Source organism: Henckelia pumila, chromosome 2 (assembly GCF_033568475.1).
Source record: "Henckelia pumila isolate YLH828 chromosome 2, ASM3356847v2, whole genome shotgun sequence".
Taxonomy (NCBI): Eukaryota; Viridiplantae; Streptophyta; class Magnoliopsida; order Lamiales; family Gesneriaceae; genus Henckelia; species Henckelia pumila.
This window is the reverse complement of record NC_133121.1, coordinates 157,189,634-157,261,722: the sequence shown is the minus strand read 5'-3', so window position 1 is coordinate 157,261,722 and position 72,089 is coordinate 157,189,634. Positions and strand designations below refer to the sequence as shown.

Below are 72,089 nucleotides of genomic sequence, written 5' to 3'. Positions count from 1 at the left end.
TGAGTTGCTCGTTAATTGGTTTGGTTGTTTTATTTGGGATTGTATTTGATACACTTATTCAATATGGTTGTACCTTAACCAATATTATAACCGATTTTTTTGAATTTGGGTTGATGTATTTTAGTTTCTGCTGATTTATCTGATTATTGTTAATTAATATATAATTTCATGCTTAGGATTTGATTTAGTAGGTAATTTCGGTGCGGGTCACTACATTTATGGTATCATTGCATACATTAGATTTTTGGTATATAGAACCTTCCGTTGGGGTTGATTTTCGTTGTGTCTTGTAGATGGCAGGACGAGATAACGAGAGCAGTCACGAGAGTGTGGGCCGATGGGGTGATGATGAGGGCCGCAATCGCCACCGAGAGCATCGACACCATCACCACGAGGGTCGTCATCACTTTGACATGCATAGGTTCATCCAAACGGGAACTAAGATACTGGTAGGCGGAGAGTCAGTTGAGGTGAAAGAGGATTGGTTGGAGCGCATTGAGGGTTGCTTTCGAGTGTTCAACACTATTGAAGAACAACTCCTAGAGGCCGTGAATTTCCTTTTGGAAGGCCATGTTCGCAAATGGTAGAAATATGTTTCTACTCCACTACTACTTGAGTGTAACAAATTCATTACAAGAACTATAAAAATAAACTTCAAGTGTAAATAGGAATTGATTTCAGAAAACAAATAAAGAAGAGAAATAATTCAACATGCGAAAATGTATATGAAACTAATTTTTTTGAAGATAATTCGTGTCAATAATGTAAAAAAAAAAATGTATAACATAACTACTTGATTTTGGTAACATTTGGGTTAATAAGAATTAACACAATCTAATGCAAGGGTAATTCATATAATATTGGTTACTGGTATATCAAATCAGAATGACAAGGATAATTTTTCAAGAATTAAGGATGGACGAACATTTTTAAATATGTAGATATTTATAAATGACACGATTTTTTCTATGAAGTCACTATAATTTTGTTCTAAGTCATTTATATTTTTAATCATTATTATTCGAAATCAACTCCATATATGAAATCTGCATCCGTCACAAATATGATGATTACAATTTAATTAAATTTAATTTTTAGATTGATATACATTAATTTAAAATAGATAAAAAAAAAATTATACCTCACTTTGAACATTTTATGTTGAAGCTCCTGTCGATCAATCGCATAAATTTGTCTTGTCTCTGCAATCGAATAGAAGAAATTCTTCACAAGAAAGAAATTTCGAACAGAGGAATAGGAGAAAAGGAAACCACTCATCAGGATTCTATACTCGTTGAATTCTTTCTCTATAAAATACGAAGTGAGAACTTCATTAATGTCACCAAGACTCTAAGAAAAACATTCTTTACAAGAATTCTTTCTCACATTTAAGCTCTAAGAAAAACATTCTTTGCAAGAATTATTTCTCACATTTACGCTCTTCATTTATTTCCTCATTTTAAGGAGTACTTGCTCAAGCCACAACTTTAGGGTTCTTATAAGATCTATTTCATAGATCATTAGTGCCAATTATTAGTCTCTCGTTTTCTTACTTCTTCACTCATACTAGAAGATGGTGCTTTGGTGTGTGTTGTTTGTAGATGATATTATTTTGGTGAAACAGACTCGTGTAGGAGTAAATGTCAAGTTTTAAAAGTGGTGAGAAAGGTTGGAGCTTTGAAGAGAAATATTTTAGATTTATTTAGAGCAACGACAATATATACTAGTGACAGAAGCTGTAGTAGCCCGGTTCTATTTTACAAGATTAAGTGATTTTAAACATGTTAAAAAATGACATATAATTTTAAAAGTGTCAAAACATGTTTAAGGAGTCCTTATTTGGTGAAACTAAGTGGAAAATCAGATCCGAAACGTCCAAAAATGATAGGAAAGGTCCCGGGGATCTCAGACAGTCCAGAAGAAGCCAAACGAGAATGTTGCATCCGAAGCAGAACGTTGCGTCCGATGCCGAACGGACGCAACGAACCACCAACGGACGCAACATTCCCTGTCAGGGACAGATGTTCGATTTTCATGAAATTGGATCGACGTGAGGCATGACAGGTGGAGAACGGACGCAACGTTCCTAGAACGGACGCAACGTTCCTAGAACGGATGCAACGTTCTCCGCCTATAAATAGGGTTCCGAGAGCCACATTTTCACACCAAAATCATCTCTTCTCTCTCGGTTTCTGCTTAGTTTTAGGGGTTTTGGGGTGTTTCCAGCCTTCCTAGGCTTGTTCTGGAGGTTGGCAAGGCACTCCGGGGTTGCTACGAAGAGGTGCCCAAGTTCTGGGGCAGTCGTCATCAGCGGGCTGACGACGGACGCAGGTATAGCTTTAACTCCTTATAGTAAATAGGGAGTATGCTATAGCGTAGTTAAGGCTTTTAGAATAAGATTATAATGCATTAGTACTTTGCATTGTAGTGCGGATTATAGGCTTGGACATAGTGCTGGTCTAGCTTGCCTAGTTTATGAGGTACGGAAGTATTATTCGAGATATCCAGATTGAGTATGCATGTATTATGTGTTTGCATGGATTATGTGATTGCATATTTTATATGCCTTTATATACAGCATGTCATGAATGTATGTTGCATACATGAGCATATTGAGCCTTTACCTTAGAGGTATCCTGTAGTAGGGCGCCCACCCTACGAGTTTGTGGATGGTTGGATACATAAGTCTTGTATTAGGTCACCGTGATGGTTGGACACTTGTACTAGTATCAGGTCACCATTATCCACTAGGTATATGAGTCACCTCCTGAGGCAACGGCGCAGCATGCTATATACCCTGGGCCTGGTCTTTGAGCATGTTTCTTGACCTGAGAGTCTTGGTATCCAATTCACTTGCATACATGCACACATAACACCGTATAGTCATACTCTCGTACTGAGCTTATCATGTTAACGTCCCATACTTTGTTTTATCTGGACATCCTATTCCACGGGGCAGGTCTGCGGCTGGACGATGCGGGTGGTTCCAGGAGGGCTTAGACGTTGGATGACCAGCAGGGCTTTGTCTAGGCTTTTGTTTCAGTTGTATTTGGGTTAATACACTGGATTTTATTCGATATGGTTGTAAAAAATATTTTATTGTTGTTTAAGTTTTTCGCTGTTTAATTTTTGATTTATTTAATTAAGTTAAATGCATGCTTAAGCATTTGATTAGTAGGTAATCACGGTGCGGGTCACTACATTTATGGTATCAGAGCATGCATAGTAATCTTGGGATGTAGATTGTTGGAATTGGGTTTAACCTTTAATCATCGTGTAGATGGCTGGTCATGGTGACGAGAGTAGTCATGGAAGCATAGGTGGACGCTGGGGTGATCAGGACGATCGAGAACATTGTTGGGGCCATCATCACCATCACCATGATGATCGCAGGCGTTTCAGCATGCATAGGTTTATGCAGATGGGTCCAAAACCTTTAGTCGGAGGAGAGTCACCGGAGGATGCGGGGAACTGGCTACGACATATGGAAGTTTGTTTCCGGGAGTTCCGATGCACTGAGGAGCAGCGGATGGATACTCTTGATTTCCTGGTCGAAGGACGAGCTCGGAAGTGGTGGGATTCTACTTCTGCCCCTTTTATTGCAGCCCGAGGAGTTGCTACCTGGGATGAGTTCCGCATGGCTTTTCAAAAGCTGTATTTTCCTCCTGCTCCCCGACAGATGAAGACAATTGAGTTGCTGGGCTTGCGACAGGGATCGATGTCGATCGAGGAATACCAGTTGAAGTTCTTTGAGTTACTGCCCTATTGCCCCCATATTTCTGATAGCACAGAGGCGAAGTATAATCTGTTCCTTCAAGGCCTAAATCCGAAGATTCATGGCCAAGTTGCTGTGGGAGATAACATGACTTACGAGGGATTAGTGAGCCGATGTCACCAGGCAGAGGACAGAATCCGCCGTAACAGATCCTTCTACTCATCTAGACCCGCGAGTTCCTTGGGTCCCCGTGCTCAGTCATTCAAGAAGTCTAGTTCTACTTCTTCTTCCTCAGGATCAGGGGAGGTGATGTGTTTCGGCATAAAGAATCAAGGTCCTTGCAATCATTGTGGTGGGAATCATCCTGCCAACAGGTGTCGGAAGGTTTCAGGGGCGTGTTTTCGATGCGGGGAAATTGGCCACCTGAAGAAGGATTGTCCACAGGCCAAGGGAGCTGGTTATGGTTCTCAGGCTTCAGTGCAGCAGAGGCCACAGGGACAGTCGACAGGGGGTTCTAATTTGAAACCTCGTACTTCCAGTCAAGTGTTTGCCTTGAGACATGATCAGGCGGTGGATGAGAATGAGAAAGTTATAGCAGGTACGTTCTTGTTATTTGATATACCTGCTTTTGCACTCATTGACACTGGTGCATCTCATTCTTTCATATCTGCACATTTTGTTAAGAGATATAAGTTGCCATACATTTCACTAGACACAGTGGTTGTTGTTTCTACCCCGATGGGTCAGTCTGTATCGGCTAAGCATCTAGTGATGGGTTGCCCTTTAGAGTTCGAAGGGAATGTCTTGATGGTGAATCTCATGATATTAACAATGGAGGATTTCGATTGCATTTTGGGAATTGATGTGTTAACTACGTATCGAGCTTCAGTGGATTGTTACCAGAGATTGGTAAAATTTCATCCGGTTGGCGATGATAGCTGGTTCTTTTATGGTGAGGGAGCGCGACCTCAGATGCCATTGGTATCAGCTTTGAAAGCTTGTCGAGCTTTGGAATCTAGCGCGGAAGGCTACCTCATCTATGCAGTTGATAAATTCGCTGGAAGTGTTGTTATAGAAGCTATTCCTATTGTGAATGAATTTCCAAATGTATTTCCAAATGAGATTCCAGGATTTCCTCCAGTGCGTGAAGTTGAGTTTGGCATAGTGCTGATGCCAGGTACTTCGCCTATTTCTCGAGCACCGTATCGTCTGGCTCCGTCAGAGATGCATGATTTGAAGCAGCAGCTTCAGGATCTGTTGGACAAGGGTTACATTCGTCCTAGTGTTTCTCCTTGGGGAGCACCTGTTCTGTTCGTGAAGAAAAAAGATGGGTCTATGCATCTGTGCATTGACTATCGCCAGTTGAATAGGGTAACAATCAAGAATAAGTATATTTTGCCTCGTATAGATGATCTTTTTGATTAGTTGCAGGGTACTTCAGTCTACTCGAAGATTGATTTGAGATCGAGATATCATCAGATGCAAGTCCGAGATCAAGATATAGCCAAGACAGCATTTAGAACCAGGTACGGGCATTATGATTTCTTAGAAATGCCATTTGGGTTGACTAATGCACCGGCTGTATTCATGGATCTGATGAATCGAGTATTCCGAGAATTTTTGGACAAGTTCATTGTTGTATTTATTGATGATATCTTGGTGTATTCACATGATGTGAATGAGCACGCATATCATTTGAGGCTGGTGTTGCAGACTCTGAGGAATAGACAGTTGTACGCTAAGATGAGTAAGTGTGAGTTTTGGATGGATCAGGTGGTATTTTTTGGCCACATTATATCAAGGGATGAGTGTCTGTAGATCCGAGCAAGATTGAGGCAGTAATGAAATGGTCGCGTCCAACAAAGGGAGCTGAGATCCGTAGTTTTCTGGGTCTAGCAGGATATTATCGTCGTTTTATCGTGAATTTCTCGCAGCTAGCTCGACCTTTGACACAACTTACTCGAAAGGGCGTAAATTTTGAGTGGTCCTCAGAATGTGAAGAAAATTTTTGTAAACTTCGTAGACGGTTGACTTTTGCGCCTATGTTGGCTTTACCGTCTGGGTCTGGAGGGTATGTAGTGTACACGGATGCTTCTCTTCAGGGACTGGGATGTGTCCTGACTCAGAATGGGCATGTGATTGCATACGCCTCTAGACAGTTAAAAGTTCACGAAAATAACTACCCAGTCCATGATCTTGAGTTATCAGCTATTGTATTTGCGTTGAAAATCTGGCATCATTATCTTTATGGAGAAAGATTTGAGATCTTCACAGACCACAAAAATCTCAAGTATTTGTTTACTCAGGCAAAATTGAACGTGAGACAGAGACGTTGGATGAATTTGCTTAAGGATTATGACTGTGAAATTAAGTACCATCCAGGAGCTGCTAATCTCAATGCTGATGCTTTAAGTCGCAAGGTGCAAGTGTCTGCACTACAGACTTGTTCTGTGGCAAGTGCAATTGAATATTGTTGTTTTTCTGGGTATACCTTCAAGCATAAGAAAGGTATGCAGAGTATCCAGATGTTTGCGATCTTATCTGAGCCTGCTTTGTATTCTCGGATTCGAGACGCTCAGATGGCTGATCCGAAGACCCAGCGTTTGGCTCGTTTAGCCAGGGATGATAGTTCGTCTAAATTCCACTATCAGTCAGATGGTTTTCTTTGTTTATCTGGTCGTATTGTTGTTCCAGAGGATGATACTTTGAGGGAGGAGATTTTATCCCAGGCTCATCGTTCTAAGTTGAGTATTCATCCGAGGAGAAACAAGATGTACAAGGATTTGTATACTAGGTTCTGGTGGAAATGAATGAAAAGAAGTGTGTATCTATATGTTTCTAGATATTTCGTGTGTCAGCAGGTCAAGGCAGAGCACCGACGACCTGGAGGGTTGCTTCACAGTTTACCTATTCCTGAGTGGAAATGTGAGTTGATCACGATGAACTTCGTGACCCATTTACCGGTGAGCTCGAGGAATTGTGATGCTATCTGGGTTGTGGTGGACCGACTCACCAAGTCAGCAAATTTCATTCCTTATAATCGGGACTACAGTTTTGACAGGATGGCACGGTTGTACATCCAGGAGATTATTCGATTGCACGGAGTTCCTGTGAGAATTGTCAGTGATCGAGACCCCAGGTTTACTTCCAGGTTTTGGGGGAGTCTTCAGCGCGCTATGGGTACTAATCTTAGCTTGAGTACATCATATCACCTAGAGACTGACGGACAGTCAGAGCGCACGATCCGTACTCTTAAAGACATGTTGCGAGCATGTTCTATGGATTTTGGTCCAGCATGGCAAGATCAGTTGCCATTGATTGAGTTTGCGTACAACAACAGTTACCATCGCAGTATTGGGATGGCTCCGTTTGAGGCGTTGTACGGGCGACGATGTCGTACTCCACTGTTCTGGGAAGAAGTGGGGGAGCGACAGGTTGAGGGACCAGAGTTAGTACATCAGGCTATTGATATTGTTGGACAGATCAAGAAGAGAATTAAGGTTGCGCAGGATCGACAGGCTAGCTATGCGAATGTTAAGCGCAGACCTTTGCAGTTCGAAGTGGGAGAGAAAGTGGTCCTGAAAGTTTCCCCATTTCGCAGGATTTTGAGATTCGGTCTCAAGGGTAAGCTATCTCCTAGGTACATCGGTCCATTCGAGATTTTGGAAAGTATTGGAGATCTGGCTTACACGTTGGCGTTACCGACTTATTTGTCAAGTATCCACGACGTGTTCTATGTTTCACTGTTGCGATGGTATGTGGCAGATGAGTCTCATATCTTACAGCCGTCTGAGGTACATTTGGACTTGGATTTGACATATGTGGAGAAACCTTTGCATATCTTAGGTCATAAAGATAAGGTGTTACGCAACAAGACCATTCCTCTTGTTTTAGTTCAGTAGCAACGCCGAGGCACTGAAGAGGACACTTGGGAACTTGAGAGTCGTATGCGTACAGATTATCCAGAGTTATTTTGAATTGTTGTATTTTCAGATTTTAACTTGTAAAATGAATCAGTTTGAATAAAAGATGTTTATTCAGTATTTTACTGCATTCAATACTTAAGATTGTTCGATGACGAAATATCTTAAGTAGGGGGAGAATGTAGTAGCCCGATTCCATTTTACAAGATTAAGTGATTTTAAACATGTTAGAAAATGACATATAATTTTAAAAGTGTCAAAACATGTTTAAGAACTCCTTATTTGGTGAAACTAAGTGGAAAATCAGATCTGGAACGTCCAAAAATGGTAGGAAAGGTCCCGGGGGTCTCAGACAGTCCAAAAGCAGCCAAACGAGAACGTTGCATCCGAAGCAAAATGTTGCGTTCGATGCCGAACGGACGAAACAAACCACCAACGGACGCAACGTTTCCTGTCAGGGACAGATGTTCAATTTGCATGAAATTGGATCGACGTGTGGCATGACAGATGGAGAACGGACGCAACGTTCCTAGAACGGACGCAACGTTCTCCGCCTAAAAATAGGGGTTCCGAGAGCCATATTTTCACACCAAAATCATCTTGTCTCTCTCGGTTTTTGCTTAGTTTTAGGAGATTTGGGGTGTTTCCAGCCTTCCTAGGCTTGATCCGGAGGTTGGCAAGGCACTCCGGGGTTGCTACGGAGAGGTGCCCAAGTTCTGGGGCAGTCGTCATCAGCGGGCTAACGACGGACGCAGGTATAGCTTTGACTCCTTATAGTAAATAGGGAGTATGCTATAGCATAGTTAAGACTTTTAGAATAAGATTATAATGCATTAGTACTTTGCATTGTAGTGCGGATTATAGGCTTGGACATAGTGCTGGTCTAGCTTGCCTAGTTTATGAGGTACGGAGGTATTATTCGAGATATCCAGATTGAGTATGCATGTATTATGTGTTTGCATGGATAATGTGATTGCATGTTTTATATGCCTTTATATACAGTATGTCATGACTGTATGTTGCATACATGAGCATATTGAGTCTTTACCTTAGAGGTATCCTGTAGTAGGGCGCTCACCCTACGAGTTTGTAGATGGTTGGATACATGAGTCTTGTGTTAGGTCACCGTAATGGTTGGACACTTGTACTAGTATCAGGTTACCATTATCCACTGGGTATATGAGCCACCTCCTGAGGCGACGGCGCAGCGTGCTATATACCCTGGTCCCGGTCTTTGAGCATGTTTCTTGACCTGAGAGTCTTGGTATCCAGTTCACTGCATATATGCACACATAACACCGTATACTCATACTCTCGTACTGAGCTTATCATGCTCACGTCCCGTATTTTGTTGTATCTGGACACCCTATTCCATGGGGCAGGTCTGCGGCTGGACGATGCGAGTGGTTCCAGGAGGGCTTAGGCGTTGGATGACCAGCAGGGCTTTGTCAAGGCTTTTGTTTCAGTTGTATTTGGGTTAATACACTGGATTTTATTCGATATGATTGTAAACAATATTTTATTGTTGTTTAAGTTTTTCGCTGTTTAATTTTTGATTTATTTAATTAAGTTAAATGCAAGTTTAAGCTTCTGATTAGTAGGTGATCACGGTGCGGATCACTACAGAAGCACACGCAGTTGCGTATGCGATATAATACATGAATATTTTATGAGTTTTTATTCATGAAATAATGTATTATTAGTAATTGAAAATTAATTATTGTAAAGATAATAAAATTTTAATATGTTAATGTAATCAAATTGATATTTGAGATATATATTTTTGAAATTATATAATCATAAAAGTAAAAATGATACAATTAACTGAAAAAAAAGATGAAGATGTTAGTGGAAAAAAGAAGTTGAGAAAAATGTGGACAAAAAAAGGGTAGAATTGAAATATAATTTTTGTGTGTCATGACATATCAAAAAGTAGTTACTATAAGACACTCAGCCTTTATATAATAGTGTGTGTGTGTGTATATATATATATATATACATATATATATATAGAGTTTTGCTATGCTGTCCACCAACCGTGCCAACTTCTGTGCCCACCATGTGCAATAGTTGAGTGTTCTATACATGGTGTGCACAGAGGTTACACAGTTGGTGGGCAGCATAGCAAAACTCTTTCTATATATATATATATATATATATATATATATATAGAAATTTTCATGAGCTGCCCAACCAATGATACCCAACTCGTCCCCGACAACTAAAATCCGGTAGTGGGTTTTAGTGATACGAAATTTTTTTAAAAAAAAACAACTAAAACCCGGTAGTGGGTTTTAGTGGTCGGAAACGAGTTGGGCAGGAATGGTTAGGCAGCTGAAAATTACTATATATATATATATATATATATATATATATATATTTTAAATCGACATCTCTTATTTTAACTATTGTCGAGATATTGCTAAACTTAAATTTAAATATAATTTAAGTTTAGCAATATCTCGACAATAGTTAAAATAAGAGATGTCGATTTAAAACATTGTGGATATATATATATAAAAGTTTAGCAATATCTCGACAATAGTTAAAATAATAGATGTCGATTTAAAACATTGTGGTGGGTTCTATTTAATTAGTTTCTATTGAAAATCTTCTTCTGAGATCAAAATTTTTCACAATAATGACCACAATTGATCCAAATATATGAGGTTTATGTTTGATCTCAAATAAAAATAAATAAACCAACAATAGTTATTGGATGTATCATGGGGACATTATCCTCGGGTAGGTGGATCAGGACAGCACGATTAAAAAAAGTCAATTGATTATTTTAATCTCAATTTTAATATAATTAAGCTGTCACGTTAAAACAATTATTATAATAGTCATCTATTTTTATTTTACAGGTACGAACCGATGCAACTAGATAATACATTAATGTGGGCAAGAAATTAAAATGCAGGTCAATTCAGTGAATTATCTTTTATTTAAATCCAAATTTCTTCCAGGAATCCAAGTTCCAGCTTTGCCCTTTGTGATGTCTCCGAAAGTAAACTAAATTCAGCTGATGAGACCTTAGTCCAATGGTTAAAGTTGAGTCATTAATATTTTTTGGTCTGATTAGGTTTGATTCTTCTTGTGACTGCAGGTAGTTTTTTTAATTTATTTAGGTAGATTTAAAAGTTTTTTTTTTAATTTTTCTGCTCAAGATAAGCACGTCTCGAACCAAGCTCAAGTTCGATCTGTAATGCGGACAGTTACTTTATATGATTGTAATTTGGATCAAGATTGTATATTTACTCTCAAAAAAGAAAATAAACTAAAATCTGATGTAAATATTTATTTTAATTAGTTTAGTAATAAAATAAATAATTTTAAATTTTTTATATGCGTTATTCACAATGAACATTTATAAAAAGAGTAACACTCATGTGAGACGGGTCAACCCTACCCATATTTATAATAATAAGTAATACTTTTGGCATAAATTATAATACTTTTTAATGGATAACCCATACAAGAGATCCGTCTCATAAAAATGACCCTTGAGACCGTCTCATATGAATTTTTGCCTTATAAAAATTAGTTATTCAGCTATATTAGATATAAAAATTATTACTTTGTGTTTAACATTAAATTTACTATGATATTGATTAATATAATATAAAGTAAGCAAATCAAATCAAATCAATTACGCAAATGAAATGAGGTATTTAAAAAAATATTTTCAACGTAAATTAAATATGATTTTTTTAAAAATAAACATGTAAATGGATATTTGATAGGATACTAGAGTTTTGTGGGAATACTATGAAGATAATATTTACTTGGAAAGTTGAAAATGAATTTCATATTTGGTACAAAAAATCAGCATTAATAAAGGTATTGGTTGTGATAGCAGGGGAAGCGTTATATAAGTCTGTGTGAGCTCTGCTTCCGTATAATAATCTAATATAATATTAATTAATTAATTAATTAATATTAATTATTAATATTTAATATTTATTAATTAATATATCTTAAAAAGTTTTAGTTTAATTGTGTAATGTCTACTTTATCCTTGTACGTGGCAATATTAAAGATGGTGAGAGTTTATTGCAAACTTGTATTCAATAATTAATATTAATATATTAATTATTATTAATATTAATATTAATATTTCTTAAAAAGTGTGAGTTTAATTGTGTAATGTCCACTTTATCCTTGTGACAATATTAAAGATGGTGAGAGTTTATTGCAAACTTACATTCAATAAAATATAGTGTAATATAGTTTTTGCAATATTCATATGAAAACTCATAAAATAATATTTATGTAAAATTAGTTAATACTATAATGATTAATGTTATAATATTTTTATAATTAATTCAAAAAAACTTAGTGGTGAACAGTAAGATTTTTAAATAACACGATAGATCATAATAATAATAATAATAATAATAATAATAATAATAATAATAATATATTTTTTAAATTTAAATTATTCAAGTAAAACAAAAAATTTATATATTTAAATAAAAAAATTAATAATGAGTTAAAGGACAACTACTTCGTGAAATTTTTAACCAAAAACTTGGATGATAACAATATTTAAGTAAATTAAAAGGTTAGGGATTTTGAAATTGATTTCAAATGTGAAAGATGTATATGAATTAATTCTATCTTTTTTATATTGTTGATTATTTTATTTTTTTTTGACACTCAACGAGGTGGACTTGGTTCGCTTACATGTACTTGCATTGATATCATCGTGTTGTCGTTTTGTAGGGCTTCTAGCAAGATTATTTTCATTCACTTCTTTCGATAGTCGGTATTATAAGAATGTATTTTTGTTGAATTATGTGATATATACATTTCGTGTGCCAAGGTAAGTGTTTTATTAATTGCCTAGCTCATAACCTTTCAAGGACGACGCGTTCTGTGTCTGATTGTGAAGGGAGAGTTTTTTCCCATCCCTCTTTTGTTGTCGATGTAACGTTGCAAGATTTGATGCGATGAAATTAATTTACTTTCTTTTCAAAAAAAAAAAAACTTCAATATATATAATATAATTGTCTATATTAGTACCCATGATTTTAAATATTACGCCGCATCTTTCATATATAATTGAATTGTCTAATTACGATATGTACTTCTAAGTTTGTTATACCTTATTCTATTTCATTGATCTATTTGAACTAATAATTATTTAACATGTATATCAGTTTGAAATAACATTTTTATTTATTAATATACATAGATTTTACTTATTTAAAATTTAAATCATTTTAATCCTTACATATATGTATATACATTTATATGTTGGCTTCTTTGTATAAAATTAAATTTTTAAAAAAATATGTCATTTTATTAAATCAAAAACCTTATGTTTGAATTTATAATATATATCTTCATGTCAAAAAATATGTAAAAATATTATTTACAATTGTGTAAATATATTTTTGAATAAAAATATGTTAGTTTATTTAATAATTGAAAATACGAAAAAAAAAATCAATTTGATTCAAAAAGTTAACAAAAAAAATTAGATTGTATTTATTGAAAAATTTAACATCTTTCAATTTTATGGGCCAACAAAATTTTATGATATTCGTAATAATTTTATTATAAAGAATCATAATTTTAATTTGGTTTTGATTTCAAACTATTATAAATTAGTGACTTAAGAAAGTATTTGTACGTTATTCGGCCAAAAAACGAAGAAATTTCAAAGATAAAAACGATAATTAAATAGTGCAAATATAAAAAATACATTTTGAGAGAATGAGATAAAGAGGAGAGGAGGGGAGAGAGAAAAAGAAAAAGAAAAAGAAAGAAAAAAAATTGTACGTGAATTATGAGTTTCGAAAATCCGTCTAAATTTTTTGGTTGGATCGAAGAAATTATTGATAATTTATAGTTTTACTTTATGCTTTAATGTTTTTATGTTAATGAATTTAATGAATTTGTTAAAAGTTTATTGAAATTTTGAGTACTATCGGTAGACTTTTGTAAAAATTTTAAAAATCAAGGTCGAATATCAATTGACTTTTTAAAAATCTAGGAAAGTCTATTTTGAATATTACTAAACTTTTATAGAGAATAAAAAAATTTGAATTGAATGCTCGTGAATTTTTAAAATCTACAAAATTAATTAAAATTAATTAAATTTTCTATATTGAATATGAATTTTAAATAATTCTACCTGTTCACAATATTCAGATAACCTTATATAGGACAAGTATAATTAAATTAAAGAAAACATAAATTAAATTGAAAATAAAACATTGTCGTGATACAAGGCTTGATAGTAATTGTTACAAAGATGTTATCAAAACTTCTGGTGGATTTAACTGCAAGAATTGTGTTAAGATCAATATAAAAGGCGTCGTAAGGTACTCACTCATGCTAAACTATATATAAATTCTTAATCAAAAAAATTTAATTATGTATACATTCTCACAATTGATTTTTCAAGTATCGGATAACAATATTTAATCGTCCAACATCAAAGTGAAACGTCCAAATTAAGTGACATTATTTGAAGAGACGTTGCAGTATCATTTATTGGTTTTTCTATTGAGGAATACATCGACACACATACTTGTAAGTTAATTTAAAATATTCATTCCATTATTTTTATATTTATCTTATAATATTTTTAATAATTACATATTTTATATTGTAGCAACCATGTACATTTGAACAAAAAAAACATATTTTATCACACAAGAAAGTAATATGACAAGTTTTTTTTCAAATTAGACAATTTCTTCTCATATAAGAATGCGACACTATAAATAATTGAAGATAATTTCGAGAAACCAGAACAATTGAAGAGAAATGTTACAGATAATAAGAAACGAAATACTCATATCATCAATAACATACAAATTGGTGATAAGAGAAGAACAAGCACAAACAAAACGACAAAACCTCATAAAGAAAATCAAAGTCAGTCATCTCCTAAAAAGTTATCACAAAGATTCAAAATGATGAGAAGATTGGTGATTTTAATAGAAGAATGAAGAAACTCAAACCAAAAACAATATAGTCATGACCAAAAAATGAAACTTAAGCGGCAGAAGAATTAATAATGCATTTTAATATCGAGCATTTTGAATGAACATCATGCTTTTTATTCAAGCTTCAATGGATAATGACAATTTTGCTTCCCCAAATAAATTTACATAAATATTTAATTTTCCTTAACTTTTTATAAATTTTGTCTTTTCAGATCGTATAACACGTGCAACGCATGTCGTACTTACTATCATATATAAATGTTGATGTTTTGAATTTGATGGCTTTTACCTTGTCAAAGTTCAGCTTATATGTATGATTTTATTACTTTGATTTTTCAAAATTTATCTACAGAAATCTCTAACATGGGAGAATAATACATCACCCGATGGAAAATGAGTAACGTAACGTATATTCACAGTGACAAATTGAGAGACACGAAGCAATGTGCGGAGCTAGCTAGGAGCGGACACATTCTCGAGCCAATCGACCACTTCTCTTATAGTAGGCCTCTTCATGGGGTTCTGGTTGACGCACATGCACGCGACATCGAGCACACGCAGCATCTCTTGTTCTTGCTCTTGCTCTTTGCCTTTGAGGAGAGGATCAAAGATTTCCTCTGGTTTTCCCTCATTCCTCAACTGTTGTACCCATGAAACCAACTCCCTCGCCTTCTTCGGCCTGAACAACTCAACCGGTCTCTTGCCTGTTAATAGTTCAAGCAGGACAACTCCAAAACTGTAAATGTCGCCTCTTAATGTTGCTATCCAGGATTGACTGTACTCTGGTGGGATGTAACCAAGGGTACCAACCAATTCAGTGGTGACGTGAGTCCGATAAGGAAGGATCATTCTTGCCAACCCGAAATCTGCCACGCGTGCTTCAAAGTTATGATCTAGAAGGATGTTACTGGACTTGAGATCGCGGTGAACAATGTGTGGTTCACAGGTCTGGTGCATGTAAGCCACCCCAAAACTAGCCCCACGAGCAATCTTCAGTCGTATTGGCCAGCTGAGTTGGGATGCTCCGTCAGGTTTTTCGTGCAACCAATAGTCCAGGCTCCCTTTCTCCATATATGAATATATCAGCAATCTGAATCCCGCATGCATAGAGTAACCTAGCAGAGTAACAAGGTTCTCGTGTTGAGCGGTCGATAATGCTTCAACCTCCGCTTTGAACTCCCTTTCCATCAAACCCATGTCTCCAGAAAGCTTCTTAATTGCCAGTTTAGTGCCATCCGCCAAAATCGCCTTGTATACCAACCCGAAACCTCCACAACCGATTATATTTGATTGGTTGAAACCATCTGTGGCCATCAAGATATCGTTTATGGTTAGATCCTCTATTTTTTTCTTACTGTTGTCAAACAATACCACTATGCTGTTGTCCTCTCTGACCCTTGGATATACTCCAGACGAGTTGAAAGACACTGCCTCTAGATCGTTTCTCTCTGAGCTATCTTTCGGTTGGATTTTTCTCTTTGAAAACACCCAGAATAAAATCAGACTTAGCACAAAAATAGTGGGACAAATCACAAGTATCAGTAAAACAATGGTTTTCTTCCTTATCCCGCTTCGCCTTGTCGATTTACTCATAGTGCCCGATTGGCCAGAGCAAGAATTTACCCGACCACACAACCCCGGGTTCCCTTCAAAGCTTGAATTCGGGAAAGTGTCGAACTGCCCTCCTATGGGTATGGGACCTTCAAGATTATTATTTGCAACACTGAAAAAAGATAAGAAATGTAGATTTCGAAGGGATGCTGGGATTTGGCCAGAAAGATGGTTTCCTGAGAGGTCCAGTTTCTCCATGTTTGTGAGATTCGATATGGTGTCTGGAATGCTGCCAGAAAAACTGTTGTTGCTAAGATCCAAGGCCACTATAAACTTCAATTGACCTATCTCTACGGGGATAGTACCGGATAAACTGTTATTACCAAGATATAAAGCTGGTGGTAAGTTTGTGAGTTGATTGTATTGCTGGTTGGAGGCATTATATGGCTGAACAAACACAGGCAACTCTAAGTAACTGCTGTCGACTTCGTCAGAATTTTTCTGGAATGCCAGCCTCCTCAATGTAGTAAATTCCATTGGGAAGTATCCTGAAAGTAGGTTGAATGATAAATCTAAGTAGAAAAGGTTTTGGAAATCCCCAATCCAACCAGGAATGGTGCCCGTCAGGTTGTTATGCGAAAGATCGAGAACCTGGACCTTGGTTAGCTTGCTTATCCACATTGGAATGACACCAGTGAATGCATTCCCACCCAAAGCGAATATTTGGACATTTTGAAAACCGTCTGAGATGTTGAAGTTGTCATCAGAAGGCAGTGCTTCATGATAGAAATTCATGGAGAGGGTCAGTGTTTTGAGGTTCTTGCACCCTTTTAGGATGGTTAATGCACCTGATATATTGGTCAGGGTGTTGTTAGAAAGGGACACAAATGACAGATTCTGTAAAGCCGCTATGCTGGGAGAAATCTCTCCAGTCAGCGAGTTAGTCGCCAGCCGAAGAGCCACGAGCGTTTTGCACTGGAAGAGGCTCTCGGGCAAGCTACCAGTGAAGTTGTTGTTGCCCAGATCAACTGACCTTAGTTGCACAAATCTTGAGAAATCAAAAGCAGAGAGCTCTCCCACCAGCAAGTTCACCCTCAAATACAGTGTGGTCAGTTTCGTGCAATTCGCGAGCGATGAAGGAATGGTGCCGCCGAGCCTGTTTATATGAAGCTTCAGCACCTCCAAGTTGGAGAGCGTCCCGATGTTCTTAGGAATCGTTCCGGTGAAGAAATTACCATACAATTCCAGGATTCTGAGATTGCCGAGTTGGGTAATATTCTCATCGATATATCCAGAGAGCCTATTGCCCGGAAAGGACAGCTCCTCCAATGCCGACAACCCGAAAACATCCTGCGGCACCCCACCAGAGAAGTTGTTGAAGCCCGCTCGTAGGCTCACCAGATTGGAGCAGGAGCTGAAACCAGCCGGTATAGAGCCCCCGAACTCATTGTTAGAGAAATCAAGCCTCTGGATTGAAGGGCGGGTAAAAGCACAAACATCAGAAGGAAGAGATCCGAAGAAGCTGTTGTTGCTGACATCAAAACTCCTCAAACTCAACCCCTGCTGGAAAAAAGAAGACGGAATGGTCCCAAGAAAGTGGTTGCTGGAAAGATTGAATACCTGAATAGTAGGAGGCAACTGATCCCACTGAGCCAGCTCCCCGGTGAGACGATTAAGGCTCAAATCCACAACCCGGAGGCGGTTCAAGGACGAGAAGAAGCCATCTGGGAGAGGGCCCGAGAGGCCATTGTGAGAGAGAGTGAGCAGAGAAAGAGAGGTTAGATTGAGAAAAGAAGGAGGTATGGTGCCCACTATTCCCCTGGATGGCAACCACAAGGTGGTGACCCTACCAGAGCTAGAGCTGCTGCTATCACACCCAACACCTTCCCAAACACAGCAGTCAGCTGAAACAGACCAATTCAAAGGAGGCGTAGCAGAGACACTGAGGTTGAGCAATGACAGGGAATCGAAATCAATCTCATTGCAGGATCCATGGCAGGTATTCACACAGCAACAACTGATCAGAATCAGCAGCACAAGATTGAAGATGGCCAAGAGCATGGCTAGCTAGCTGCTCAATCTGATGATTCTCACAGCCTTCAAATCAGTGTGATCATCATCATCAGCATCTCATGTGGGCATCCAAGATGAGATGAGATGAGATCGTGCAGACTCAAGTCAATCCCACCTAGAAGAGAGTGGGTGATGTTGACATGTATGGAGCAATATTAAAAGCTGAGGTCTCCATTGAAAGCGTTTACTTTTGGCCTTCGGGACGGCAATTTGCCTTACATTATTATATATCTATATGTATGTGTGTGCAACCGTTTATTTCTTCATATATCATAGTCAAGTCAGAGAGATACATGATGTTGTTTATCACTAGGTTTGGTTTTCGATTTTTCTGTATTTGGTTTGAGAAATATATAATTCGATATTTGAATTATTTTTTTGACTTTGGTTTTATTTTTTACTAAAATGGTTGGATTATTTCAATTGGTTATTTCGATTTTGATAAAATTATTAAAATTAATAATCTAAATATATTATAAAATATAATACGTTATCTTTTTTTAAAAAAAAATTAAAATAAAGTTTAAATAAATTATATACGTAACAATCAACTAATCAACTATAAGTTACATAAACAACAATGAATTATATAAAAAAAAAAATCAACTAAAAATATTCAAAATGATTATTCATTTACTAAATATCATCTCATAACATATATAATATAAATAAAATTATTAATTTAATAAAATTTCGATTTCTCGAAGCCAAAATCAAACCAAATAATAATCGGACATTATTATGAATATGATTATTATTATTATTATTAAAATGGGATGAAATAAAAGCGCGTTAGTTGATGCAGCTGCACCTAGTCATTATCATATATAATATGTGTGGGTGTGTGGAGTATATATATTTTTATTTTATTATTAAAAAGTGTCCCCATCCATAAGGCCCATTTGCGGCAATTTTGACCCACCAGAAGCGACGGTATGCAACTTGACATTATTAAGACGTTTCCCCCTCCCAGATGTTTTATCATTTGACTTTCTATCATTTTTTCTATTTATTATGAGCGTGCAATCAACTTCCCGTTTTCAACTCATTATCATCGTTTTTGTTTATATTTATATTACTAACCAAAACTATACGTTTTATTTATATAGTCTTACATTTTACATCATAAATTACAAAATACCTCAATTATATCTCTTTTATTTTTTTCCAAATTTCATTTTCAGTGTAACTTACAGCGTGTGCATACATCTAACCAATGTTTTCATAACCGGACCGGTGATCGAACTGGTCTACTTAAAAAAATGATCCAACCGGTCGGACCGTTTTAACCCAACGGTCGAACCGGAAAATCGTTTATATATTATAATATAATAAATAATATATTTTAAATTTTAAAAACTCAAAAATATATATAAATAGACAAAAATATATATATTTGCTATAGTTTGAAAGCTAAATAAATATGTAAACATATTCAAGATACCAATTATAGTTACAAATTATTTAAATAGTAAATTATTTAATTTTAAAAAAACCAATAATTATTAAAATAATTTTTTTAATGAAGTAAAAATTTTTAATAATCATGTATATATATTTAAAAAATATATTAAACTTAAAGTTTTAAAAATAAAAAATTTAAATTTTCAAAAAAAAATAAAAAAATTCAAAAAACCGGTTCGACCGGTTCAACCAGTTGAACCGGTTTTCCGGTTCTGACCCGTTGACCGATTTTTCGGTTCTGGGAGGAGTTTCGGACCGGACCAACGACCGGTTCCCAGTCGAACCGGTTGAACCGGCCGGTCCGGTCCGGTTTTTAAAACAATGCATCTAACATTAAATAATTTTGCATGGTGATATGTTTTGTTTTTATTTAGTAATAAATACATATTTAATTATTTTTTTGGAGTATTATTGTAAATACACTAACACACAAACATCAATCTTAATGTTATCAACGTTTATATGTTCATGTCTCCTTTTATCCAAAAATTGATATTAAACACCATCATTTTTTTTTATAAAATATATAATTTTGTATAATCTTCAATTCTTTAATAAGAAGATTATTATTTAACGTATATGTATATGCACGCAACTGCTTAAGCATGGAACAAGTGACCTGAAATTTTAGAATTGTTGTCATTTTGAATTTTGACTTTTCATTTGGATCAAATTATATTATTAGGTGGGTTGTTGATTGATCATGTCATCTTGAGATATGATTATTGGCTAAAAATCTATATTCAACACCAACTTGGGAAAATAGATACGATATTAACTTAACACATACCCAAAACTAAATGATTGTTAGAATCAAAATATGTGTAAAAGGGGTGAATACACTATTTAAAATTGTAAATTTTTTTCGATCTGATTTGTGAAAATCAGACAGAAGTTTTGTAGCTTAAAACTTTGATCTGCTCGAAAATTTTCAGGCGGAAGAAATCTTCCTTGAAGATTGAATGCTTATAATATTAAGGCAGACAGAATAATGGAAATGCAATAAGTAAAGAGATGGAGTTGTTTCTGGATGTTCGGAGATGAATTCTCCTACGTCACCTCTTCTTTTGTTTCCATAAGAATTTCACTAGAAGACTTTGATTTATACAACGTTTTGTACAAATCCAATCCAATCAATCCCTTGAGAGGAACTCCTAGCACTATTCTCTCTCGAAGCAGAACAAACTCTCTACTTTGAGTTACAAAATGAAGCTACAAAATGTTCTTCGGTGATTTGATCTGGATAGCTGTGAATGACTTCGATCTGACTGTATTTCCTTGGAACTTTGATCGATCTTCAATATTCTCTAACTCAGAGTGTCGAGACTTTGATATGACGATATGTGTGTATCTGAGTTAGTGTATTGAGTGAAGGCTTTTTGACTTGAAAGAACTTTAATATTTGATAGCTTGTAATTTCCACTCTTGGTCTCGTACCAGAATATTTGAAATGCTCGAGTATTTATAACCTTCAAAAGTATCCAGTGAGCCGCCAACAATCTCTGATATTGAGCCGCCAGCATATCTTATTAATTAACTCACAAATCTTGACTTTGATGGAGGCCGATCAACGTTAAAAATATCATTAAATGATTTTGTCTTTTACTTCAACAACCTCGGCAATGGTTACTTAGAAGTGAGACTTTGATCTGGTTGATAGCTACTTGATCTGTCTTGATCGATCTGTATTTGATTCGTTGAAAGTCTTCTTGGTTCATCAGGATATCGAACATTTGATCTGGCAACTTTATACTTCGATTGGTTTATCCGGATATCGGGATTTGATCTGGCAACTTTATACTTAGATTGGTTTATCCGGATATCGGGCATTTGATCTGGCAACTTTATACTTCGATCTTGATGAATACGAATAGATTAGTTCTTAACTTATTTTATTACTTGGTTTTGTTTTGACTTGTTATCACCGAAACTTTAGAGTTTGATCTCCAACAATTTCTCCCTTTTTGGTGATGTCAAAACCAAGTTAATATTCGGATCAAATCGATGATAGATCAAAGTGCTTTCCATAGATCGAATAATAATGACAAAATAAATGTCAAAAATTAATTTCCAATTCTGATCTTCGATCTTCTTTGCATTGCACTACTCTGTACTTTCTTCTGAATGAAGGTCTTTACTTATTTCCTTTGCATTTTGCCTTTGATGAAGTAACTTTTTTCCCCTTTTTGGTATCACCACTCTCAGATAAAAAGGTTTAGAATAACCGTGAGTTGGGTACCAAAAGTGTCATGAATCTGTTTGTTGTGAGCTTTATTGGAGGCTTCGAGACTCTCAAGCTTCCGAAGAATATTTATATATTCTGTAGTGTGTTGTGTAACGCCCCGTTTTTATATTATTGACTTTATTTGAGATAATCAGTGATTTCAAAATTCGAGAACGGACTTTTTATTGATCAGGAACTATTTTGCAATTTTCGGAATTTTCAGGGACTGAAATGCAAAAAGAGGATTTGTTATAATATCTAAATGTTGACTAAGTCTTCACTTCATCCCTTCATCCCTTCCAACATTTCCTCCTCCATTGAAGACGCCATTCGAGTTCTTCGAGCTTTCAGATTTCAGTTTTCGGTCGATCCGTCCGTTGGAAATTATTTCTGAAGGCAGTTTAGCGATCACTACAGCGAGAGCTTCATTCTATCGTAAGTTTCTCTCCGATCAGATACGTTTTGTTTTTCGGATGTTGTTAGAATCGATTGAGTTTCGAGTATGTTGTTCTTGACAAAGTTCTGATCGTTTATTCTCAGTCGGTTTTGAATTTGAGCGTCGTTCGGAATTGTTTTGATTTTTGGAAGCATATTTCAAAATTATGGGTTTTGAGATGTGTTGGATTTGAGTTTGAATGTTTGAATGATGATTGATATGAGATGTTTGGATTGATATTATGCTGTCTGCGTTTTCGGTTCGTCAGAATATAGCCGTTATGCCGTCAGTTTGAGTTTCGGGATATCGTTTCTATTGATTTGATTATACCGATTTTGATGAGGTTTCACTATCGATATTGATCTTGTGAATTCTTCTGTTAGATTGATTCGAAGTCCATGGAGTTGCGAGACTGCAGCTTCGATCAGTTTGGAAGATTTGAGCCGGTATAGTATCGACTTTCTTCCTTATCGATCGTAGAACTTGAATAGATATTGAATTGAGAATTGTTGTTTTACATATTGAAGATTGTGAAATGACGAGAAGGTATAAGACGACTTTGGAATGGAATAGGATGATTAACTCGAATCCGGATTGATTCGAGTGTCCTAGAAAAAATCACTTACTTGCATGTTTATATGCTTATTTGAACTTGATTGAATTGATATTTGAATGCATGAGATTTTATATGCATTCATATTGAGCCGATTGATTATTCATTTTGAATTAGACGATCTGGAGATTATAGTTGAGTGGCCTTGGTAGGCGATTTATTACGAGCGTCGATTAACTCACTATAATGCTCTGGAGTCTAGAGGACTAAAATATACCTCGTCCACCTCGAAAGGGGAGTTCGGTGTGATTGTTGGATATTTTAAAATCAGGATCCCAAACCAAAAAAAGAAAGAAAGAAGAATTTCTTTTGATTATCTGAGTCTGATAATCCAAAAGTTTTAAAGCCATGCATATCATTTTATTCCGCAGTGAAATGAATTACTTGAAATATATGTAGAATTTGATTTTATATCATGTTTTGATATATTATGTGATATTGTATGCTAGTCTCTTTTACTGGGAATATTATTCTCACCGGATTATCCAGCTGTTGTCTTGTCTTTGTTTGTGTGCTTGGAAACAGGTGGGGCTGGACCGAGTCAGAGGCAGCATGACTAAGGGTTGAGATGATTAGAAGTAAGACTTAGTGTTTTGGGAGTCGAATTGTAATCGAACTTAGATTGTATTCGAACTCTTGTTGTTGGATCGTTTGCATAAGTTAGATTGAAGTATGTTCTACTAGTTGAGATTGTATAACTTTAGAACTACTTGTAATGGAATTATGCATGTGGTATCATTGGATTGTATTGTGTTTTAGTGCATGTTGTTGAATTGGAAGTATTGGAGTTGAGCCTTTTTTATTTCTGTTGTTCCTTGATTCTGCAGTAGGGGGCGCTCGGTCGGCACTTTTTAGCAGACCGAGTGCAGCCCCCTTTCCGAGCGGCAGAAGGTTGGAAGGATTGGAGGCGCACGGTCTGCATTTTTTAGTAGACCGAGCGCACCCCCCTTTTAAAAAAAAAATTTATTTCAGTTTTCTTTTAGACTTGGATCTTGCATGCTTTAGTGTAGTTAATCCAAGATTAGTTGATTAGCACCGAGGTCTCACATTAAGTGGTATCAGAGAGGTAAGATCTTGTACTGAATTTAGAAGAGATAGGGGTAGATCGAGTCCGATTGAATTGGCTTCTCGCATGTGTTTGAGTTATTTAATTAATTTATTAAATACGATGCGAGCATGCTTTACTGATTGAGAATTACTTGAAGTACATGATTATGTGATTTAAATTTTTAAGTATGAAATTACTTGAGATATCAATTGTTGGTTTCTGGATCGAATGCGAATATTCTCGAAGTGGTGCTATTATTCAGAGAAGGTTTTGTACCTTATGGAACTATGAGAATTGGATTATCTGTGTCCTAACCTTTGATTATTAGATTATGGGTCCTCAAAGAGTGTTGAATAGGAACCCACCGCCACTTGTTCCTCCGAATGTGAATCCGTCTGTGAACACTCCTCCGAACGAACAGGGCAGTACAGTAACAGATCAGATGGATGCAACTGCTACGCCTATGGAGACCTTACTGAAGAGGTTCCAATATTTCCGACCCCCGATTTTGAAGGGTACAGAAAATCCAGTTGACTGCGAGAGTTGGTTGGACGACATAGACCAGCTTTTTGATTCTCTCGACTATTCTGATGACCGTAGAATCAGGTTAGTCATCCATCAATTGAGAGGAGTTGCGAAGAACTGGTGGATTGCAACAAAGAGGGCTTTTGAGAATCGAGGTTCAACTATTGACTGAAATCTTTTTAAATCTGAGTTCTATAAGCGGTTCTTTCCAGTTTCGTACCGAAAGGATAAAGGTGCCAAGTTCGCAAATCTGAAGCAAGGAAACTTGAATATCGAGGATTATGTTGCCAAGTTTGACAGCTTGTTGAGGTTCGCACCTCACATTGCTGACAACGAAGAAGCTAAAGCTGATCAATTCATCAATGGCTTGAATTCTGATATCTTCACTCTGGTGAATACTGGAAGGCCCAATAACTTTGTTGATGCAATGGATCAGGCCAAGGGTGCTGAGGCAGGGTTGATGAGGCAGAGAGGGAATCAGGTTGCATCTCAGCAGCAACAGAAAAAGTTTCAGAACCAACCGTCTCAATATCAGAATCCGCCTCAGAGATCCGAATGTGGTAGCAGTGGAGGCAACAGAAAGGATTACTACCGTCCGAAAGGAAAACAGTTTAAGAAATCAGGAAGCAGTTCTTCGAGCTCTGGTGGCTCGAATCAGTACAGTTCGGGACAGGGATCAGGTTCCTCTGGAGCTTCTTGTAGCAAGTGTGGAGGTCGTCACTCCAGGGACCAGTGTAGGGGAATTTTTGGGAATTGATACATATGTCAGCAGACGGGACATTATGCTAGAATTTGTCCCCAGAGAGGCTCGGAGCAAGCACAGAGTGGTAATGCTTCTAGACAGTCTGCACCGCCTCAGAGGCAAGTGAATGTAGTTCACTCTTTCCAGCCACAGCAGCAGAATCGTCAAGGAGGTAGCCAGAATTCGAACCAACCTCCTCGCCAGCAGGCGAGAGTTTTTGCTCTGAATGAGGATCAGGCTCAAGCAGCACCTGATGATGTGATTGCAGGTAACTTTACAATATTTGGTTATCCTATTTATATTTTGATAGATACGGGTGCGACTCACTCTTTCATATCTGAGAAATTTGTATTGATGCATGCCTTACCTTTTGAGCCATTGCCTGTCGTGGTTTCTGTTACTTCACCTTTGGGTGGAGGAATTATTTCGAGGAATTTTGTTAGGAATTGTGAATTGAGTAGTGAAGGGAATTTGATTAAGTTAGACTGTGTTATACTTGGTTTGTCTGACTTTGACTGCATAGTTGGTATAGATGTTTTGACTGAGTACAAGGCTACAGTGGATTGTTTTCAGAAGGTAGTCTGTTTCAGACCAGAGATGACAGATGAGTGGAGATTCTTTGGTAAGGGTTCTCGATCTAGAATTCCTTTGATTTTTGTTTTGTCTATGACTAGACTGTTGCAGAGAGGAGCAGAGGGTTTTCTGATCTATGCAGTGGATGTTTTGAAGTCTAGCCCGGTGTTGATTGACATACCAGTGGTTAGAGAGTTTCCTGATGTGTTCTCGTATGAGATTCCGGGATTACCGCATATTCGTGAGGTTGAATTTGGCATCGAACTGACGTCAGGTACTCAGCCGATTTCTAAAGCTCCATATAGAATGGCCCCAATTGAATTGAAAGAATTGAAGGAGCAGTTGGAGGAATTGATTGCCAAGGGATACATTAGACCTAGTGTATCGCCTTGGGGTGCTCCTGTTCTGTTTGTTAGAAATAAATATGGCTCTATGAGACTTTGCATCGACTACCGCCAACTGAACCAGGTGACGGTTAAGAACAGGTATCCTTTACCGCGTATAGATGACCTTTTTGATCAGTTGCAGGGTTCTTGTGTTTATTCGAAGATAGATTTGAGGTCTGAGTATCATCAGCTAAGAGTGCGAGAAGAGGATGTTCTTAAGACTGCGTTTAGGATGAGGTATGGCCATTTCGAATTTCTTGTCATGCCGTTCGGTTTGACTAACGCACCCAGCAGTCTTTATGGGGTTGATGAACCGAATATTTCAGCGCTTTTTAGATGAGTTTGTTATTATTTTCATTGACGATATCCTGATCTATTCAAATAGCCGTGCTGATCATGCAGAGCATCTGAAGATTGTTTTGCAGATTTTGAGAACTGAACAGTTGTTTGCCAAACTGTCGAAGTGCGAATTTTGGTTGGACCGAGTCGTTTTTCTTGGTCACATTATCTCTGGAGATGGGATTTCTGTCGATCCTAGCAAGATCGAGGCAGTTATGAACTGGAGAAGGCCAACTTCTGTACCTAAAATTCGGAGTTTTATGGGTTTAGCGGGTTACTATCGCAGATTTATTCAGGGTTTCTCTTCTATTGCGAAGCCAATTACCCAGCTGACTCAGAAAAACGCGCCTTTTGTTTGGACTGAAGAGTGTGAGACCAGTTTCATTGAGTTGAAGAAGAGATTGACTAGCGCTCCGATACTTTCTATTCCATCATGTTCTGGAGGTTTTACGGTGTATTGTGATTCTTCTCTTTCATGTCTTGGTTTCGTACTTATGCAGAGGAAGCACGTGATAGCGTATGCATCGAGGTAGTTGAAACTGCATGAGACTCGCTATCCAGTTCATGATCTTGAACTCGCTGTTATTATTTTTTCCTTGAAGATTTGGCATCACTATCTGTACGGTGAGGCTTTTGAGATCTTTTCTGATCATAAGAGTCTTAAGTACTTATTTTCATAGTCTGAGTTGAATATGAGACAGAGGAGATGGCTAGATTTATTGAAGGACTTCGACTGCGAGATTAAATATTACCCGGGAAAGTCGAATGCAACTGCTGATGCTTTGAGTCGTAAGCTTTGTTCCTTATCTCTTTCGAACATCGGTGTGTCTCGTTTGGTTGACGATTGTTGCAATTCTGGATTGGAGTTTGAATCAGATAGGAATCCTATCAGAGTTTGTGTTATCCAGGCCGAGCCAGAGTTTTTTGTGTCGATCAGAGAAGCACAGAAATCCGATGAGAGTATTCAGCAATCGATAGAGAAGGTGAGATCTGGACACCAGTCTGAATTTCAGGTCAGGGATGATGTTTTATTTGTGAATAACCATATTATTGTGCCTGATATTTCTGAGATGAGACGGCGTATTCTGCGAGAGGCACATTGCAGTCGATTCAGTGTTCATCCTGGAGGCCGAAAGATGTATAACGACCTAAAGAGTCAGTTTTGGTGGAAGAAGATAAAGAGTGATGTTGCGAGGTTTGTATCCCATTGTTTGAACTGCCAGCAGGTGAAGGCTAAGAGAAAGAGGTCGGGTGGTCTTCTGCACAGTTTATCTGTTCCGGAATGGAAGTGGGATCATATCTCGATGGATTTTGTCACGAAGATACCCCGATCTGTTCGAGGATGCGATGCCATTTGGGTAGTGATTGACCGTTTGACAAGTCTGCTTGTTTTATTCCGTATCGGATGACATATCATCATGATCAGATGGCCGAGTTGTATGTCAGAGAGATTGTCAGATTGCACGGTGTGCCGAGATCGATTGTTTCAGACCGAGATCCTCGGTTTACTTCTCATTTCTGGCATAGTCTACAGAAAGCTCTTGGTACTCGTTTGCACTTCAGTACAACTTATCATCCTCAGACCGACGGTCAGTCTGAGCGGACAATTCAGACTCTGGAAGATATGTTACGAGCAGTGGTGGTTGACTTTGGCACTACTTGGCAAGATTCGTTGCCTCTCGTTGAGTTTTCGTATAACAACATCTTCCAGACGAGTATAGGAATGGCACCATTCGAAGCGTTGTACGAAAAGAAGTGCAGATCTCCTCTGTACTGGGATGAGATGTCTGATTCCCCAGACTTGGGACCAGATATGTTACGTGATATGGCTGAGCAGGTGAAGATTATTCGATTGAGAATAAAGACTGCTCAGTATCGACAAGCAAAGTATGCGAATATCCGTCGCATACCTCTATCTTTCGATCAGGGAGACCTGGTATTCTTGAAGATTTCTCTGTTTAGAGGTACTGTTTGATTTGGGAAGAGAGGGAAGTTGTCACCGAGATTCATCGGTCCGTATGAGATTTTGCATAAGATAGGCGATCTAGCCTACATATTAGCACTTCCTCCTTCTTTATCTGGTATTCACGACGTATTTCACGTATCGATGTTGAGGAAATACCACCGGCTCTCCCGATCGAGGTGGTGTCACATATCTCCATCCTCTAGACTTTGGTGCGACTATAAGGAGTATGCTGACACTAGGCGAACTTCTACGTCCTAGGCCACTCGATTATAGCCCCCAAAACATCTAATATAAAAAGGTCGTTCTGCCCGCTGAAATCAAATATTTAGGCTCGAGATGAATACATATAGAAAACAAAATGCATTAAACCATAATTCAATTAATAACAAGAGTTCAATCAACAAAATACAAGTTCCCACTCTAGAACAAGTATTGAAGCAAGTATGTGATTTAGGAAAAACTCAAGAACCATCTATCTTGAGTGTTCTATCCCGCTTAACCGATGTTTGCTTATACCTTTTCGATTCAAAAGCTCCAACTCTGGATAAGCTACAATAAGAGATTTATATCAAAATCTATTCAACCAAAAATTCAAATGATCAAGGTAAAACTTTTTACCGCTCTTCAACTAACTCTTCGAAGATTCGAATTCTGCTCACTCTAGGCTCAAAAATCTTCAAACCAATCTGTACGGAGGCAATAGAGGATCAATAACGACAATCAAACCCAAACTAACATGGTTCAATCAATTCAAATCAAACGATATCCCAAAACTCAAACCGACGGCATAACAGCTATATTCTGATCAATCAAAATTACAGACAACAGTATAATATCGAAACCAACTCATACCAATACCAAATCATCAATATCAATTCAATACCAACAAATCACAAAAACTCCATTTTCGAACAACACTTCAAAATTCATAACAATTTCGAACGACATTTTATTTCTGATCCGACTACAAATAAACGATGTCTACTAGCTCAAGAACAACGTCTCCGAAAATCATTCGATTCTAACAACATCCGAAAAATAAAGTATTGTTGATCGAAGAAATACCTACTATAGAACGAAGCCTTCGAATTCGTGATCCCAAATATGCCTTCGGATTTAATTTTTATCGGACGGCTCGAGCGAAAACCGAAGATCAAAAAGCTTAAAGGGGCGATAATGGAGGTTGGAGGCGTTGGAGAATAAATAAATGGAGTGAAGAAGAAGTCAAAGACGCTTAAATATCTATTAAAGCCAATATTTGCATTCTAGTCCCTGAAAATTTTGAAAATTGCAAAACAACCCCTGATCAAAATCAAATCGGCCCTCGAATTATTTAATCTCCAAATATTAGTAATAAACTCAATTAAGATAATTCTGGGGCGTTACACCAATACTAAAAAAGGATGCTAGATTCGTATGGACGGAAGATCACACTAAAAGCCTTTAGCCAATTAAAATAAATTTGCAAGAATCTCCTAAATATGGATTTCCCCAAGATGAAGATGAACTAGTATTATACACAGATGCTAGTGACCATTGGTGGACAATAATTCTTAAAAAGCTCACACCAGATAGAGAACAGCCATGCAGATGCTGCAGTGTTTTATTCTCAGATACAAAGGCATTAAGATAGCATATCAACGAAAAAAAATTATTTGAAGTGAAAAAGGCCTTTGAAAAATGGCCATTATTTTTACTTGCTAAGAAAATTACTTTAAAAGTTGATAATACACGGGTAAAATCCTTTCTAAAGAATAAAATAGGAATCTAAACCAGAAAAGGCTAGATTATTAAGATGGAAAGTTTTATGTAAAAATTATATTTTTGATATTGTTATTATCAGATCTCATAAAAATATTCTTGCAGATTTCTTAAGAAGATATGGACAGCGTTGATGTCGATGTCATCATGAAAATGCAAATGATTCAAAATGAGTTCAATAAGCTTGCCCTAAATGCAGAAGTGGCGGGTAGGTTACAACAAGATGATAAGAGAACCGTCTCTGATCGAATCATAGGATGCTTACAGACTTATACTCAGTTATAGTCTATATTACAAAAGCCAATCCTCCAGATTATTGAGAAACCACTGGTTTCACAAAAAGAGAGTTTTTGAGTACAGGACTCTAACCTGAAGCAGGGGATTCAAGTATCCCTAGAACAAATGCTAAGTCGGGATCATATTCGGATGAGTTGACCCAAGCAAAAATTGAGGCTCCAGATCTTTATCTCGAGCCATCAAGTCAACCCTTCACCTCGGGGATCGAAGAGGGAGAGATCAACCTTAGAACTCAAATCGACAAGGAAAAAACTAAGGTTGATACTAACGAAACTACAATTTCTCCATTTCAGGTATATCAACAAAATTTGGGAGAAATTAAAAACCAGAACAGGAATTAATCTGGCTACAAGTCGGGTTGACGTTGCAGAAAAATATTCAAGGATGTGGATGAAACCAAACGCCCATCCAAAATATGTTAAATAATGGTATGATTTTTAGGCTCTTTCCTCACTTTATACCATATCACCAGGTTTTTTGGAGATATCATTGTTACCAAAATAGATCTAGGAAGCAGTTCACAAAACTTGGGCAAATAATGACTATTTTTTAGAGGAGATATCTTGGAACTATACTTTTTTAGTACAACACCAGAACCAGCTAGGAAAGCCTCACATAAAGCCTTTCACTTCATCAAACTTAAGAGGCCGAAGGTTAATTCTCAAAAATTTATTAAGAACCATGCAACAGAGGAAATGTCCTTGGTTTTTTTTTAGGGGAATGCCCTTGGTTGCTACACTTAGTGAAGAATATATCTCTATCGGGAGAGCATGGGGAATATGGGTATGTCTCACAGAGATGGACAAAGTCAAGTTTTCGTTCAAATTTTACCAAAATTCAGTTAACGGATCTTTCCTGCTAAACATAATGACAGGAAAAACTACAGGATTTGCAGTAGAAGCATTCGAAAATAAAATAAATCTTCTGTGAAATATCAAGCTGTCGGGGAGTAAAGAAACTCGTCAAAAATTTTGCTACATGGATCACGTCAAAAGATGGATAGAAAAATCTGTCCAGACCTCCCGAACCAAAAAGAGCCAGAATTCGAGAAAGGTTTTCAACCAAGATCTGATTGAAAACACATTGCAAAAACAAATCCAAGTGACGAAGGCCCACACAAAAAATATTTTTCTCGGGGACATCAAAAGCCAAAGATTCTCCCACAAAAAAATAAAAAAATATTTGACTCAGCAACCACTAGATGAGGAGAACCACTCAGAACCACCCGACAAAAGAAGGTGTCAGCAATAAGTCACGAGAACAACTAGCCATCAATAATGTAAAATTTTAGCAAAACTTGAAGTTTGAATTTCAAATATGTGAAGGACCTCTATAAATACCAAGCAGAAGGAAGATAAAGGCATCGACCATTCTCTTCATTTTCCTTCAAAATAAAATTGTAATTATTTCTCTCTAGTTTATGTGTTTTATAAATTACGCTACATTCCAGGTCTTTGCCCCTCTCATTTTGAGTTTATTTACAAATTAAGTTTATTACTGTAGGCCTTGAGGTAGAAAATGAGACAAGGTTGTGTTAAGTGTTGTTGAATGAATCCAAGGTAGGAATCATCTGTTGCGAGCTTTTTATGAAGTACTTGACTGAAAGACGCTGGATGGGTGGTCCTTTTCTTTGACATCAATCGTTTGGCTTACCTAAGAGGTCATTAAGCTGTAAGGACTAGTCTGTAAAACTCGATGGTATTTTGGTCAAAAAAGTACTAAACTAATTTATTTTACGTAAGCATGATGAGTTGGGAAAAAAAAAGAAAATAAAAGGAAAAAAGTAAATAAAAATAGAAAACAAGGGTAAAATTGGTATTTAAAAAATTAATTGGGAAAAATTTTGAAATAAAAGGGACTAAAATGGGACACTAAAAAGAAAAAAAAGACTAATTTTGAATAGGCCTAAACAAAGATGACCAAATTCAGAATTACCCTTACGAATATTTATTCCAACAAAGAGATTATTCTTTGATGTTGATATGTTTGGTATTATGAGATCTTTTTATTGTCAAAATTACAAAAATGATACAATACTATGAAGGTAATGTAAGTAATTATATATATATATATATATATATATATATACAAAAAAATAGGTTTAGAATTTTATCATAAATGTTTATATTAAATAATAAAATTATTATTTTTAATCTTACGTTAGTGTGAAAATTGGGTGAACGAAATTTAATAAAATATTCAAGGATAATATGTGCAAGTACAATATTAAAATAAAATCTTTCTAAACAAGTAAGGGTGTAGCAACTTTTTTTAAAAAAAATATCTTATCGGCTTATTTCGACGTCTTATAAACTTTTTTTTTAATTAAAAAATTGTCAAACAATTTAAAGAATTTATAACATATGTCAAACACCCTCTGACCACAACTGATTTTAAATGATTTCAATATTCTAAGAATTTGAAATTATTATGATTAGCTGCATTATATTGTAAATAAATATAAAGATGAATTTGATTTTTTTTTTTGTGTGTCTATACAATGAATATACATTTAAATCAATAGATTTCAAATTCTTTCATCCAAACTCAACATTAATTTATTTGTATTTTAATTATTAATTCAAACACTCATAATTACTAATTTTTACAACTAATTACATAACAATAAATCAATAATTCCTCGTGCATCACGAGTGAAATACTAGTTCTTTAAATACTAGTTCTAATTCGGCTTCTACGTAACCGACTTTCGAACCGTTAACCACCACAGGTTTCACTTCGACCGCCCTATCTTCACCATCGTAAACCATTGATTCCTGAACTACATACGCGGTCTCCGGCTGAGCCGACGGTGAGTCATAATACGCTGGCGGATGAGTTTTGACTGAAATCAAGTGCTCAGATCGAACCAACGACGGCTCAGACGATGGACCCCAGTGGAAGCGCGACGAAACGATGATGACGACAATCCATCATGGTTTGAACTTGTTTTCATATTTAAAGAAGAGTTGCGGTGCAAAAGACATGTTCTATCAGATATAACAATTCTGATGTATATATAATAGATAATTTCATCATTTCAGACAGAAGGCAGAGATAAACTTCATTTATCACACAACTGATCCATTTTCATATGGAAACTTTTTCATACACGATAATTTTTTACTCTCTAAAACTTTGTAGGGAAAAAATAAAAACATTCTTGTTCTTGGTTTTGTTTTCGTTCTCTCTTTCCCCGTAAATTCAATAGTTTTACAATAAATTGTGAGCTCTATTTGATTGGTAATCCGGATATTAAAAATTTGGTAATAATTGTAACATATATATTATTTCCTACTTGCAGCAACTCAGGACTAATATGCGCGCGCGTGCGTGTTGAATGAGGTTTATCAAGTTTTTGGTAAACCCCCTATACTTAAGTATCAAAATTTTAACTTTATTTTAAAATTTATAAAGTCATAAATAAAAACCCATGATACAATTAATGACAGTAAACGAGAATTAATAGTCATACCAAAAGTAAGGTTTTAGGAATGATATTAATCTATACCACATACAATGTTTAGTCAATTATTATGAATTAGTAATTATCGTTATAGTTATAATTCCAGTATGGAATATTGCATTTCCCCCCTCTCTCAACTTTGATTATGTTCAAAAGTTGAGGTCGAATACCGTCTGGAGCTCGAGGTTTGATGATAAGTTATTTTTTAGTTGTAGTTATAAATCCTTTGTTGTACCATCACATATACATAATACAAAATTAATTAAATTGTAAAAAGCTCTAATAACGTTTACTATTCGAGCTCAAATAACCAAATCCATCGAACTCGTGCTAATTTTCTTTTCAAGTCGAGCTCGAATAGCACCATAGGGTGCCCCCCAAGTTTCAACAAAAGACCATAAATCTTACCCCCAAAGGTCTCTAAAAACACACTTGCACCACATGAATAGAAAGAATGAAGAATTCCAACTACATGTTTGTGTGTGTCCTTTTGGTTCCAAATACACACTCTATACTCTAATGTTTCATTTGCATCCGCTACGACCAAAAATTCAGATTTCTCAATTCAGCAGCCAGTCATGGGGATAACCTCGATAAATTTTGCATAAACATATATATAATTTGTTTAAGAAAAAAAGAAAGGAACAAATAAACAAATTACAGATAGAGGAGGTATACTGGTCCCCATCGGTCCATTGCACATAATATGTAATCTGTTGGGTGTCGCTAATCGTCAGCTGCACAAGAACACAACAAGAAACAACATTGTCAGTTGCATTCTTGAGGTTTCATGTTTTAAGGTCGATTAGGACTCTCACCATTGGATGGATCAACGTGCACGAAGAAACTGGCCGCGACGATGAGGTAGCACAAAATAAGCATCAAACCTTTAAAATAATTTGAACGACCTTCCTGCAACCATAAATTTGTGAGTACTTTAACTCGTTGAATTATGTAACATGCATTGGAGCTATCAACAGAAACCCGGAAACCCAAAATCCAGTCTGTACCACTGAAATCATACCAATATTTTTTTTTGAAAAAAAAAAAAGAAAGAAAAAACCCAATTTTATCTGGATAGGTTTTTTTCATCTCTCCATGCATTTTTCATAGTTCATATATTTTGTAAATAAAATCTTTATTTAGTTGTTACATTGATAAAAAAAATTCTTATATTTTTTTACTACTATTTCTATTATTTTATTTGAACACAATAAAAAAAATTGAGAAAACCAGAACCGGTTCCAAATCCAATCTGCCTTGGTTATTTACCCAGGCATGTTATGATCAAATAGTAAACCAAAGTACCAAACAAGCTACGATTAGCACAAAACCTGACTCGCTCGTTCACACCTAATATGTACAAGTCACATAAATTTCTCGTGGGTTCATGTAACTAGAGGATAATCCGACGCATATATGACAAGGAGACAGGGACAAACCTGAAGCATAAATGCGACCACTAAAACGGTGATAAACAGGGTAGCAGTCTCGAACAGTTGAAAATTCAAATCCATTCTCTTTCCCATAAACCAACCAATCATAACGCAAAATGGAATCTGCGTTCGCCGTCATAAATAACTTAGAACTCAAAGACAAATCAACCAGACCGAAGATTTTAATTTCCCAGTATCAGCAAAGAAAATGAAAAAAAAATGGAATGAGGCTTACCGCAAACATCGATATTTGAGTAGAAGATCCAATTGCAACTCCAAGACTAATATCCTGGAAATACAACAGTTATTCATACAAAATGACGTTTAAGAACCTATCTTGGAAATTTCTACAATTTTTTCAGGACTCACAAGCTTGTCCTTCATTGCAAACATGATGGCACTAGCATGTTCTGCAGCATTCCCCACTATCGGAAGCAAAATGACACTAATAAAAGCCACGGGTATGTTCATTGATTCAGATGCTCCCTGAAAAGATAAAATTTTAACTTCTATATTCTCTTTTTACTTTTTTCTTCATTAAAATAAATTACCTGTATTGCATCGACAAGATATCCAGATAAAACAGAGATCCACACAGTCAAAACAGCGAGCCACCCAATTGCTTCCCAACGGGTAATCTCACATTCCTCGTCTCCATCAGAATCTTGTTCATCGGTCTCCCTCACCTGCAACGACCAATATTAATGGGAAAAGCATAAATCATTTATCATCATACTACGCAAGATGTGTCTGTGTCCTCAAATTACAAGACCTACAGGCGTACCTCGCTGTAAAGATTTTTTTGAACCTTGAGCTGAAAGAATAGATAGCTAGCATATGCAACCAGCATTATACAGCTGCTAAATCGTGAAAGAGCAAGCTCTGACTTGCCCTTGTGCACTTCCGTATGGGTAAAGTGCAACACTGCTGGGAACAACAAACCCATAACAGCCATTAACAATAACCCAGAATTCACCAGGGCAGTTGCCTGAAACAATTTCATGCCAGTTAGCTAGTGACATATATATACGGCCCCCAGTATCAAATGGATAACAAAATGGGAGTTCACCCCATTTGGCATTCAGAAAAGGTGCAAAGAAACAAAACCAGTTTGCAAGGTTTTCAGCCAATTCAAATATTAGTCAATTCATATTTGAAGTTATCAAACTTGAACACAGGTCAAATATGCTAAATTTATCTTATGAGCCAAATTCAAGCACGAATTATTCTATTCAGCTAGCGAGCTTTAATATTTCAACTATTTTATAATAGTTGAAACTATTAACATGTGTACTTTGGTATGGCAATAATAGTATCACGTCAAAGTATCTTCCCAGTTTTGCTCAGCATCATATTGGATATGTAGATTTCATTTCAATGGATTTATTAGTAATTTAATTTCTCAGCACTTTTTTTACCTGACAATTTCTCACTTGCCTCCTACATTCCTCCCATAAATGCTTTTAAACTCAGTTCTTCCACAGCAAGAAGTTGTGCTATTGTAAATTTCAAAAACTATAATCTCCTAGATTTCCTCCAACTTTTCCCACCTTCCTCAGCTGCTTTTCAGTTCACATTTTTCTCCTTCTCTCCATTCCTATCAGTTTCTACATATTGTAATACTTTTTCTGAAAAACAAAATAGTTTTTGAAATTAAATAGATTTGATGACATAAAATACAAAACCCCAAGTAATGCCGAATTTCTTCCTTTGAGTCCTCCATGACAATATTGGATAAGTAACTTCTTAATTCATTTATCCATTATTTTATAAGTTGAAAATTATAACTAAACCAATTATTTGAAAAATAAATTGATATTAATTAGACACAAGCAATACATAATATTCAAATAGTATATGCAACACACATGTTTCAAGAGCTTCAGCTCAAATTCAAGCTTCTGCTTAATAGAACTCGATAGTTAAGTTCAAACCAAACAAATCGAGTTCAAATTCAAACTTTAAGTCGAACCACAAAGCCTTGCGTTAATTATTTTTGTGAGCTCGAGCTAGAATATGAGAAAGGGACATGTTTTTAGCTTGATTCGGTCATTAGCACTCCTAATTCAAAATGTGACTGCTAAAATACAAAGATCCATCACCTGGTCAAAAACTTGAATTTTTTTATTATGAATCCCGCCGCAGAAGAATGCACATCCAAGCACCAAAAGCATGTTTGATAATATTGAACCTAGTAATGATTGCTGAACCACCCTAATCATCCCATTCTTCAAGGCATACATTGAAATTATCACCTCAGTAGCATTTCCAAATGTAGCATTAAGAAGCCCACCCACTGCGATAAAGCAAAACAAACAAACTATGTTGTAAAGAACACCTATATTAACCAGGAAATTATTATAAGAAAATATATGTAAGCACTTAGGTAATAAAATAATCAGCCACCTTTGCTAGATACACACATTTGAGGGAAAACACAGCCTTAGAAAATTCCACTGATATTAAAGAATCCAAAACCTTATCAAGTAAGAACAAATGTCTGTGCAAGTGAAAATGGGTAACTCAACCCATCTTTACTATCGTTCATGCCATATATGTCAAATAAAACAAAGTAGGAAAGTTGGTGATTTATAATCAATTTAATACAGATCATAATACATTTATGGAATACTTCGAGAAGCAAGGATGAATTTATCTCGTCTAAGATTTAATTATCATGGCACATGATTCATATTTACAGAGTGCAAAACCAAAAACAGTAAATCCAGCACCAACTGGATTTTGTAAAAGAATCATTGCAACACACTTTGTTCTTCATCAGAAACTGAAGGTTCACTGTAGATTGAACTGCATAGTCTCTAAACCCAAGGGTAGGGTGAGCCGTATTCTGCCGTATGCATTTTTTTTTTTTTGAGCAAAGAGAGAGCCATAATTAAAAAATAATAATAATAATTAAATAAAGTTATGAATCAAAATAATTGCTTGGCCAGTGTTCTATATCTAACCAACCCATTTACTGTATCTACAAAATAGAATTGATTAAGCCACTACATTTCACAACACAAATTCCCGGTGGTACAGTTGTCCTATCATTGGACTTTCTTCCAAAAGCTCTGTTGCAAAGCCTGGATCTTGTACATATAATAATAGCTCTGATTGGTTGTCAAGTGTGTTAGTCGTCAAATGTATTAGAGAACCGACAATATTATTAATGATTATGTTAAATGTGCCAAAGAGTTAGGAAACAGGTGAAAACAGATCCGAAATTAAAAAATAAGATAAATTCCTGAAGTCGAGCTTTCCATGCAAGGACAGCGGGCTGGTTAGCGAACTGCAAGTGGACAGGTTTTTTTGGTAGGGTTTTGCAATTTTACATGCACAGTGTTCACACAAAAACTAAACTTTTACTCATTGTGTTACGTAAATCAATTTTGGCGCAAAGTATAGCATATGTGCTTCTGTCATCAAATGGAGATGAGAGAGAATGGAGGAGCTCAAGGTTTTTGAGTGATTCAACCTTTAAATTCTTTTTGTTTGGAGGTTCATTTCCAACCCTATTATAAATTAATGACAAATCAGATATTGTTGATAATATGAAAGGTGGGTGTAACTATAGCAACATCGACTTGGGCAACAAACAGACATCATTATGATATTTAAAGATGAAAGCCAATAGTGAATGTTGTTACATGATGCGGCTTTCATAAAATAGGGAAACATTGAACATAAATGTCTGAGATGGTTTGGCCAGAAAAAGTAAACATCGACTCTATTTGGATGTTAGATGTGAGTTTGCTGAAATAGATGTACACTTGTTACATAAAAATGTTGCGATGATGATTATTGATGCGGATACTTGTGACAGATTGCAGGCCTATGCTATTTGATGACATTAGCTTGCGACAGATTGCAAGCGTATACTAGTTGAGGACATAAGATTGTGGCGAACAGTGAGCATATGGTGTTTGATGATGTTAGCACATGACATACTACGAGTACATGATGTTTGACTTAGTTGGCTTGCCAAGGCATTATGAGTACATATGATGTTTAACGGCATAGTCCTGTGATGAACTGAAAGCATGCGAAATTCCCCCACATTGTCCTGAAGCAAACTGCCAGTGTTTGATGTCAGTTTATCAATGAGGTTTATTGTGGGGAAGCAAATGTTTGTTGTATAAAAAATTCAGATAATTTTTTTTTTTTGATAGGAAACTATAATTTTATATATAAAATTAGATTAGAAGATTTACATAAAAAATTCAGATAATTGATTGATATTCAAGAAAACAGCCATGGGATTTTTATGCTTTAAACATTATTATAATAATGATTCATTTCAGTGGAGAATTCTTGATCATATGAGATATTTCAGGAAGTATAACCTATCTCATTACTTGGATTACGCCTCATAGATGTTGTGCCCCTCCCTTTAGGGGTTTGTACCCAGTGAAAAAGGTAATAGATTCGTTCATAAGGATTAAGGAGCTAATCATTAAGGTGGGAAATCAAGTCTAGTTTTCGGCCATAGTTAGTGATATAAGGTCGTCAGAGTATTTTGCATCATGAGAGAGATTACCCTTGAGACATTTAGTATGCTTTGATTTGATTTTGGGTTGCTTGTGAACCTTGATGTCCATATATGGTGTTCCATATTTTCCTTGAGCCATTTTTTTCTATGTTTGTATGATGCATGCCTATAATGTAGCATTCTGTTTTGGGGAAAATGCATTGTGGGCATGGGTTATATGTATTGTGCTACTATTTATGTCATATAATTGATGAGATCTCCAGTCTTCATTTAGATTATGTCAAAATTTTATTAAAATCTTGAATCATAATAGCGTGTTATGACGGTGAACATTTGACGGTACCACATACTTTGCAGTTTTACATTGTGTATGCAGGTGTTCCCTCCCAACTTCAGTTCTTAGACGAAAACTGAAAATTCATTGCCAGGTATTGGAATACAAAAGGTAACAAGTCCATCAGAGAAAAGAAAATTCAAATAACACAAGCCGGAAATCCTAACAACATGAACTCAATCAATGAAAGCCTCAGCCAATAAAATTGTTAATTATCAAGTTTCTATAGTGTCGACCATATTTTACAAAGATTATATGTGGCATGTAAACCTTGCAATAAGGACAAGTTCCAGGAATATTGCCCACCCAAAACAAAGTATATGGTTAAGTAAAATAAAATACTTTTGCATTCAACAATCTCATTTATCACAATTCGCATGTCGAAAGATTCATGATCTAATTTGACCCCCTCTTTCACCTACGGATGGTCTCACCTACCAAAAATAAAAAATATAGAACTGGGCCCCTTCTCATGTCATTTCCTGACAAAGTAGTTATATGTAAATGTTTACATGTAGTAGTAAGGGTAACCTTACTACCCATAATGGTTCCGATCTCTTGACTATCATTTTTATTATGTGGATGTTACAATAGCTAGGTTAACTGCATCTCGAGAAGGTGAAACAGATTAACATCTCTGTGCAGCAACTGTTTCCAGCAAACAAAAAGTTGGCAAACTCACAAAAATGCCATAATTCTGAACGTTAGACAGCTATAATCACTCTGTACACGACAGGATGGAAATGCAGGAAGAAAATCAAATCAGCTTCTATAAGCACTACACAAAGGGCCCGTTTGGTAAGTTGGATTAGCCATGGATAAAAAATTAATCAAACATTTGGTAGGATTTTAACGCATTTATGTTATACCTAGGGCCCGGTATTATTCCACTATTCAAGGACAAATTGATATATTATAGTCCACCGAAAAACCAAGGTATTAAGCACTGTGCTATATACATTATGATGGATTGGTACTGTTCCAGACAAAAATACCCCTTACCCCATTAACAATTTCACCCCTTGCCCACGTTAACAAAACACAATTTCAAAGACTCATCACTTCATCCCCGCCGCCTCCAAGGTATTCAAGCTCTTCCTCTCTATACTCTCGTTCTCAGACATATTCTGTCGAAGTTTTATTTTTTTTATAGTTGTCGCCCGATTACAGAAGCATGTCGTGGTGTCTCGTTGTGCCTAAAATCTAATTTTTATGGGTTTGGCTATGGTGTTGAGTCTATAGATCGAGGGCCACACATCTGGAAATTATATGAAGATTTAAGCATAAGTACGAATACAACAATATTTATTCGCAAAACAATTGGTTGATTCTGAAATTTGCACTCCAAGTTCCCGACCTTAAAAGTAGCCTCAATGTCGACGGAGATTTTAGATCCATTTCTTTCAAGAGATGTGGGATCCGAGAGTTTTTACACCGACACCGTTAAGGTATTTGTGGTGAACAAAACAAGAAGTGCAAGCTTTTGGTCTGGTACAATTGTGGATTTTTGAAAGAGAAATGGAGGAGAAGGGATCGGATGTGTCTTGTGGTTTTTCTCACAATCTACACGTATTTGAAGGTATTTTGGGAATCAAAATGTTTTTCAACTTTTAATCCTAAACACAAAAAACCAACCAAACAAAAAAATGCTTTTATTTTAATTTATGAAAATTATTGCAAAAAATATATTTATCCCACATTTTATCTTTACATTAATAATCTCATCACATATACCAAACGCAGCCAAATGTAGTGTTAGTGCCTACAGTACCCAGGATAACATATGAAATATAAGGTAGAAAAACCACAAGGCATCTTGAACTACTTAAATTAGCATCAATCATGCGTCGAAATAAGAAAATTGAAATGACTCGAGAAAAGCTACCTGTTGATCCCGTATAAAAAGCAAGTTGCCTACAACAATTGGATCGAGAAAGATGTAAGTATTTCTGTAGAGAAGGGAAATAGAACTAGCAGAGCAACAGTGGTACTTACTCAGTTGCATAACCTAGGCGCTCTGCCAAAGGAGTAATGCCAAGTAAGCTGAAGAAGAAGACCCATCCCTGGAATACATTGCATGTCAAAAAGCACATAAAGAAACCGTAACTGAAATTAAGTAAAAGAATCCAGTCGATAGGGAAAGTTTCAATATCCTTACATGTTTATTGGTTGTATAGTGAAGCATTATTGCCAATGGCCCAAAAGGCAGTAAAATGTTTATCTTTGCTTTAATCAAGACAATGGGAACACTTCTAAAAACACTGATTCGATGCATCGTTCTTAGGATCCATGAAGAAGAAAATTTTGGGTGTGCTAAAATGTGAGGCCTTTCAGAATTCAAGGTTTGAATTTTGTTCGTCGTCTGTGACACTCTAAGTGGGATCTCGTCAGATTCAAATTCTACCTTTTCTTCTATGGATACCATCTCCAGCATCCACAAATCCAGAGAATCTCCCTAAGAATCAATTCAGGAACGGCATAAATCAATATAAAAATTTACTTTAAATAAAGGAGATAAAAGCAATATTAAGCATATTAATCATACCTACCTCAATGTGTTAAATCGCAATGCTGGATCACAAGTCTAGAGCATAGCCTCAGCAACAATCCAAGTTTCTATTGCCACATCAATCAGTTTCCAAGAGGAAGGGAATTCGAATCACCGAATCAAATGCTTCTGCTATATTGCTGTACAAAACCATTTCATACTAAACAGAATGCATAATAACATTAACAATGTAAGGCAATATAAAACTCTTTTCATTTTTCAAATCCAAATCAGGTTCGCTCAATAAGCAAAGAAAATGTATAATGGTAGCCAGATCAATGAAAAACACAGCCAAAAACACAGAGCAGGAAAATGGAACCTTAAAAAACACAACATTAGTTAAAAACAAATAAACAAGCGACACCAGCAGTAGATTATACATTAAACCAGATCAAAGATGATTCTTCAAAGCAAAAAACAACCACCAAAAGAAGAAGTAAAAAAAAAGAGCAAGAAAGAACAGTGCAGATGATAAAACTGGAGTCTTTACCTTTCTTGAGGTTTAAATAAGTTTCACTTTTTCACTGATCCAAAAAAACTAGACCCACAAACTTCTCTAGAAGAATGAAGTTGATGGTGCCGATATTTTGTTGATTTTTTTATTAAAGGGGAAAAAAAAGAAGAAGAGTTGTACAGGTTTACGCGTGAATGAATGAAGAAAGGACGACGGTTGAGAAAACAAGATTTATGTTTCAGTTTTCTCTTCCTGGACCAGAGTGAAATGGAAGGATTGAAGCGTTGAGAAAGAGGAAGTTTCCAGGAAACTGCGTGTGATGTGCCACCATTTTAAAGATTTCAATTTCACGTCTTCTGTAAGTCAAAGACTTATAGAAAGTATATTTTTAAATGTATATCTATTTCTATTACTTATAGAAACTCATGATCTCTTGTTATATCAACCATAAAATTTCAAAACAAATCTAAAAAAATCTCGATTACGTGGAAAAAAGAAATGAAGCAGTTTTCTTCTCCAAACCTAAAACTACATGTTTCATCTATCACACTTTCACGCTTTGGAGTTTGGACGGCAAAATCAAACCTTAAAACTTCTCAACCACGTGGAGAAATTTAAATCAGCGGAAACAATTTTCTTCTCCAACTTAAAACCAGATTTTCCCTTGTGTCTATCATTTTCAACTTCACATACGTTGTTTAAATTTCACAAGGACGAGGGAATTCGAAATTCAATCATGTTTTGAGATTTGGAATGAGATTGTTTGATTAGTTGTTGATATCATCATACGCCTTCTTATTTCATTATTATTAGAAAGTATCATGTTGTGAATCCCAGTGAGGGCCCTCCTCTGCCTGATTCTCACAGACCAATACCATCGGTAAATTTTATTTATGACATATTTGATTTTGTTCTTCAAGTCGTTATGTTGGAATTATGTACTGAGTTTGATTATGAGATGATTTTTGGGTTTAATTTGTTGAAATTTTTTATCTTGAAATTTCCACAAAAGTACTTTCCCATAATGCATGTCTACTGTGCAATCATACTTCTCCTTTGCTAACTCTATTGTACAATTTATTTTTTCCTCACGATATGGCTTGAATAAGTTCACCAAATCATAAATCTGGCTTGAATTTAATGGTGAATGACTGGATCCACCTTCATTACTTAATGGAGTTTTGGGTCCAAGAAATCTGATTTCTGGTGTCGCTGCTTCATCTACTGTGATTTTTGTGTAATGTTAGTTAATTGGTTTCTTTAATTTGCTATATAGTTAAATGAATTATCTCATAGTTGTTTTGTTTGGTCCATTTCTTTTCTAATCTATCAAGCAAAGCTTTCACTGTAAGCATTTGACACAAGTTGATATTGAATTAATTTCTTTCTGTACAGGTTTTGGAATTTCTTCTCATTGAGTATATATTTTGATCTAATTATTAAAATACATTCAAAAAATTATTAAAAATAAAAAATGTATATATGCATCACATTTTATTGTTGTTTTTAAATATGTCAATTTTTTCATGACGTAAAATGTTCTCAGACGTTTTATGTCTTTTAATTTTAATTTAATAAATTGTGATGTCGGTATTCAAGGTGTATTTATATATATATATATATATATATATATATATATATATATATATATATTTGTGGCCCTTTATTCCTCGGCTGGGAAAGTTATATTTTAGTTTGATTATATCTGAATTAATGGTTAATGAATACTTTTTTTTACTTAAGATGTTTCTGATGTATTTTTTTTGTCTTAATTTTCTGAATATTGAAGAAAAGAGTTCATATCCAAATGTATGTGTTGTTGATTATTATTCAAATTTTTTATGCATGTTATTATTATTCGTACACGATTTTTTCATATATCCGTTGGCAGGTTAATTCGGATGCCCCAATTTCAATATCAACGTTTTACATAAGTTTTTATACATTAGTATCACACACGCTTTGCGTGTGCATAGTTGCTAGGTTTCCTGAGTAGAAGTGAAACGACTCTAACCTCTAGTTTAATTAAATAAATGAGAAAAGGGAAATTTCGGGATATAATTAGTATTATTATAATTATTTATAGAGAATTTTTAAAAAATTTTTTGTCATGACCTATCTATAAATACTTAATCCGACATGTCTCATCTCAGCAGTTCAAAATAAAAATAAAGACCCCCGATAAATAGAAGCGTAACACGATAACATAAACACCTGAAAGAATGTAATCCCAACAACAAGGGGAGAACAGTGGATAACAAGTTTACATGTTAAGTATCAAAGCAGGGAATCACATCTGCTAAACAACTGGAAAATAAACAAGTGTAAATAATTCTTTATTACAGACAACTCAATACTAAAAAGTAAAGGGAAGCGACGGTCATGGGTGTGCTCCTCCAGGTGCTATCAACCCTGGAGGTCCTTCCCCTCAATCCCTGGGAAATCATCCTCACCTGCACCAAGAAGATGTAGTGAGTCTAAAGAATCAACAAGAATATGGGGTGAAATAACGAATAATAAATATACATGCACACACAATTAAAAATAGCTTATACTGAAAATACATCGTCTTTTTCTAACTAAACCTCTAACAAAAAGAGTAACTTGAAAACATCGCATGCAAAACTGAATCTAACTGACTGAAACTGAAATGAACTGCAATGCATAGCAAGATTAAACATATGGACTGAAATGACTGACTGAGAACTGATAAACTGAAATGTAAACTGATTAAACTGATAAACTGAACTGTGAACTTAGAATAAACTGAACTGTGAACTTAGATCCTTGATTATGGCCATTTTCTAAAGTTTTGATCGATCAATGGCTGCAGTATACTATGTCGGCAAGACGCCGAGATCACTCTCGAGTCCCGACGCGACATTGCCCCTTCTATCTGATTTGGTATGGATTCCGAGATTTCTCCCGACCACACGCTACCCGTCGTTTTGGTAGGGATTCCGAGATTTCTCCCGGCCGCACACTACCCGTCGTTTTGGTAGGGATTCCGAGACGTCTCTCGGCCGCATAATACCCGTCAGTTTGGCAAGTGAGTCGAGGCATCCCTCAACCGACATTTTCCGTCTTGGCACAATCAACTCTCCTTGTTCAAAATATTTTATTTCTTGACTTGACTTGAAGACTTGGACTAAATTTACGAAAAAGACTTTCTTTCAAAATTATTACTCGATTACTCGACTCACAAATAAATGACGAAGATGGTTGACAAGGATGATGATTTAGGTGGCAAACCATAGCTAAGAATCTAGACTTAACTTTTTGGCAGACATTGTTGGAACATGCATTCTCTGATCACACGGATGTGATACCCGGAGCAGCGGAAGTTTAAAAATTTTATTTTTCGATATGGAACGATTTCATATCATGGGTATCAAATCCTAACGATTAAAATCTTGCAAGTAAAAATATAAATACACAATTAAATATTTTTACCTATTCAAGCAAAGGCTTGATTATGGACTCCAACAGAATTTAATCTGCTCTTCTTGTAAATCCCGAGAACCGATGACTATCACGATCAACCTCCGGAATTAAGTCCACGAATAGAAAACTAAAACCCTCTGATTGATTGCACTAGAAATCAATCAGATGTTTATCGAAGAGAATAAACAGATTTGATCTGTCAATTCAGAATGTAATTTTTCACAAAAATTACAGACTGAATTATCTCAAAAGGCAGAGGATTTTCGAAAATTCCTCTTGAAAATATATGTGTAATTCAAAAATTGCAAGAATTAAAAACTTATGATTTTCGAACACTACACATGTATTTATAGATAATTTATAGACTAGATTAAGTTATAATTGTATTAGGACTCTAACTCCTTAGGGCCCACAATCCATAACTTAAGCCCAACAAGCCAAGCCTGTTATTATAGAAATTAATATAAAATTCATCGTGACTCCGATTGATAAACTGATTTTATCAATGTGCACAGAAACCATTTCTGCATCTTTTAAAGTCAAGATAATTTTTCAGAATTCGAATTCAGTGATTTCCAAAAATGCCCATCCCTATGTCATTTTAGGAAATTCCACTCCCTTTTAGTTAAGAAGTTCAACTTCTCTTTCATTAAATTTAACTCTTTAAATTTAACTATCTCAACGGGGTTTAGTAATCCATTACTTGTGTGACCCTCAATGGTTCAGGGATACAGCTAGCCGTGGGCTCACAACTCCTTGTGACTCGGAACAACAATTTCCGACTTGCCCAACGAATCATGGTAAGAGCGTCTAGCAACATCGCCCCATGATTCCCTAGGTATCACTGATAGCGCCTGCAAGAACCAGTAGATTTTGGTTAGTGTACAGTACGGTCTCTTCATCCATATATCCCGATCGAATCAACAACCATTGGTGCATCGAGAGTCGTTCGAGATTCGATAACTATGAATTACATCTTGGAGATCAAATAGTGACATCGCATGTGTTACTAGGAAAACCGAGTAACCTAAAACACATCATGTACTCTGGTTAGAGATTCGTCACACTAATATCTCCTCAGATCGCATAGGATATCCACACTCGCAAGTATGTGGCGAATCCTTGACAACAAAGCATCGACTCCTATATGTGTCGTAACTGTACCCAATCCCGATACCTGATGACCCCAATAGAGTCGGTAAACGAGTCAAAGTACAGTACTAGCATATAGAGTCTCAATGATGTTTCAAGTAGTAAGGACTAATGTTGTACAACCAAAATCGCGGACTTTATCCACTCGATAAGTGATAACCACTTGGAAAGTCCGAATAGGGTAGTTCGATCATTCATCATATGAATATCCATTTGCATGCTTTGAACATCTCCATGTCCATTACCAATGAAACGTGGTACTTGGCATCATAAATGCTAGTCTTAATCTCGAGCGATCCTTATCCTTATTAGCGGACGGCTCAATTGACTAGAAACTGTTTAGAATATACAGTGACTATAAGATGTGTTTCATAATAGTGATCTCTCTTTATTCACTATCTCATCTTACTTACACTATAGTATATTCAAGGTCTTTATCAAAACAACAATAGTATATCACAATATAACAATATGAAGAAAGACAAAGAAAATTCCATTAATGAATGTAAATTATATTAAACAAAGATTGTTTATACATAGAGTCATAAAAGCCCTTAGCCACAAGTTGGCTAACGGGGCACCCACTCTTTCAATCTTCCACTTGCCCTAAAGCCAACTAGTCATACTACGTAATCCCATTGCTTCGCGATGTTTTTCAAACAATGGTCCTGACAAGGGCTTAGTAAGTGAATCAGCGATATTGTCTGTAGAGGCCACTCTCTCGACAGTGATGTCTCCTCTTTCCACAATCTCCCGGATGATGTGGTATTTCCTCAGTACGTGTTTGGATCTTTGATGAGACCTTGGTTCCTTTGCCTGAGCAACGGCACCAGTGTTGTCACAGTACACCGAAACTGGACCAACAGCTTCAGGAATTACGCCCAACTCTTGGACGAAGTTCCTCATCCAAACGGCCTCTTTAGCAGCAGCTGATGCTGCAATGTATTCTGCCTCAGTGGTGGAATCCGCTGTGGTGTCCTGCTTGGAACTCTTCCAAGAGACAGCACCGCCATTGAGCATGAATACAAATCCAGAGGTTGACTTTGAGTCATCCACGTCGCTTTGGAAGCTAGAGTCGGTATAGCCTTCCAATTTCAATTCTCTTCCTCCATAAACCATGAATATATTCTTAGTCCTTCTCAAGTACTTAAGAATATCTTTCACGGCTTTCCAATGCATTTGACCGGGGTTGGCCTGATATCTGCTCGTGACACTCAGAGCAAAGGCTACATCCGGTTTGGTAGATATCATCCCATGCATAATACTACCTATGGCTGACGCATATGGTATGTGTGTCATTTTCTCTATCTCTTCATCAGTCTTGGGACACATAGACTTGAATAGAGAAACTCCATGACACATAGGTAGATGTCCTCTCTTGGACTCATCCATAGAAAACCTTTTCAATATGGTGTCGATGTAGGTTGCTTGAGTGAGTCCTATCATTCTCTTAGATCTATCTCTATAGATCTGTATCCCTAGAATATAGGAGGCCTCACCCGAATCCTTCATCGAGAATCTACCTGATAACCATATCTTTGTTGACTGCAACATCCCTACGTCATTCCCAATGAGTAGGATGTCATCAACATAAAGCACTAAGAACGTCACCGCATCCTTAACTACTTTCTTGTACACGCACGGTTCCTCCGGGTTTTTGATGAAACCAAAGTCCTTTATTGTTTCATCAAATTTTTGGTTCCAACTTCTTGATGCTTGTTTGAGACCATAAATTGATCTCTGAAGCTTGCATACCTTATGCTCGCTTCCCATGGATGTGAATCCCTCGGGCTGCATCATATAGATTTCTTCCTTAATGTTTCCATTAAGAAATGCAGTCTTCACATCCATTTGCCATATCTCATAGTCATACCATGCTGCTATGGCAATAAGGATTCTTATGGACTTGAACATTGCAACTGGTGAAAATGTTTCATCATAGTCAACTCCTTGTCTTTGAGTATAACCTTTTGCTACCAATCGTGCCTTGTAGGTTAGTACCTTACCATCAGGCCCAAGTTTTCTCTTATAGATCCATTTACACCCTATTGGAACAATTTCATTGGGAGGATCTACTAAATACCAAACTTGGTTTGTATGCATTGAGTCTATTTCCGACTGCATAGCATCAAGCCATAAATTCGAATCCGCATCAGAAATTGCTTCCTTGAAGTTTTTTGGATCACATCCAATGTCGGGTTCACTTTGATCCCCTTCAAGAAGAAGACCATATCGAATAGGAGGTCTAGAAGTCCTCTCGGATCTCCTAGATGTAGGCGTGTCCGTTGAGGTTCTTGAGGTGTGTGATTGTATTTTGTATCTCGGGTTCTTCTCGAATTTCTTCGAGTTCCATCATCTTGCCTTTCTTATCTAATAAGAACTCCTTCTCCATGAAGGTGACATTCTTTGAAACAAACACTTTTGTTTCATTAGGATGATAGAAATAATATCCGATTGAATTCTTCGGATATCCTACAAAATAACATAAGGTGGATCAACTATCCAACTTATCTCTCATTGTCTGCTTCACGTAAGCAGGACATCCCCAAATCCTTAAGTACGAATACTTAGGAGCTTTGCCATTCCATAACTCGTATGGAGTTTTATCTACTGCTTTAGTGTGGACATTGTTCAACAACAATACCGCCGTTTCAAGCGCATAGCCCCAAAACGAAGGTGAGAGCTCAGTGAAGCTCATCATAGATCGAACCATGTCCAACAAAGTTCGATTGCGACGCTCCGAGACACCATTCAGCTGAGGTGTCATAGGAGGAGTCCACTGAGAGAGAATCCCATTCTCTTTTAGATAGCTCAAAAACTCGTTACTTAAGTATTCTCCACCTCGATCCGATCGAAGTGCTTTAATACTTCTACCTTATTTGTTTTCTACTTCAGCCTTGAATTCTTTGAACTTTTCAAATGATTCAGACTTATATTTCATTAAATATAAATACTCATACCTAGAATAATCATCAGTAAAGGTAATGAAGTAGGTGTGACCAAATTTAGTACCGATACTAAATGGTCCACAAACATCTGTATGGATCAAATCCAACAGGTTTTGACTATGCTCAGGCTTCCCTTTGAAAGGAGATTTAGTCATTTTTTCTTTTAGGCAGGACTCACAAGTAGGTAGAGAGTTAATATCAGACATTTCAAACATGCCCTCTCCCACTAACTTGTTCATTCTCCTTGAGGAAATATGACCTAGCCTAGCATGCCAAAGGTTTGCCGGGTTTTGACTATCGTTTTTCTTTTTATTTGTTGTTACCGGTTTATCAACATAATCAACTGGAACGTCTTTTAATTTTAAGTTATATAGATCGTTTTAAATTGTCCATTTCAAATCAAACATTCATTCTTGTAAATATTGCAAATCCCATTCGCAAAATTACAAAAAAAACCATCTCTATCAAGCATAGAAACAGAAATAATGTTTTAATGAAATCTTGGCACAAATAAAAACATCTCTCTCAAAATATAGCTTAAAATTGTTTTGCAAAATTAAACAAATGTTTCCCATAGCTTTGGATTCAACTCTGGAACCATTTCCGAGCCTTAACTGGGTCTCACCCATCCTTAGCCTATTATTTCTTGTCATCATCTGCAACTCATTGCAAATGTGAGATCTACATCTGGTATCCAATACCCAAGAAATAGTATTAAGTGAAACATTTATAAAATATATCCTTTGTAGTTCGTAACTACTCGATATACATTCTTTGTAGTTGCGCTTCCAGTAACCGGGTTTCTTGCAGTGATGGCAAACTTATTTAGACTTGTTCATCTTTGCATGTAACATTTGGCCTTGAGATCATGGTCCTACCATTTCTCTAGTTCGGCCAACCTAACCGAAGTTACATCAGCCGGGGCTTTTTTTCGGAGGAGCCTTTTCTAACACTTAGAAAATCTTTTCCGAACTCAGGACAATCTTAACTTATGGAACCATTCCGTATTGCGCCAGAAAGTTTGTTTTGTTCGAGAATTGAAACATGTGGATTACGAAGATTCATCATAATGATATACTGAGATGAAACAGACAATAATCGATGATTGCTTAATTAATTTACTAAGACATAAAATATGGCGAAATTTATTTTATGAATTTCACTCCCACTATTTTAACGATTTCACTACCCTCTAGTGAAAACAGGAAACTTGTTTCCTTAGTGGGAACATGAAGTCCAATTGACAAACTATAGTCCTGAATAAAATCAGCCAACCATAATTTTCAAAAGGTAGAGCCCAATTGCTTCCAAAGCAACCCCCATGTTTTTACCTCATGTCCAATAAGGGCCCAATAATATGACGCCGTTTAATGTGACATGTCAAGATGATCCATCAATATTAAGTTGTGATGGACGGTCGCCATGTGGATCCCCAATAATATGAGCCAATCTCATGGGAGTTCCACCCAACTTACAACATGTGTCGATCCAATGTACAGCTTTCCGACGGACGGGCCCCCCCCAATAATATGAGTCGGACCATGCCCGCGGGTAGCATCTCATACATTGATCGTTGATGGAAGGTAGGAACATTTAAACAATATTTAAATTCCCTTTTGTTTATCTTGATATCAATTTTAAATCATATTTAAAATGAGGGATTTTTAATTTTTAAAATTGTCTCATCATGCAATATTTGTATGCTTGCGGGATTCATAAAATTTAGTCTAAACATGCATACAACAATAATATCATATATTATTTAAAGGATGATCGATCTCAATCACTAATCGACCCGTGGTTTCCAATAACGAGTCTAAGTCCAATCCTAGGTGATATGCAAGTATGCAATGCAATCCTATTACATTGAGCTTCCAATTTACATTTCTTCGGTCTTTATTGTCTGCTGGGCCCACCTTTGTCTTCAAATATTTATCTCCCACTAAGTCTAATAAATTTACAATAAATTTCGATGACAAGTAGGGGATACATATTTAAGGGTGGGAACGGACCATAAACCAGACCCACTTTTTATTACAAATAACAATTCAAATTGGGCTATAAACCAAGCCCATTAATAAAACCCAACAACAATAAAACCAAATGTAAATAACCTAACATACACCTACCAAATTGGTCATGACAATCGATCATCCTTTTATCTAATAATTAATTCAATAATTAAATAATTGGATAACATGCAATGGCATCATAATTAAAAAGATAAAATTAAATTTTATCTTATCCTTTCATAAGATCATATCTTATCATCAATTGTACCAAAATAATTAATTTTATAAAATCTAATTTAACGGATAAAATTTATAAATTTTCCAAAAATTCAAATTTATCCAAAAATTAATTTTAAAAATTTTGGACTCAAACAATTTGATCCGATGCCTCGTGGACCAATCAAAAACAATTTTCGATCGGACCAAAAACTAAAATTTCAAAAATTTCAAAAATTCAAAATTTTAAATTTCCGGACTGCCCGGGACATTCCCGGGCAGCCCCGCCTCCACGTGGGATAGGGCTGCCCACGTGGAGGTGGGCAGCTCGTCGCTGCCCGTGGGCAGCGATCAAATCGCTGCCTGTCGCTGCCCGATTGCTTTGTTTCCTTTCAAATTTAATTTTAAAATTTTTTGTTTTGTTTAAAAAACCGAGGCTAAAAATTTTGTACAATCGATTAATTTTAATCGTTTGATCAAAGTTTACAACCTGGCTCTGATACCACTGTTGGAACACGCGTTCTCTGATCACACGGATGTGATACCCGGAGCAGCGAAAGTTTAAAATTTTTATTTTTCGATATGGAACGATTCCATATCGTGGGTATCAAATCCTAAAGATTAAAATCTTGCAAGTAAAAATATAAATACACAATTAAATATTTTTACCTATTCAAGCAAAGGCTTGATTATGGACTCCAACAGAATTTAATCTTCTCTTCTTGTAAATCCCGGGAACCGATGACTATCACGATCAACCTCCGGAATTAAGTCCACGAATAGAAAACTAAAACCCTCTGATTGATTGCACTAGAAATCAATCAGATGTTTATCGAAGAGAATAAACAGATTTGATCTGTCAATTCAGAATGTAATTTTTCACAAAAATTACAGACTGAATTATCTCAAAAGGGAGCAGAGGATTTTCGAAAATTCCTCTTGAAAATATATGTGTAATTCGAAAATTGAAAGACTTAAAAACTTATGATTTTCGAACAATACACATGTATTTATAGATAATTTCTAGACTAGATTAAGTTATAATTGTATTAGGACTCTAACTCCTTAGGACCCACAATCCATAACTTAAGCCCAACAAGCCAAGCCTGTTATTATAGAAATTAATATAAAATTCATCGTGACTCCGATTGATAAACTGATTTTACCAATGTGCACAGAAACCATTTCTGCATCTTTTAAAGTCAAGATAATTTTTCTGAATCCGAATTCAGTGATTTCCAAAAATGCTCATCCCTATGTCATTTTAGGAAATTCCACTCCCTTTTAGTTAAGAAGTCCAACTTCTCTTTCATTAAATTTAACTCTTTAAATTTAACTATCTCAACGGGATTTAGTAATTCATTACTTGTGTGACCCTCAATGGTTCAGGGATACAGCTAGCCGTGGGCTCACAACTTCTTGTGACTCGGAACAACAATTTTTGACTTGCCCAATGAATCATGGTAAGAGCGTCTAGCAACATCGCCCCATGATTCCCTAGGTATCACTGATAGCGCCTGCAAGAACCAGTAGATTTTGGTTAGCGTACAGTACGGTCCCTTCATCCATATATCCCGATCGAATCAACAACCATTGGTGCATCGAGAGTCGTTCGAGATTCGATAACTATGAATTACATCTTGGAGATCAAATAGTGACATCGCATGTGTTACTAGGAAAACCGAGTAACCTAAAACACATCATGTACTCTGGCCAGAGATTCGTCACATTAATATCTCCTCAGATCTCATAGGATATCCACACTCGCAAGTATGTGGCGAATCCTTGACAACAAAGCATTGACTCCTATATGTGTCATAACTGTACCCAATCCCGACACCTGATGACCCCAATATAGTCGGTAAACGAGTCAAAGTACAGTACTAGCATATAGAGTCACAATGATGTTTCAAGTAGTAAGGACTAATGGTGTACAACCAAAACCGCAGACTTTATCCACTCGATAAGTGATAACCACTTGGAAAGTCCGAATAGGGTAGTTCGATCATTCATCATATGAATATCCATTTGCATGCTTTGAACATCTCCATGTCCATTACCAATGAAACGTGGTACTTGGCATCACAAATGCTAGTCTCAATCTCGAGCGATCCTTATCCTTATTAGCGGACGACTCAATTGACTAGGAACTATTTAGAATATACAGTGACTATAAGATGTGTTTCATAATAGTGATCTCTCTTTATTCACTATCTCATCTTACTTACACTATAGTATATTCAAGGTCTTTATCAAAACAACAATAGTATATCACAATATAACAATATGAAGAAAGACAAAGAAAATACCATTAATGAATGTAAATTATATTAAACAAAGATTGTTTATACATAGAGTCATAAAAGCCCTTAGCCACAAGTTGGCTAACCGGGCACCCACTCTTTCAGACATATCCCGAACAATCCACTTGCAATGCTTATAACATACTCAATTCTTAATCAAAACGACTTCCACTTGAAAACACAGTTTCCATGCACTCTATACTCAACTAGGATGTCATCCTCAAGGTACAAATCTTATCCATTAATTTTTGGCAGTAATGTTTCCGGGCAGCAACACTTAACTCCCTAAATCCTGCACCTTAACATTCAATAGCCTAGAACTCACCCAAATCTTAAACGAATTGGTTCCTGCTTGAAACAATGTTTCCCTAACATCCTAGGCTATTCCCAAACCCGTACCCTATGCCAAAACATGGGTATAACACTGTTTTACATGACCATAACCGGACAACCCCCAACACTTGACAGATTCTACTCGACAATTCTTCTTCCTTCCAAGACACCTACACCTTGATCTCCCATGTTAACAACCTATAAACTAGGACCTAGACCACTTCCTAGTTCCACCAAAACCCCTAAGACAGACTCCCTCACAAGCCAAAACCCCAGTTCAAGCATTGTCCCCTGTCCCTGCCCTGAACCTGATCCCTTCAACATCCATCCGACAGCCCCTTCGCCTCAATCTTTGCTAGTCATTTCACACGACCTAGGTGCTACCATGTGAGATACGTTCTCATCCATGATAGCCCTTAATTCACGATCCAATCGACAAGCAAAAACTCGAATCAACACATGCTCAAACACAATGCAAGACTCTCGAAACAGGGGTAGATGCAAACAATGACTGAGACTCACAAAATAAACGCCCATTCAACACCAAAAAATGTATTACATTGATCAATAGCATGAACACCACCTCAAAAGAAAACTGAAACTCTCGAACAACTATGCTCAACAGAGGACAGAAACTCGGACAACCAGCAAAAATCTGAAAAAATCGAGCAAGCTCCCTAAAATACATAAATTCGAAATGCAAGCAAGGAAAACAAGCACACAACATAATAATCTACTTGGTGGCCAAAGAAACCCATAATCTTGCCTCACGCTTAAAGAATCAAAAATGGAGGAAACTCGGTTGAGCTGCGATAGAGACAAAGGGGCGCCGAGAATAGCTCGAACAGCAAGCTAGGAGAGAAAATGGGAAGATCGCATCGGCTACTTGGAGAAGGGGGAAAATAGGAATTGGGCCGATGCATTTGGACTAAGGAAATCCCTTATTAGTCCGAGCAAGCATGTATTTTTTAAAGTGTGCAAGAAATATAATGTATAATACATAATAAATAATATTTTAAATGATGTGTGTGAAAAGTGTTAGGCCCAAATTCTCTCAAATATTCAAATTTGATAATCAAGGATTAAATACTTAAAGTCTATTTACCGGGTTTGAAAATACTAATTTTCAATACTTAAATATTTTGATGTCACAGCGATAAATAAAATATTTAAATAATAAACTGTGAGATTAAAATAATTTAAACAAACTATGCTAACGTTTAAAAGTAATTTAAATTAATACACAAGCGAAAATAAAAACCTTTAAAATAATTTGGACAATTAAAAATGATTTAAATAAATAAACTAGAAATTTAAAATAATTTAAGGCGACTAACCGCTAAACTTAAGTTATTTAAAATAAATAAATTGAACAATTAAAAATAATTTTAAATAACAAGTTCTAAACCTTTAAAATCTTTAAAACAAATAAGTAATATAATAAAATAATTTAAATGAGTAAACTTAAAAGAATTAATTTAATAGTTAGTAAAATAAAATCCTTTAAATAAACAATTAATATTTTATTAACACGTAATTTAAATTAATAATTTAAATCAATTAAACTTTAAAATAATAAATTCTAACATTTATTAAATTTAATGCATGCGATTTAGTATATTAGAATTTTAGGTACTACAAGAGGTACAGATGTACTATCCGAGATATTCTGGTTGAGTATGCATGTTCTATGTTTTCATGTTTATATGACATGTTTTAGGTGCATATATTATGTCATGATTATTATGCTACATACATTATCATGTTGAGCATGTACTTTGATATAACCTGTTGGGGGGTCGCTCAGCCCCGAGTTCTTGAGTTGATGGTTGGACCCGCTATTGCAGGATCAAGTCACCGATATCCACATATTATTCTGGTGTGTGAGCCACCTCCTGATACGACGGTCCAGTGTGCTACATATCATGGTGCCTCTTGATTGAGCATAATTTTACCGTGATAGGGTTTCTGTATCCGTACATTTACATTAGCATTCATAGCATGTGCATACTTATACTTCTGTATTGAGAGTTGTCATCGCTCACGTCCTCGGTTTTGTCTTGGACATCTCATTCCACTGGACAGGCTTAGGTTGGATGGACCCCGAGGGAGCGGTCGTTGAGGTAGCATAAGTTCTATGGATCATTTTTGTTCCAGCATCAGGTTGTGGGTATTTTTCAGTACTATTTTTGATGGAGTTGTATAAAAAATGTTTCACCTTGGGTTTTAGGGCAGATTGTATTGTGCCGATTGTTTTGTTTATTTCTGGTGTATTATTGGTAAATTTTGTTTTAAGATATAACTGCATGCTTAAGAATGTTTAGTAGGTGATCCCGGAGTGGGTCACTACATTTGTGGTATCAAAGCATACATTATGGGATTTAGGAAAACAATCTTGAGGTTAATGTCTACTGCTTTTTATATGACGGGTCTAGGCGATGAGAGTCACGAGAGCGTAGGACGATGGGGTGACGATGATGAGAGCAAGCACCATCGAGGACACCTTCACCACCGTGATGGACGCCGCCGCATCGATATTCACAAGTTTTTTCATATGGGGCCCAAGCCACTGGTTGGAGGCGTGTAGTAACCCGTACCCCGTTTCACGAGATTAAATGGTAAAACATGATTAAAGAATCATAATCCTAATTATCCAGTTGTTTAACTGGATAAGAAATGTGCTAAATAGTCTTTGGAACGTCCGTTGAGTTTGGACCTTCAGAAGTGGGTTCGGAAGACTATTTAGCTCGTTGAGTTCGGACCTTCCGAAGTGGGTTTGGAAGCACCGAACTATAGATGCAAAGATCGGAAGCAAAAGGTCAGATCGGAACCACCAAACGGGAGATCTAAGCTTCCAAGTTTAAGGACATGCACACTTACTGACGTGTCACCAGCATTTGGACACACAATTGCATGCATGAGATCAGAGCTTCCAAAGTGGAGATTGGAGCTTCCGACCAGAGCAGTTCTGAACGTGGCATGCATGCAGGGATCGAAGCTTCCGATCGTCGTCTATAAATAGGGCATCTGAGGACCTTATTTATTTCCAATTCACTTCTTCCCTCTTTTGTATTGAGTTTTTTGGGGCGTTGATAAGCTTATAATCGGGGCCCGAGTAGTAGCGAGGCGCTTTTGAACAAGTTGCGGAGCAGTGCTCAGGAGTTGGGACCTTCGACAACAAAGGACTAATGATGAATGCATGTATAGTCCGAGATCTCTAGTAGTAATAACTAGAATCTATTAGCTTAATTAAAGCTTTTAGACCAGCTTTAGTGATATGATAATTGTTAGCTTGTAGGCTTGAACCCTAGACTCGTATTGCTAGGACTACATTATCGAGGTACGTAAGTACTGACTGAGATTTATAGCGAGTATGCATGCTTATATGTTTCATGTTATGTGTCATGATCCATGTTTTACTTCCTTATACATTATGTTGCATGAGCATATTCATGTTGAGCAGAATCTCGTTCGAGATAGTAATTTGAGTAGGGTCGCTCAGCCATACATTCTTGTTACATAATTGGACACCGGGAGATTCCGTGATGATGGAGACTGACGCTGCTGTGATCCTCGGCGAGTGTGTGGATGTACCTAGTGGATTTGGTCCCATATGGTACTATAGACTCATTGGCGTCTAGACTAAGAAGAACTTGAGATTTGACTAGTACCCCGGCATTTGCATGCATCATTTTAGGTTTGTATACTCATGATTATGTTCTGAGCGTAGTTTGCTCACGTCCTTGTTATTATATTTTCTTGGACATCCCATTCGATGGGACAGGGCTTAGGTTGTGGGACACTAGTGGTTCGAGACAGGGCTGAGAGTTGGACCAATGGTTGCAGTGTGGTGTTATACTAATTCTGGTTTTGTTTCAGTTGTTTTAGTATTGGTATTCTATTTGGTTGTATAACACTATTTTACCTTGGGATTTTAGTCACCTGTTGTATACTGCCGATTTGGGTCGTAAATTCATTACCTTTTTGTTTCATTGATTTCTGTTTTAGGTTTATCCTTAACTACATACTTATTCAGTTAATTAGTAGGTGATCCGCTTTGGGTCCCTACATTTATGGTATCAGATAATGCATGGTATCTGGGACATAGTGAGGCACTTTGGGTTTTGATGTGTACTAATTCTTTCAGATCGCCGATAGAGACGACGAGAGTCACAGTAGTGTGGGTTGTTGGGAATACGATGATGCCCCTAGACATCACCGTGGTCACCGTGAGGATAGAAGCCGTTTTGAGATGCACGAGTTCCTTTAGATGGGGCCAAATCCTTTGGTGGGAGGAGAGAATCTGGAGGTTGAAGATAATTGGTTGGAGCGGATGGAAGTAGGGGTGACATACCGTACCTTACCGTACCAAAAAATTCATACCGTATATCGTACCGAAAATTATGGTATAAATTTTTTTATACCGATATCGTACCGAATATTTTGGTATACCAAAAATCGGTATACCGAAAATTTCGGTACATATAACTAACATACCGATTATACCAAAACATTTTATGGTATACCGAAATTTCGGTACGGTATCGGTATAAAAACCTTATATTTTTTATAATTTATAAATTTATTGTTTAAAAATATTATATATTTTAAAATTTTTAAATAATATTTCGGTATATCGGTATACCCGTATATACCAAAATTTTCAAATTACATACCGTTATCGTACCGAAAAAGTTGGTATCGTTACCGTATTGTACCGAAAAAATAGGTATACCAAAAATTCGGTATTTTTCGGTACGATAACCTCGGTATACTGAAAATTTGGTATTTTTTTCACTCTTAGATGAAAGGCTGCTTCCATGCTTTTGAATGCTCTGAGGAGCATAATATGGAGACGAACACTTTTCTATTGGAGGGTAGTGCCTGCAAGTGGTGGAGATCCACATCCGCACAGTTGCTCCAGGAGCAAGGACATGTTATTTGAGCTGATTTCCGTAGGGCATTCATGAAGTTGCATTTCCCTCCAGCCCTCCATCAAGCAAAGTCTATGGAGTTTCTCAATCTAAAGCAGAGATCAATGTCGATCGACGAGTATCAATGTCGATCTCTTACTGTTCTGCCCGCATCTTGACGTAAATTATGAGGCAAAGTACGATAACTTTCTGCTGGCTCTGATGTTATAGTAGGTGCCCGTTGAGCCAAGTGTTGGCCGATGGTCCTTGAGAGAACTCTTGTATGACAATCTTTATTTTAATAATATTTGACATTATTTAATTTGGAACATCTTTATCTGTATACCCATGTTAGCTGCATAGATAAAACCCTTGAATATACAAATAATAGAAAAAATATGAGATGGTCATTTGATGACTATCATGAAACTCATATATGGAATACTGTATATTCTAAATCGTTCCTAGTCAATTCAGCCGCCACAAAGAAGGATAAAGTTTGCTCGAGCTTGAGACTAGTATTTGCGATGTGAGTACCACGTTACATTGGTAGGGGACATGGTGATTTCCAAGCATGCAAATAGATGCTCCTTGTAGAGTGCACTGAACAACCCTCCTAAAGGACTTTCCAAGTGGTTCTCATTTATTGAGTGTAAAGCTCCTAGTTTATGTTTGTACACATTAGTCCTTATGACCCGGGACAACATGAAGACTCTATATGCTAGTGCTTCACTTTGACTTGTTTACCGACTCAACTAGGGTCATCAGGTGGCAAGGTTGGGTGTTGTGTCGAAACATATAGGAGTCGATGCATTGTAGTCGGGGATTCATCGCTTACCTTCGAGTATGGATATCATATGTGATCTCATGCATATGTAGTTTGAAATATTTGATTAGAGTAGGTGGTAATTAAGAAAGGAGTTTTTTGAATTACACATTCAATGCAACTACGGCATGACGCATAGTATCGATTCAATGACAACTCTCGATAAACCAATGGTTGCCGAATCGGTCGGGATATATGAGTATAAGGGACCGTACTGTACGCTAACCATAATTGAATGGTTCTTGCAGGCACTATCAATTGATACTTAGGGAGTCATGTAAGCAATGTTGCTAGACGTTTAACATGATTGGTTGGGTACTATTACCAGACTTGGGTTTTCTGACGTTCTTATTATCAAGGAGTTGATAAATAAGAATGAAGCTATATATGATATGCTCATATAAGGGACTTCTTGATCCCGAATCACATGGAGATATGAACCCACTGCTAGTTGTATCATTGAACCATTGAGGGTCACACAAGTACTAGCTTTCTAGGTCCCGTTGAGAATAAAATTAGGTCAATATGTTGAACGGCTTATAAAGGAGCTTATAAGTGCGATAAATTAGAAGTATGACTTCTAAAGTAGAATAAATGAGAAAGTAACTTTTAATTTGTGAATGTGTTTCAAGATTAAAAGTTGACTTGAATAAATAATTATTTTTTGTAAATGTGATTTACAAAAATATTATTATGAACTTAATTAAATTAATTCAAGTATTGAATTAATTAAACAATAATGGGTCTTGTAGAGTCCAAATAATTAAATTAATTCAAGTGTTGGATTAATTAAACACTATTGGGTCTTGTAGAGCCCAAATAGAAATAGTATTGAATAATTATTTTACTAATGAGCTTGAATGAGTTCAAGTTGGATTTAATTAATTGATTAAACTTAAATTTGTTTGAGTTTGATAATTAATTAAATATTAAGTTCATGGGCCATGTATGTATATAATTGATATATAAATACATACAATATATGAGAGAGAATGAATATGAAGAGTTAAAAGATAAGATGCACATGTTTTTATGCATGCTTTAACTTTTTCTATACATGCGTTGTCTTTTGTCATAACACACTTTTAAGTACCAAGACTAGCAACACTCCTCCAATTCTTCTCCAATTTTTGTCTTTCAACTTGAGAGAAATGGCAAAGAAATTCTCAATGACAAATGCTCTAAATATTCTAGTGCATATTTAGGGTGGATCTAGTTTGACTAGTCGTGGACCTAATTTGAAGAAATGAGTCCATTCTTGAGCAAGATGTGCTCTTGGAAGCTTGTTTCATTTTGAGCAAGGTGTGCTCTTGGAATCTTGTAGATAGTGTCTACCTTTTCAAGAGCTAAATTGTTCACAAATTGGTTGGAGCCATAAATCAATCTTTTGAGATTGATAGGTAAAAATTTCTTAAACACCCTTTGGATGTTTAATGATTTTGAATGCTACAAAAGTGCTCGGTTTTTATATAAAAATTTTAATTTCTGTTGTATTTCCGGGCATAAGGTAACTGATCCCAACATTTGAGTCATGAGATCTACGACCGAGTTTGTCTGCGATACCCCACTTCTTATGAGGGATTAGTGAACCGGTGCCGACAGGCAGAGGCCAGTGTTAACCGTGCGAAGTTGTTTCAATATTCCCGACTTGCTAGTTCTCTTGGGCCTTGTGCATAGTCATTCAAGAAGTAGGCCTCGACGTCTTCTCACTCTAGTTTTTATGGCGTGTTCTGATTTGGGAAGAAGAAGAGAGAAGACTGTTGTGAGCATTGTGGGAGGAAGCATCCATCTGATGAGTGTCGCCGAGATCTAGAGCTTGTTTTATCTGCGGTGAGATAGGCCACATTAAGAAATATTTTCCCTCTTGGGGAGGGTCAGGTAGTGGTTCTGGTTCTTATGCTACCATTCAGCAGCACCCTCGGACTACATCGCATGGTCCGTATACTTTGCGCCCACGAGTATTTGCACTCAACCAGGAACAAGCCAACACCGAGAGTAAGCACATGATTTCAGGTACTTTTATCTTATGTGGTATACCTGATTTTGTATTGATTGACACTGGTGCATCCCATTCATTTATTTGTGAACGATTTATCAAGAGGTATAAGTTGCCCTATGTTTCCTTAGACATCCTCTTTGTTGTATTGACCCCGATGGGGCAGGAAGTTTTAGCTAAGAGTCTAGTCGTAGGATGTATTTTGGGGTTTGAGAGTCATCAGTTGTGTGCCAACTTGATGTTTTTAGTAAAGATGGATGACTTTGACTGCATCATCAGGATTGACCTTCTGACTACCTATCGAGACACAGTGGATTGCTACTAGATGTTTGTCTAGTTTTGTCCTGAGGATGATGATACTTGGTTTTTCTACGATGAGTGAGCGAGACCCCTGATGCTAATTTTATTTTAGAGTCTAGCGGAGAAGGCTACCTTATCTATGCCATGAATGCATCCTCAGATAGTTTGGAAATCCAGGACATGCCAGTGGTCCGAGATTTTTCAGATGTATTTTTTGACGAGATTCTAGGGTTACCTCTTATACTTGAGGTAGAGTTTGGTATTGAGCTGATGCTAGGGACAACTGATATCTCGATCGCCTTATCCTTTGGCACCGTCAAACATGAGAGAGTTGAAGTTGCAGTTGCAGGATCTTCTAGATAAGGGTTATACACGACCGAGTGTTTAACCTTGGGGATCCCCAGTTTTGTTTGTCAAGAAAAAAGATGGTTCGATGCGTCTTTGCATTGATTACAAACAGCTGAACCAGGTAACAATTAAGAACAAGTATCATATTTCGCACATAGATGACTTGTTTGACCAGCTTCAGGGGACTTCTGTTTACTCCAAGATTGTTCTGAGGTCTCGGTATCATCAGTTGTGCGTACGAGATAGGTATTTCTGAAGACAATTTTCATACGAGTTATGGTGACTACGAGTTTTTAGTGATTTCTTTTGGTCTGACGAACGCGCCTGCTGTCCTCATAGATTTGATGAACATGGTTTTCCAAGATTACTTGGATAAGTTTGTGGTAGTGTTCATCGGCGACATCTTGATCTACTCGTACAACATTGATGTGCGTGTCTACCATCTTTGTACAGTTTTTCAGATTTACGAGAGAAGTAGTTATACGCCAAACTCATCAAATGTGAGTTCTGGATTAACCGAGTTGTCCTCTTTGATCACGTGATCTCTAGGGATGGGGTTTCAGTTGATCCCAGTAATACAAATGCAATTTTGAATTGGTCACGACCGACTACGGCTTAAAAGATCCGCAGTTTCTTTGTTCTGGAAGGTTACTATCATCGTTTTATTGAGAATTTCTCGCAGATATCTAGACCGTTGACTCAGTTGATGAAGAAATATGCTTTCTTAGTTTGGCCTATAGAGTGTGAAGTAAGTTTTTGTGAGTTGCGACAATGGTTGATGAAACCCCTGTTATAGAATTGTCTTTTAGATCTGGTGGCTATATAGTCTACACTGATGCATCTCTTCAGGGATTGAGTTTCATTCTGACTCAGAATGGGAACATAATCACCTATGCCTCTAGACAACTAAAGAATCACGAGGATAATTATCCCGTACATGATTTAGAGCTAGCAGCCATTGTTTTTGCCTTGAAAATTTTGCGACATTACTATGTACGATGAGAGGTTTGAGATTTATTCAGATCACAAGAGTTTGAAGTACCTATTTACTCAGACAGAGTTGAATATGAGACAACTTCGTTGGATGGATCTATTGAAAGATTACGACTATGAGATCAAGTATCATCCAAGTACTTCGAACCCAACAGCTGATGTACTTAGTCGTAAATTTTATGTGAGTTCTATTCGTACCAGTAAAGTATCAAGAATGGTACAAGAGTGTTATTAGTTGGGATTTACTTTCCGCCATAAGAAGGAACAATAGAAAATTCGAGTCTTTTCCCTGCTTGCGGAACCAGCATTGTACTCGAGTACCAGAGAAGTCCAGCATTCGAATACGAAGAATCAGAAGTTAGCCCAGTTGGATCAAGGCTATAGTACTTTTGGTTTTCATCTTCAGGCAGATTGTAGTGTCCCAACCCAGATCCACTACTAAATAGAGATTAAAGCTTAATTAAGCTTGAAATTAACATAATCAGAATTATTCTAGATGAAAACCAAATAAATAATGGACCGAAAAAATACAACCGGTTAAAAAAATCCAATAAATACAACCCAATCAAATGAAAATTAATAAAATATAACCTAATAGTTAATCCCACTGCCATATCAGGTCACCACTCCACATCCCTGGAGTAACTACCTGCAATTGTCCCATCGAATGGGGTGTCCAAAAAACACAAAAATACTGGACGTGAGCATAAGACTCAGCACGCTAGTACGAGCAAACATAAAAATATGATGCATGCAAAATACAATATCTGAGTACCCATGTCTGGGATATACAAATCCAAACTGCTCAGACTGGCGCCTAGGACATGAGCTGTAATCTCGGGGAATCAGAACATTGGGTTCAACCACTCATGTAGCGATCCTACCTGGATCCACTACCTAATCAAAGTAATTAGCGCATGTAGTAATTAAATAAGGCGTAAAGAGCGGATAATTTAAATACAACGAATCTAATCGGAAGAATACAACTGACGATAGTAAAAAGTGTATAATACTCTTATAAAACCATATCGAATGTTTAGGGTATTAAAATCCCTAACAACTACCTACACTCAGGTGCCCGACTCAACCCTGCTACAAACCGTCGGGACCATCCAGCCTAAAACCTGCCCCGCCACAAGGTATCCCAAGAACACCAAACATAGGAGCATGAGCGACTACGCTCATATAAATATTTTTAGGAAGCAAAAGCTATACCTGCATCCGTCGTCAGCCCGTTGTTGTCGCTTGCCTCAAAACTAGGCCACAGCTCCGCTACGACGCCTGGATCGCTATGCCACTTCCGGATTCCCAACGGGACGCCTAGAAAGCCCTGGATCTAAGCTGGAAGACCAAGGAATCAAGAGGAGAGAGGTGATTGGTGTGCTCAAATGTGAGACTCAGCACCCCTATTTATAGACGGAGTTCGGGCCATCCGAACCGGCTTTGAAGCCTTCGAACTCAACTTCGGAGCGTCCGAAGTTCCATCAATGCATCAGCAATGACGTCACCTTGCTGACGTAAGCAATGACGCAATACTGGACTCCGATCGGGCCGTCCGAACCTGCCAACGGAGCGTCCAAACACGTTCGGAGCCTCCGATCCTGGCTTCGAACCGTCCGATCCCGTTCGGAGCCTCCGATATTCCCTTCGAAGTGTCCGAACTCGAGTTTCCTAATTACGATTATTTCCCTTAATTACCTGATTTGGTTTCGGGATACTACATTCTCCCCCACTTAAGATATTTCGTCCTCGAAATCAGATCTTAAGTACTAAATGTAAAACAACATGCAGAAACATTCTTTATTCAAATCAAATGATTACAAGGTACAATTTTAGTACAATACTGAAATAGCAATCAGAATAACTCAGGATGTTTTGAACGCATCCTGCTTTCCAGCTCCCAAGTGGTTTCTTCAGTGCCTCGGCGCTGCCACTGAACCAAAACCAGAGGAATGACTTTATTCCTCAAGACCTTATCCTTATGATCCAGGATACGTATAGGTCTCTCTACATAAGTCAAATCTGTATCCATCTGAACTTCAAACGGTTGCAAAATATGAGAATGATCCGCCACATACCATCGCAACAGAGATACGTGGAACATGTCGTGAATACTGGACAAATACGGTGGCAAAGCTAGCTGATACGCTAAATCGCCAATGCTCTCCAAGATCTCAAACGGACCGATAAACCTGGGAGACAACTTGCCCTTAAGGCCGAATCTGAGAATCCTGCGGAAAGGTGAAACTCTCAGAAACACTTTCTCCCCAACATCAAACTGCAAAGGTCTACGCTTAGTATTAGCATAGCTGGCCTGATGATCCTGTGCAGTCTTAATCCGTTTCTTGATCTGATCAACAACATCTGTTGTCTGCTGGACTAAGTCCGGTCCCTCAGCCTTTCTCTCCCCCACTTCTTCCCAGAAGAGTGGAGTACGACAACGTCGCCCGTACAACGCCTCAAAAGGAGCCATCCCAATTCTAGTATGATAACAGTTGTTGTACGCGAACTCAATCAATGGCAAATGATCCTGCCAGACTGAACCAAAATCCATAGTGAACGCTCGAAGCATATCCTCTAAAATACGGATAGTGCGCTCTGACTGACCATCTGTCTCCGGATGATAGGCAGTACTCAAACTGAGAGTAGTGCACATCGCACGCTGAACACTCCCCAAAACCTATAAGTAAACCTGGGGTCTCGATCGCTGACAATTCTCACAGGCACTCCATGAAGTCGAACGATCTCCTGAATGTACAATCGCGCCATACGATCCACAGAGTACTCTCGGCTATAGGCAATGAAATATGCTGACTTGGTGAGTCGGTCTACCACAACCCAGATAGCATCACAATTCCTCGAGGTTACCGACAAATGGGTCACAAAATCCATCGTGATAAGCTCTCATTTCCACTCAGGAATAGGCAGACTGTGAAGCAAACCTCCAGGTTGTCGGTGTTCTGCCTTGACCTGCTAACAGACCAAGCATTTAGAAACATACTGATACACGCTGTGTTTCATTCCCTTCCACCAAAACCGAGTACGTAGATTCTTGTACATCTTATTGCTCCCCGGATGAATACTCAACTTAGTGTGATGTGCTTGAGACAAGATCTCCTCTCACAAATATTCATCCTCCGGAATCACAAGCCTACCAGACAAACACAGAAATCCATCTGACTGATAGTGAAATCCAGACGTACTACCCTTGTTGGCTAAACGAGTCAAACGCTGGGTCTTCGAGTCAGACATCTGAGCATCCCGAATCTGCGAATACAAAGCTGGCTCAGATAGTACTGTAAACATCTGGATACTCTGCATACCTTTTCTGTGCTTGAAGGTATACCCTAAAGAACAAAAATCCCCGATCGCACTAGACATCGAACAAGTCTGAAGTGCGGATAGTCGCACTTTGCAACTCAAGGCATCTGCAGTGAGATTAGCAGCTCCCGGATGGTACTTAATCTCGCAATAATAGTCCTTAAGCAAGTCCATCCAACGTCTCTGCCTCATGTTCAACTCCGTCTGAGTGAAAAAATACTTGAGACTCTTGTGGTCGGTGAAGATCTCAAATTTCTTGCCATACAGATAATGACGCCAGAACTTCAAGGCGAATACAATAGCTGCCAACTCAAAATCATGAACTGAATAATTGTCTTCGTGCAACTTCAACTGTCTAGAAGGGTATGCAATCACATGCCCATTCTGAGTCAGAACACAACCTAACCCCTGAAGAGAAGCATTTGTGTACACCACATACCCTACAGATCCTGACGGTAATGCCAATACTGGTGCAAAAGTCAACCGCCGTCAAAGCTCACAAAAATTCTCCTCGCACTCTGAGGACCACTCGAAATTAACACCCTTGCGGGTAAGCTGCGTCAAAGGTCAAGATAGCTGCGAGAAGTTCAGAATGAAGCAACGATAATATCCTGCTAGACCCAGAAAACTACGGATCTCAGCAACCGTCGTCGGGAGCGACCAATTAAGCACAACCTCGATCTTGCTCGGATCAACAGAAATCCCCTTCCTGGAGATGATGTGGCCAAGAAAGACCACTCGATCCATCCAAAACTCACACTTACTCAGTTTGGCATACAACTGCTCATCCCGAAGATCTGTAGTACCAACCTCAAGTGAGAAACATGATCGTCCGCATCACGCAAATACACCAGAATGTCGTCAATGAAAACCACGACAAACTTATCCAGAAACTCCCTGAAAATGCGGTTCATCAAATCCATAAATATAGCCGGCGCATTAGTCAAACCAAAAGGCATCACTAGAAACTCGTAATGTCCATAGCAAGTACAGAATGCAGTCTTGGCTATGTCCTGATCTCGGACTCTCATCTGATGATACCCAAATCTCAAGTCAATCTTGGAATAAACCAAAGTACCCTGCAGCTAATCAAACAAGTCATCGATACGAGGCAAAGGATACTTGTTCTTCACAGTAACTCGGTTCAGCTGCTGATTGTCAATGCACAACCGCATAGACCCATCCTTCTTCTTCACAAAGAGAACAGGAGCTCCCCAAGGAGATACACTAGGACGAATGTACCCCTTGTTCAAAAGATCCTGTAACTGATTCTTCAACTCTTGCATCTCTGACGGAGCCAGACGATACGATGCTCGAGAAATAGGCAAAGTACCCGACATCAACTCTATGCCAAACTCGACTTCCCTAGCAGGAGAAAAACCCGGAATCTCATCAAGAAATACATCTGGAAATTCATTCACAACCGGAATACTCTATATCCCAACGCTCTCAGCGGACAAATCAACTGCATAGATGAGATAACCTTTCCCACCAGACTCTAGAGCTCAACAGACTTTCAAAGCTGATACCAATGGCATCGGGGTCGCGCTCCCTCACCATAGAAAAACCAGCTATCACTCTTATTCGGATGAAAGCTTACTAATCTCTGATAGCAGTCCACTTAAGCTCGATAGGTAGTCAACATGTCAATCCCCAGAATACAATCAAAGTAATCCATCGCAAGAACCATGAGATTCGCTATCAGAATGTTCCCTTTGAACTCTAAAGGACAACTCATCACTAGATGCTTAGCCAAAGCAGATTGGCCCGTCGGAGTAGAAACAGAAATTACTATGTCTAGTTCAATGCATGGTAACTTATGCCTCTTAACAAAACGTGCAGAAATAAAGGAATGAGATGCACCAGTGTCAATAAGTACAAGAGAAGGTATACCATATAACAGAAATGTACCTGTGATGACCTTCTCATTCTCCTCCACTGCCTGATTGTGCCTCAAGGCAAACACCTGGCCAGAAGCCCACGGTTTCAAGTGAGAACTCCCAGCAGACTGTCCCTGCGACCTCTGCTGAACGGTAGCCTGAGAACCCGACCCTGAACCAGAACCGCCTCCCCCAGATAGTGGACAATCCCTCTGGAGATGACCCACCTCTCCACAATGAAAACAAGCTCCAGAAGATTAACGGTATCTGTCGGTTGGATGGTTCTTCCCGCAATGGTCACACTTCTCCTTCTTCCCAAAAAGAACGACACCAGCGGGACCAGAGGAAGAAGAAGTAGATCCGGACTTCTTGAAAAACTGAGCATGGGGACCCAAAGAACTCGCAGGCCTAGACTGAGAGAAAGACCTGTTACGCTGAATGCTATCCTCCCCTTGGTGACAACGGCTCACCAAACCCTCGTAGGTCATATCATGACCGACCACCACACGGTCATGAATCTCCGGGTTAAGGCCCTGAAGGAACAAATTGTACTTCATCTCAGAGCTGTCAGCAATCTCGGGGCAATAGGATAATAGATTGAAGAACTTCTGCTGATACTCGTCAATAGACATGGCTCCCTAACGCAGACTCAGTAACTCACCCGCCTTCATTTGACGGAGTGTAGGAGGAAAATACAGCTTCTGAAAAGCTGTGCGGAACTCGGCCCAAGTGGAAACTCCTCTCGCCGCAACAAATGGTGCAGAAGTGAATCTCCACCACTTCCGGGCTCGCCTATCCAGAAGATAACCAAGTGTCTCCATCTTCTGCTCCTCAGTACAGTAAAACGTCTGAAAAGTCATCTCCATATGATCTAGCCAGTTCTCCGCTTCCTCCGGAGACTCGCCTCCAACAAAGGGCTTAGAACCCATCAGTAATAATCGGCGCACACTGAAATGCTGATCATCATGGCGACGATGATGGCGTTCCCGACGACGCTCCCGATTGCCATTGCCCCAATGTCCACCTCCACTACCATGGCTACTCGGATCATCACGATCCGCCATCTACAAAATTAACCTCACTGTTACCTTATGTAGAATCTAAATCCTAAGAATACAATGCATGCTCTGATAGCATAAATTTAGTGACCCTTATCGAGATCACCTACTAAACAGAACTTAGGCATGCAATTAACTTAATTAAACAATAATCAGAACTAAGCTGCGGAAACCATAAATATTATACAATCCCAAAAAAAAGAATCTGCAAATACCCCAAATAATTATATAACCAAATTGAATATTGTATCAACCCAATAAAATAAAACCCTAGGCGAAGCTCCAACTGGCCAATCCACTGCCTAGCCCCTCTTGGATCCACCCGCCTCATCCAAACGCAAACCTGCCCCATGGAATAGGGTGTCCAGATACACAAAGTTCAAGACGTGAGCATAAAATGCTCAGCACGAGAGTATGAGTATACATGAATGCAAGTGTACCGCCTACTGACTAGAGGTCAAGAATCAGATAACAAAGACAGACCGGGCCTTGGTATGTAGCACGTTGTGCCGTCACTTCAGGAGGTGGCTCACATACCGAAATACTAGTGGATACGCCGGACCCAAATCGATGGAAGTCCATCCACTAACAGGATAGGGTAGAACCCTACTAACAAACATCTCAAAAGAGATAGCTCAAGATGCAGATGTATGCAGCATAAAATCATGTCATATAAATCATGCAGTCACATAATACATGCATACTCAGTCAGGAT

At 37.2% G+C, this 72,089-nt stretch overlaps 2 protein-coding genes and 1 long non-coding RNA gene across 7 annotated transcripts; all 3 read right to left on the bottom strand.

Annotated features, from left to right (window-relative positions):
* Positions 1–14,859: 14,859 nt before the first annotated feature.
* Positions 14,860–18,431, bottom strand: LOC140881351 (tyrosine-sulfated glycopeptide receptor 1). The gene has a single exon (XM_073286590.1). It carries the CDS (start codon positions 18,213–18,215, stop codon positions 15,057–15,059), a length of 3,159 nt encoding a protein of 1,052 aa, XP_073142691.1. The 5' UTR covers positions 18,216–18,431; the 3' UTR covers positions 14,860–15,056.
* Positions 18,432–34,482: 16,051 nt separating this feature from the next.
* Positions 34,483–43,645, bottom strand: LOC140880328 (vacuolar cation/proton exchanger 2-like). Of its 5 annotated transcripts, none has more exons than XM_073284675.1 (13): positions 43,368–43,645; positions 42,875–43,017; positions 42,488–42,784; positions 42,325–42,392; positions 42,215–42,243; positions 37,606–37,799; positions 36,288–36,491; positions 36,055–36,189; positions 35,873–35,989; positions 35,739–35,792; positions 35,510–35,626; positions 34,886–34,979; positions 34,483–34,804 (listed from the first exon to the last, which is right to left on the bottom strand). In XM_073284675.1, the coding sequence occupies exons 3-13, from the start codon at positions 42,761–42,763 to the stop codon at positions 34,794–34,796; spliced, it is 1,299 nt and encodes a 432-aa protein (XP_073140776.1). In that variant the 5' UTR covers positions 42,764–42,784; positions 42,875–43,017; positions 43,368–43,645; the 3' UTR covers positions 34,483–34,793. The 5 variants fall into 5 exon arrangements, with proteins under 5 accessions (XP_073140776.1, XP_073140779.1, XP_073140778.1 ...); XM_073284678.1 differs by having other exon boundaries at positions 42,734–42,784; XM_073284677.1 differs by having other exon boundaries at positions 42,734–42,784; positions 42,879–43,017.
* A 1,868-nt stretch (positions 43,646–45,513) lies between these two features.
* On the bottom strand, positions 45,514–56,664 carry LOC140885078 (uncharacterized). Its single transcript, XR_012150799.1, has 2 exons — positions 56,506–56,664; positions 45,514–45,784 (listed from the first exon to the last, which is right to left on the bottom strand). It is a non-coding gene; the product is annotated as an uncharacterized lncRNA (long non-coding RNA).
* Between the last annotated feature and the right edge of the window lie 15,425 nt (positions 56,665–72,089).

What these genes read in the sequence shown, in the direction of transcription:
- LOC140880328 (XM_073284675.1), bottom strand. Translation starts at nt 42,763, where the DNA reads ATGCTGGAGATGGTATCCATAGAAGAAAAGGTAGAATTTGAATCTGAC. An exon ending in ACTATACAACCAATAAACAT is followed by an intron (nt 42,393 to 42,487) that starts GTAAGGATATTG and finishes AATGTATTCCAG; the next exon opens with GGATGGGTCTTCTTCTTCAG. An exon ending in AAATTCAAGTTTTTGACCAG is followed by an intron (nt 36,492 to 37,605) that starts GTGATGGATCTT and finishes AAATTGTTTCAG; the next exon opens with GCAACTGCCCTGGTGAATTC.
- LOC140881351 (XM_073286590.1), bottom strand. Translation starts at nt 18,215, where the DNA reads ATGCTCTTGGCCATCTTCAATCTTGTGCTGCTGATTCTGATCAGTTGT.